General features: G+C 40.3%; 7 protein-coding genes across 17 annotated transcripts in view; 4 read left to right on the top strand and 3 right to left on the bottom strand.

Annotated features, from left to right (window-relative positions):
* The first annotated feature begins 633 nt into the window (after positions 1-633).
* LOC102236072 (acetylcholinesterase collagenic tail peptide-like) lies at positions 634-10073 on the top strand. Of its 3 annotated transcripts, none has more exons than XM_023344859.1 (18): positions 634-1175; positions 1741-1861; positions 1955-2088; positions 2205-2312; positions 3381-3425; positions 3548-3574; positions 4363-4434; positions 4564-4626; positions 4705-4731; positions 4991-5035; positions 5278-5313; positions 5385-5465; positions 5577-5673; positions 5943-6085; positions 6175-6294; positions 7604-7733; positions 8101-8203; positions 8843-10073. In XM_023344859.1, the coding sequence occupies exons 1-18, from the start codon at positions 1131-1133 to the stop codon at positions 8910-8912; spliced, it is 1467 nt and encodes a 488-aa protein (XP_023200627.1). In that variant the 5' UTR covers positions 634-1130; the 3' UTR covers positions 8913-10073. The 3 variants fall into 3 exon arrangements, with proteins under 3 accessions (XP_023200627.1, XP_023200628.1, XP_014325611.1); XM_023344860.1 differs by having other exon boundaries at positions 635-1620; XM_014470125.2 differs by having other exon boundaries at positions 635-1234.
* A 2495-nt stretch (positions 10074-12568) lies between these two features.
* Positions 12569-13239, top strand: LOC102223983 (lactose-binding lectin l-2-like). Its single transcript, XM_005802715.2, has one exon. The coding sequence runs from the start codon at positions 12648-12650 to the stop codon at positions 13134-13136; it is 489 nt and encodes a 162-aa protein (XP_005802772.1). The 5' UTR covers positions 12569-12647; the 3' UTR covers positions 13137-13239.
* Positions 13240-14308: 1069 nt separating this feature from the next.
* LOC102235818 (peptidyl-prolyl cis-trans isomerase FKBP14-like) lies at positions 14309-17854 on the top strand. The gene is made up of 4 exons (XM_005802760.2): positions 14309-14601; positions 15998-16146; positions 16518-16645; positions 16851-17854. Exons 1-4 carry the CDS (start codon positions 14414-14416, stop codon positions 17007-17009), a joined length of 624 nt encoding a protein of 207 aa, XP_005802817.1. The 5' UTR covers positions 14309-14413; the 3' UTR covers positions 17010-17854.
* A 96-nt stretch (positions 17855-17950) lies between these two features.
* Positions 17951-27874, bottom strand: wipf3 (WAS/WASL interacting protein family member 3). Of its 6 annotated transcripts, none has more exons than XM_005802759.2 (8): positions 27608-27874; positions 24819-24922; positions 23137-23269; positions 22477-22626; positions 21681-22385; positions 20385-20519; positions 19738-19842; positions 17951-19007 (listed from the first exon to the last, which is right to left on the bottom strand). In XM_005802759.2, exons 2-8 carry the CDS (start codon positions 24903-24905, stop codon positions 18967-18969), a joined length of 1356 nt encoding a protein of 451 aa, XP_005802816.1. In that variant the 5' UTR covers positions 24906-24922; positions 27608-27874; the 3' UTR covers positions 17951-18966. The 6 variants fall into 6 exon arrangements, with proteins under 6 accessions (XP_005802816.1, XP_023200632.1, XP_023200633.1 ...); XM_023344864.1 differs by lacking the exon at positions 17951-19007 and having other exon boundaries at positions 19014-19842; positions 27608-27682; positions 27767-27874; XM_023344865.1 differs by lacking the exon at positions 17951-19007 and having other exon boundaries at positions 19014-19842; positions 27594-27682; positions 27767-27874.
* A 782-nt stretch (positions 27875-28656) lies between these two features.
* On the bottom strand, positions 28657-32120 carry LOC106699735 (proline-rich protein 15-like). The gene is made up of 2 exons (XM_023344530.1): positions 31692-32120; positions 28657-30266 (listed from the first exon to the last, which is right to left on the bottom strand). The coding sequence occupies exon 2, from the start codon at positions 30244-30246 to the stop codon at positions 29887-29889; it is 360 nt and encodes a 119-aa protein (XP_023200298.1). The 5' UTR covers positions 30247-30266; positions 31692-32120; the 3' UTR covers positions 28657-29886.
* Positions 32121-41177: 9057 nt separating this feature from the next.
* On the top strand, positions 41178-46724 carry oxnad1 (oxidoreductase NAD binding domain containing 1). 2 transcript variants are annotated; one of them, XM_023345221.1, is made up of 8 exons: positions 41178-41324; positions 41745-41887; positions 42942-43008; positions 43121-43224; positions 44108-44249; positions 44756-45001; positions 45816-45924; positions 46106-46724. In XM_023345221.1, exons 2-8 carry the CDS (start codon positions 41745-41747, stop codon positions 46261-46263), a joined length of 969 nt encoding a protein of 322 aa, XP_023200989.1. In that variant the 5' UTR covers positions 41178-41324; the 3' UTR covers positions 46264-46724. The 2 variants fall into 2 exon arrangements, with proteins under 2 accessions (XP_023200989.1, XP_023200990.1); XM_023345222.1 differs by having other exon boundaries at positions 41764-41887.
* A 622-nt stretch (positions 46725-47346) lies between these two features.
* LOC102235307 (raftlin-like) overlaps positions 47347-69376 on the bottom strand; it is a 45949-nt gene continuing 23919 nt past the window's right edge. For 2 of the 3 annotated variants that reach the window (XM_023345220.1, XM_023345219.1), the window contains 9 exons: positions 63056-63239; positions 59329-59437; positions 54152-54896; positions 53843-54046; positions 52776-52885; positions 51220-51323; positions 50796-50865; positions 50678-50713; positions 47347-50377 (listed from right to left, as the gene is read on the bottom strand). In XM_023345220.1, the coding sequence (XP_023200988.1) occupies positions 49958-50377; positions 50678-50713; positions 50796-50865; positions 51220-51323; positions 52776-52885; positions 53843-54046; positions 54152-54896; positions 59329-59437; positions 63056-63239 (1982 nt within the window). In that variant the 3' untranslated portion in view covers positions 47347-49957. Of the gene's footprint in view, positions 50378-50677; positions 50754-50795; positions 50866-51219; positions 51324-52775; positions 52886-53842; positions 54047-54151; positions 54897-59328; positions 59438-63055; positions 63240-69376 lie in introns of all 3 variants that reach the window. The other variant, XM_014470134.2, reaches the window with a different exon arrangement.

Consider the following 69376-nt stretch of genomic DNA (forward strand, 5'->3'; position numbering starts at 1 on the left):
CTGAGTTAGTTAGTTAGTTAGTGTTAGGTGAAATGTATATATATTACCATATATTTGTTGTTTCATTTATAACAATAGTGTTACTTATATGATGTTCCGTCTTATATGCCTTTATTGTTTTCTTTCCCTTCAGCATAAAGAATGTTTCTGTATTGTTTGATTTACTTTATTTCCTTTTTACAAGAGGGCCTCCCTGAAGAGAAGCAGTGACAACCGTGCTCACGGGGTTTATTGCTCAGCAGGAACTTCTTCTTCCTTTGAACTGTTAGATAGCTGTAGAACCGTCGCCTCGTACATCTGTACGACTTGTTCTGTTTTTACTCTGTGTCTTAATGCAAGATAACATGTGTTTAGTCAGTGATTGTCATTAGCACTGCAACTAAGTAATGAAATGTTTTGTCCCCACCCCTTAGAGTTGCAGTGCTCTCTGTGATAGGGACTCTGAAAGTAATAAAAAGAGAGGAGCGGACAAATGTGTTTCAGAGCGGTTGCAGATTTGTGACTGTAAACACATCTCTGTCCGCGAGATCAAAAGAATCTAACTCTCTTGTCTTTTCTGTGTTTGTTCAATTTGTCTTTAATAGGTGTCAAACCTGACAGTTAGTTAGTTAGTTAGTTAGTTAGTTAGTTAGTTAGTTAGTTAGTTAGTTAGTTAGTTAGTTAGTTAGTTAGTTAGTTAGTTAGTTAGTTAGTTGTTCCAATTTGCCCCAGTAGGAGTTTGTACCTCGTGTTTGAAGCGTTACATGTAAATATAGATTTTATGTCTTTCTCTGAAATGCCCAGCAGAGGGCGCCATTATTCTAATAAGAGACCGTTAACAAATCGCGCCAGACCAGCGTGCAGACGCTCCTTAGAAGTGTCAGATCCGTCCTAGCGAATCTGAAGTCGATCCAGATGGCACAGCAGATACATCAGATCCAGTCGATCCAGTGGGACTGAGGCACCGCTGCTCTGTGGTTTCTGCTGGGCATTTCAGCGCCAGGAGGAGGAAGAAGAGGAGGAGGAGGAAGAAGAGGGGAGGTTTAAAAAAAACTGCATTCCTTTAAAAATTGTGTTATTAACCGGCGGAGGGAAGGGGGAGGTCGATAAGTCGGATCCGGTTGATCAGGGTTGCAAATTTTGCACGGTGAATGTCAGCGAAGCCTCGTCTGCTCAGCGCGCTTCATTTCTTTAAGGTGAGAGGAGCGTCAGACAGCGTGTCTGCAGGTGCCACACAATCAGATTCAAGTGCAAGGTAGGAGAGAGCCTGTTGATGCCACTTTTCTAATGTTGGTTCATCTACTGGACGGACTGTACCGCTTATACAAAGCAGGAGAACATTAAACCGGGGGATCATCCCGGTTAATCACATCCCTGCACTGATCAACAATGCTGAAGTGTGTTAACTCTAACACTGTGTTTGAATGGACCCATTACAGTCTTACTACTGTTGCATGACTTATGTGTGTGTGTGTGTGTGTGCGCGTATACTGTATGCTAGTGATATACCCCCTCTTCCTTCTCTAGTCTAATTCTGGCACAGAGGGCGTATGTGCACGGCTGGAATTACAGCGGTGGCTGCATCTGCTGCAGTGAGGGGCTTCAACAAGTTTATAGAGCAGCAGTGACAGCCTACAGAGTGTGGGTTGGGTGGATGGGGTGGGAGGGCTCTGAAAGGAGGAAAAAGGAAAAGTGACAGCTGCCAGGGGACTGCAGGATTAGCGCGTGTGCTTAGGGGAGCTTGTGTTGTGTTCATTTCAGAGACAGCAAACAGGCAGCATGGAGCTGATGAAAATTGCATTGTCCCTTCCCATTCTTCTGTGTCCCGCTTGGGCATTATCCCATCACTCCTACCTGGACGACATCCTGTCGCCTCGCTCAGGTAAGGTATCAGCTGTGAGTGTGTGTTGCTGAATGGAAACAGGCCCAGATGTTCTGTAACAGTAGACCATGTAACATGAGTGTTTCGCCGCAGCGATGCAGAGGGACGTCCTCCCAGCCCTCAGGTTCCTAGATGAGGCGTTGAGGTTTGACCCCTGTTGTCTCATGTCGCCTCCTCCACCGCCGCTCTTCCCTCCTCCTCCTCGGCTTTGGAAGAGGGGCACGCCTGTAAGTTAGTGTACCGCACCCTCTCCTCGTCGGCCTGTGCTTCTATTGCCATTGATGGCCACTCATTGAGGAGCTATTGTTTTTATTTATGTGTTAACATGATTGGTGAAATGAAGGACACACTGAGCTTATTGGAACCAACCGTTTTCGGAGGTGAAGGGCCGGATAATACGCAATTAACCCCAGAGTGTTCACCAGGACCCCCAGGACCTCCAGGACCCCAGGTAAGGACTGACCTCAACATTTTACATTTACAGGGCTTTGTAAACATATTTGTGTCTTTTGAACTCTTCACAATGTAGCCACAAACTTCAATGTATTTCTGAAGATACTCGGGGGTTCACCGATTGATCAGCCCTGAATTCTTTAGCTTTAGGTGATCAGTCGATACTCAAATGTCAAAATGATCTTATCCATGGATCTTGCACTGATCTCCACAAAGATCTGAAAATCTCTGCCTTGAGAGAGGGCAGACCTGCCCACCGGGTCACGAGTAAACATTTAATTTATATTTGAGAGCACTACCACTACCTTTTTACCTCGTGCAGGTAAAACGTTTGTGCCATGAGTTTTGTTCAGTCTTTTTCAGTAAAATAAGATTGGAACATTGAAGGTGTATTGTACCCTTATAACACCTTACACTGTCAGCCATTTACAAAAAAATCAGTATCAGTCCAAATCACAATCGGAAGGTTGGGCTCTTTAAAGACTGACCAGAAAACTGCAATCGGTGCACTTCTGGAAAAAAACATATCACCACAACTTGATGCTGGTACCTCCATGTGTCATCACTATGATGGTGCATGCAGTATGGTGTGAAGTGTTAATTTGCAGGCCAAAAAGTTCAACTTTGGTTCTTTGTGACCAGGACACTTTCTTCCACATGTCCAGTTCAGGTGGGTGTCCATATCTTTGTTGGTTTGCAGTTGTGCCATTCCAGCTCTTGGGATAAAGGTTGAAACTTAATCCTACTGTAATTTTCTGCATTAGTCTTTAATTTGCAGTATCAGAAACATAGTGCCGTCGGCATCATGTTGATGGGATGATTTTTTGGGCAACATGTAGAAAGGGTCAAAGGGTGTAAATGGCTTTGCCGGGCCCTGTGCATTAGGTTTTGATTAAATCATGTTGCATTGGATAGCTACAGACATTTAAGGCAGTAGATGGAAATATTGTTCAGCAAGCACAGACAGGAATTTCGATAACCTTGTTACTATTGATCATGCTGCAAATGTCTTGTCCTCAGTATAGGTCACACAAGCTGGATAAAAATGTTTTGTGTCATTTTTCAGGGTGAAATTGGATTGCCTGGTATAAGGGGACCAAAAGGGAGAAAGGTGTGTGTTCTCCTTGAGAATTATGCCCCTAATTCAAAGCTCTGCTGAAGGAATTTGTCCTTGCACTCACCTGCGCTCTAATGACATCTCTTCTTCTTCTCCTTCCATTTGTCGTCCTCCAGGGAGAAATTGGACGTCCGGGGGCAAGGGTGAGCAGCTTCACTACTGCACGTGTTCCTTCATGCCCCTCTCTAGCCTCCTCCAAGCATTCTCTTTCTCTAATCCAATTTGTTTATCAATATCCCCGGAATTCTCCTCCCGTTACTAAATGGGTCACGCAACATTAGTCTCAGCAGTAAGCACTGGGTTGATCTCCCAGGGCATCCTTCGGTACCCTGCTCATTTTTCCTTACTCTCTAGCTCTCCTTGGCTTGGTCCCATTCACCTCCACGACTGGACCCAAGTCCTGCTGATCAAGCCCCTCCACCAGCACTCTCCTTGTGCATTTTAATCTTCCTAAGTGCTTTTGCTTTCCATGATAAATCACACAGGAGGTCCGCTGTGCCTCCAGACGCCGCAGCCTTACACACGGGCTGCCGAACGAAAGCACGGGCTGCAGCTCTGGAATGCAGTTCAGATGTAAAGAAGATGTGAGGATGCTTCTCTTGTGTTCAGCTAGCAGAGAGCTGCAGAGTGGGACTAATTAGGGCTTTATGTACTGTATGTTCCTCATTTTTAAGGTTTTTCATCCAGACTTTTTAAAAATACAAGTCTGAACAGATTTCTTCCAGATTTTCCCGCATCTATAGCTCCACCCATCTTCTTCCCAGTTCTGGCCAGCGTCTTTGTTTTCGCTGCAGAAAAGCATGCTGCATGATTCTGCCACAGAGTGTCATGGTAGCGATGTTGTTTTTGGTTGTAATATGACAAGAAATAGTGGGAAAAAAACATGAGCATATACATCAGTATTTCTAACTTGCACTTTCTTTTCCTGCAGGGCCGTCCTGGCGCGCCCGGTCCCCCAGGGACACCAGGATTTCCAGGATTTCCTGGTCCACAAGGACCCAAAGTAAGTGCCATAAGGTACAAATATATCACAATGTACTATGGTACACCTATCTACAATGGCACACAAGAATAAAATGTGTCATAGACATCTGTATATTGGGAATGATTGATTTTTTTTATTGGTTGTAAGGGAGAAAAAGGAGACTCAGGACTCATGGGTTTACCAGGGCTGCGAGGTCCGCCGGGAACAAAGGTCAGAGAGATCTTTCCATTATGAAAACAGCCGGGTAGATTCAAGGCCAACCTTAACATTCGCTGCTTGTCTTTTCAGGGTTTACCTGGTTACAAAGGTGACAAGGTAAGCTTAGAGGCAGACGTTCTTCCTGCCAAACCGTAACTGTTTCCAAGAGAAGTTGGAATTGTGAAAAGAATCAATAATGTCTCACCAAATGGGGGATCCTCCTGACAGTGCAGTGATTTATAGCCTACCCAGTTACATTTATGCAACAGAATAATATCAACGACTGACCGTCTGATGGAGGAAGTTCCAGCAAATGCTTGCTGCTTTCTGTTTTTAATTGAATTTTGACACATTTCAATCTTCTGTTTTCAACGAGGGGGACCGAGGCGACCGTGGCCCTGCAGGACCAAAAGGGGACAAGGTCTGTTTGTTTACACTGCAGGTCCTGAAGTCACCTGGAAACTGTTGTATCTTTGCATTTAGTACTTCTGTTTGCTTCTATGATTATCTGCTCATACTGCGTTCCAGAGGACTAAAACATCTACACTATAAGCATCTTCTCCAATTAACTAAAAGTTCCAAGTCAAGAAAGTCTGATGCAAGACAGCTGATTTAAATTGCTGTAGTAATATTTATTTTTCATAACTGTTTTTCTCTGTCCAGGGTTCAATTGGTTTGCCTGGGATGCTCGGACAGAAGGTATTGAATAAACTGTTAGGAACTTTCACATTAAAAATGAGCCGGAACCCTGAAGTATGCTCTTCTCTCAGGGTGAGGCGGGCCCAAAGGGAGAGCCAGGTGTTTCTGGGAAGAGAGGACCAACTGGGAGACCAGGGAAAAGAGGCAAACAGGTAAAGAAATCTTGTACTATTTGTGTGACTCTAGTTGTACTAAACAACGTGATAAAAGTGACAGTTCTCTGTGTTTGTGTTTACGGTTGGCCTGCTGTTGAATTTGTGCAGGGTATCAAAGGGCATTCAGGGGCCCCAGGCGTCATGGGACCCCCAGGACCTGCAGGTCCCAATGGCCTCCCTGGCCCACCTGGGCCTCCAGCATCAGGTACTGTAACCAGCTCACACACACACACACACACACGCACACACACACGCACACACACCCACACACACACACACACACACACACACACACACACACACACACACACACACACACACACACACACACACACACACACACACGCACACACACACACACACACACACACACACACACACACACACACACACACACACACACACACACCTCTGTTCCAACCTCTATATATTGTTTTGACCCCTGTATGCATTATCCATGCACCCTTTTTTCAGGTCTCTACTTGGTGGGGGAGAAAGGAGAGAAGGGCCTCCCGGGCCCGCCAGGTCACTGCGACTGTGATACTGTCATTGGATCAAATAACGCCCCCTTTGGAAACTACTACACAACGCGACGGGGCGGCAACAAACTCACTGCTGTGAGACTCTGCGTGTTGACAGTGCAAACTGAAATCGTACCGTTAGTGTGGCCACTAAGTTTGTGAGTGTGCTCCGGTTCTTTATGCAGATATTTGTGGTGAACAGCGAGGAGGAGATGGGTCGCCTTCATGTCGAAAACGCAATCGTACTAAGGAAAGATAAGCGAATGCTTTACTATAAGGATAAAGACGGCTGGAGCCCCATCCAGGTAATTAGATTCAAAGGTGTACGTTTGGTATTATAATGTCTTGCACAAATAAAAAAAGAGAAGGGAATGAAGCAAAGCAGCACAGATTCTCAATTGGATATGAATGCTGAACTTTGACTGGGCCATGGCAACACATGAATACACTTTGATTCCATGGCATGCCTAGCTGGACATTCATGACTGTTGTCCTAATGAGAGGTGAACCTTTCTTAAAGATTCAACTCTTTAACAACCTTTACCAGGTTTTCTACCAGGACTGCACAGTTTCAGCAGAACAGCATCATGCTGCCACCACCATGTTTTAGCATGAGAATTAGGTTTTTAGGCTGATATTCACCGTTTTTCTTCCCATGTGGTATTTTCCATGTAGGCCAAACACTTCTGTTTATTGCACTGACTCTAAGTAGGGGCATCTGAAGCTGATGCAAATGCATGACATATTCTGTTTTACACTTCTGCATGTAAAAAAAAAACAAATCTGAAAACCAAAATATTAATTTCCTACTTGAATATTATGTACTTTTGGTTCGTCCAGCAAAGGGGCCTGGAACCTGCGGCTCCGGAGCCGCATGTAGCTCTAGCTAAGATGATAAGAAACCCAATGTTTTTGAATTTGGACCCAATAATTACAGTTTTAATTGTAAAAATTGAATTTTTGCAAAAATTACATTTTAATTTAAACATAGTTTAATTTAAATGAATGTAATTTAAATGAATTTAATTATAATTACATGTAATACAATTTTATTTAAATTTTCAATTTACAAAAGTGTAAATTCCATCTTTGCATTTGCAAAAACATGCAATTTTTCCTGTCATTACTTAAAATCCATGTACTTTATTTTTCTTTTTACATAATTTTCCACAAGTACTGACATCCTAAAGAAGACAACGTATCCACCTTCTGTTTGCGAGTGTCGTTTTTTTTATGTCATTTTAAAACCTGAGAATAGAAATAAAATGTCAACTCATCAAAAATGACAAGTCTGGTACTGCAGATATTCATCAAAAATGTCTTATCCAAAAGTTCATGTTACATGTGCAAATCTAAGTCAGACTTTTAGCCTCACTGGGGGTAAAAATGGCTCTTTGCACTGTAAAGGCTGCAGACCCCTGGTCTAGCACATGAAATCTCAATCAAATGCAATGTGGTAAGTGGCAATACTTCTGTGAAGCACTGTGCATTCGAACATGTACTGATCATCAGCTTGAAAGCATAATATGCTTAGTCTCCAAATGAGCTCGTGCTAGCATTCTTTTAGTCTGCATAGCAACACCTGGACAGCGTTTATATTTTCTGTCCCTGCAGCCCTTTCAGCCATTCCAGTCCACGGAGACCATCCCAGAGAGAGGAGGTGTGTGTGGGGACGGGAAGGTGCAGATCCAGCACGGGGAGGAGTGCGACGACGGAAACCAGATCGTCACAGACGCTTGTCTCAGTAAGTAAAACGCACAGACTATATTCTCAGTTTCATTTCAGATTATTGTGCAGCAGTTTTACTATAAACTAGTCTAGAATTTTGCCACAGGAAAAAATAGAAGCATGCTGCAGAGCAAAGCCACAGCATGCCACTGGATCCTGTGCTCATGTGGCGCAGTCTAAAAGACTTTCCTTGATCTTTTATTAATCCCTCGCCCGTCCCTTTCCCTGCCAACCTCTCACTGCGCTCTGCCTCTATCCAATTAAATTAGCAGGAAAATGCTTTGCTGGCATCACCGAACATGGGTCGCTGTGCCAAAGAAATTAGTAACGTCTTCTTTCTCCTGCCCCGTTGCGTTCTCACATTTTCTCTTACCCCCCTGCAGATTGTAAGTGGGCCTACTGTGGAGATGGATACCGACATGAGGGTATAGAAGAGTGCGATGGGAAAGATTTTGGTTACCAGACCTGCAAATCCTATCTCCCCGGGTACGCTAACTGATTCTTAGAGCATGCACACATGTATTTTACTGGGTTATTTTTTTAATTACAGCAACTCTCATTACAGATTTTAAGACAATATGATAAAAGGAAAGCGGTTTTAAGGTGTAAACAATTCATACACCTTAAATTTTCTTTCCAGTCGTGCCACGTTACGATCACGAACTCCAATGTATTTTATTGGAATTTTCTGACATAGTCCAACACAACGTAGACCACAATTGTGGAGTGAATCAAAAAAGGCAGTGGCAGCATAATGCTGTGGAGCTGCTTTTTCTCAGTATGGACCTCTCAGGCTATATTAAGCTAATGGGAAGACGAGTGAAGCTACATATAGAGCTACGTCAAGAGATAACTAGAAAATGAGGACCCAAGAAAAAAGTGAGGATAGTGAGGGAGTTAAAATATCTTAATACATCACTGATTGTAAAGTGCAGCATTTTTTAAACGTGAAATATTGCTAAATTATATTTAACAAAAAAACTGAGCTGCAGATGCAGAGGTAGACATATTTTCATGTATTTTTATCGGGACTCCCCGACTTCTTTAAGTTAGCCCTGCTTCTATATTCATGTTAGCAGACGGCACATTTCATTCATTTTTAACCACTCTCTATGTTTTTTGCAGGTCCTTCGGGCAGCTTAAATGCACCGAGTCCTGCCTCATTGATTCTACCGGCTGCAAGTACTTCACCTGAATACAGAAGGCCTCCCTGAATGAAGAAATTGTACTTCAGACTTCCTCTGGAGTATCAAAACTTTGAAACCAACAAGTGATGCGCTGAAAGACGGCACTAAAGCGAAGCTGATGTGCCTGCTCCCAGGCATGAAAAGTCATGGAAGAATGTTTTTGTTTTTTTTGTTTTTTTACATCAACTGTAGTACCCTCCACACCTTGAGGTTTGGTCTTGAGCCCATGGATAACAGCTCCATGGGCTGCAGCACTGTTAGAAAATCATTAGAGATGGGGAGGAAGCATTTTAAGGATGTAATGATTGCACCATGTGAAATACTTAACGCTGTTTAAGACGTGCTGACTGTTAATGCAGAAATAAGCTATGTGCTCTTTCCTACAAGGCGTTAGAAAAGGGTTGTATTGTATTGTCGTATGCAAATGTAAGGCGCCTGAATGTTCTTACTCCTGTGCAATGTATAACAAAACACGTGTTTATTAATTACAATGTTGTGATATTGCATGCAAATGTGTATAAGTGCACAGCAGACTGCTTTATCTGTTCAAAGCTGTAGCCATATTGTGTCCCCTCTAGCAGAGGAATTTCAAACAATCCGACAGGAAAACATGAATGTCCTTTAGCAAAAACATAGTAATAACATACGATTACTGAAGCAGCATGATGTATGAATGTAAGTGTACATTTGATAAAATAATAACATCAATAAAGACTTGACCTTCACATCGGGGCTTGTGTGGAAAGCAGCCAAGCAGGAAGAAAAAGATCTGCAGCAGCTTCTTGTAGATATTCCTGTAAATATTCCTGCGCTTGTTGCTTTTCTCGTTCAAAAGAAGGATCTCTGCAGCACAGAAACACAGCGCTGTCCCTCACTGGCAACAAAGACTAAGTCCAGTAATTCATTCTGCAACTGTTTTATTGAGAATATTTAAATGGAGTGAAAAATAATGCTCTTTACCATTTTGTTCAAATGTCTGTCATCCTGGTTATATTAAAAAAAGTAAATAAACATGAATGATGTTAAGGACAACAACAGATATGTGAGAAGGTAAAAGCATCACCCCAAACCACTTCATTGGCCTTATTTCATGTAAACATTTTGCTGTTTCTGTGCTTACTGTTCCATTCATAGATGTTTCACCTGCTTTAGATACGAGAATCCCAACTGTAAATAATCATGATCTCACTTCCTTCTTTTTTAGTTTGCTTGGCCCAGACTCTGTCTATTTATTCACAACTTTTGAGGTACTGAAAAAATTCTCAATTTTTTTTCTCTCCCACAGGTCTGGTGAAGATGGATAAATGTTCATAGTTACTTTTTCTGTTTTTTTTTGTTTTTTTTCTCATGTCACTTGGAAAAGCTCTGATTGCCCATTACATCACTACCATACGAGTACCATTTATTATGTTTCTGTGTCAAGTTGTCCTTCTTGAAAAGAATTTGATCCAGAATCAGAAATGCTTTGAGGCATAACTTTACTGATTTGTTCTCAAACTGTGACTGAAATACTGTAAATATTACAGAAAGCACTGCAAATGTAAAACAAAATCAAATCTGAGAATAACATATTAAGAAAAAAATCATCACAGTAAAATAAACACCCCACAATTGAAATGCAGTCTCATATGAATTTGATCCTTACTGGTAAAGAACATTGCAGACGTGGCACAATCAATACAATTTGGATCAAACTATATCTGATTCTGGATCTAGTTCTTTGCAGGAAGGACAATTTGACACAGCCAGTGTAGAAAGATAACACGTAACACTTGCTTGAAAGCAATTTAATGGGCTACAGTAATAAGAGCTGTATTGTGTGGTCCATTTTATAATCATTATGTAATGATTGATTGGAAGAGTTTGTGCAATTAGTTGCCAGTTTTGATTAATTTTCTAAACGTTTTGACACGATGAGAGCCTTTTGCAAACACTTTTGCTGTACTTATGGTCACTTTGACCATGAATATTGCTGTTTAGGCCCGTGTGTTAACTGACTTGAAAATGAGGAGTTTTGAGTCGACAACTGCATAAGAAAAACTGTAAATTATGAATAATAAAGTGCAGAAGGATAATAATTTCGTGCAATGAAAAAAGAAACTTTCAACCATTTGAACAAAATACTCTAATTTATTACAGGTCATTTTATTAGATTAGAATTACAGTAACTTGAGCAAATTAGAGTACTTTGTTAAGCTGGTTCAAAGAAAAACACATTTCAGTGTGCTGCGGAGTACAAAATTTGACAAAACTGATGTTAAACTTTACAGAAAAAGAGTACCGGTAAGTATCTGGTTCAGGCTGATTCACCTGCTGTGGAAGTTAATGATTTTCTTTTTTCATTTGATCCATTGGACCAATAAAACTCACTAATCGAGCAGACTCCTCTCTGTGGGACATATGAGAACATGACAAGACGCAGATGAGTTCATAACATCCGTCAGTGAAGTTCAGCAAGACATCAACACCAAGGTACATTTTTTTTATCTTCAAGCTCCAACATGTTGTTGATCTTCTCGTTGGGTCTGGCTCTGGTTGCTGTCTCTCCTTCAAACGGGAATGAACAACAGCTGTCCAGAATCCTGGTACAACTTCAACTGGACCTGCTACCAATATGTTGACACAATGTGGCGTCCGGCCACAGTCTGGAGGAACAAAACTATGTCAATTCCGTGATCAAGAGCTTTGATCCTACTCAGGCCTTCACCTGGATTGGACTCTCTGATCTCCACAAGGAAGGATCCTGGATGAGGTCAGATGGGGTCCAAAGTGGATTTTCTTTATTGGGACGGAGGACAACCAGATAACAGAGAAGCACGTGAACACTGTGGACATATCAACATGCACCCACACTATAAATGGAACGATAACGTGTGCTCTGAAACATTGTCTTTTGTTTGTGGAATGCGCAGGGTTTGTCAGTAGCAATGCGGAAAAAACATCTGAATCTGCTGTCCAACTTAACTTGTTTCTGCAGCCGTGAAATAAATGTGCTTGATTCAGAAAAAATAAAGCTGCCTTCCAGAAACCTTGTTTGAATGATTGTTGAATACTATTTATCTTTTGGTAAAAAGGTTAATAAAGGAGCAATGTTGTGATGACTTCCTGACAGTGAAGTCTCAAAACAGTAGACGTTTTTAGAGAGCCCGATTTCAAGGATCAAATCAGGAAGTAAACTTTCTTTTAAGTCATATTTCACATAAGTAGCATTTTTATGGCAACTGAAGGTAACATAGTGACTTGACCATGCTATTAAATGTCACTATGTGCCTTAAAAACACAGAATGCTGCCCCTGTAATCTTGCAATCATGGAAAAAACTAAATAAATCACCTGCAATGCTGTGTGCGTTCAGGACAAGATAACGTAACTATGACATGATTTCTTTTACTTTAGTGTTTAGAAATGTGAATAACTATTGAAAGTACAGAATAATGAAACAATCAACAATCACATGCTGCAGGAGAAAAGCTTTCTTTTTACTTAAAAAAATTAAATATCAGCTTTAGGGGAATACAACCATTTGGAGGTTGTAGGGAAATGTTAAATTAATGATTATCTTTCTTTTTTTTTTTTTTCCATTTGCTAAATTCATTTGACCAATGAAACTCACCAAGCGAGCAGACGCCTCTCTGTGTGATGCATCAGAACGTGACAAAAGGCGGACGACTTCATTACATCTATCAGTGAAGTTCAGGAAGCCATCGACATTTTTTGGTACATTTTTTGTCTCCTAACTCCAACATGTTGTTGATCTTCTCGTTGGGTCTGGCTCTGGTTGCCATGTCTCCCTCGAACGGGAACGAACTTGTGCTAGCGACAAACAATTGTCCGGAATTCTGGTACAGCTTCAACGACCGCTGCTACAAGTACATCGCCACAAAGATGACCTGGGCTGACGCCGAGCTCTACTGTCTGTCCACGGACAGCAACCTGGCGTCCATCCACAGTCTGGAGGAACAGAATTTTGTCAATTCCATGATCAAGAGCTTTGATCCTACTCAGGCCTTCACCTGGATTGGACTCACCGATCTCCACAAGGAAGGATCCTGGATGTGGTCAGATGGGTCCAAAATGGATTTTCTCTATTGGGACGGAGGGCAACCAGATAATGCAGGAGGAAATGAAAACTGTGGACACACCAACATGTACACACACCATAAGTGGAATGACTATGTGTGCTCCCTGACATTTTCTTTCGTCTGTAAAAAACACTGTGTTTGTTGTCTGTAGAGGCAGGGGAAATCATTTGAATCTGCTGTGCAATTTAACTTGTGTCGGCAGTCATGAAATACATCTGTACAATTAATAAAAAATGAACCTGCTCTCCAGAAAACCTCTTTGTGATTATTGAATACTACTTGTAACTAAATGTTATTACATGTTTCTGTGATGTAGTACATCTCACACATTAGATCTAATAAAATCAAAACAAACAAACAAAAAAAAAAAAACAAGATTGATCTTTTGGAACTGAAATCTGTGCCATTGGATGTATTTTAATAACTTGTGTTTTTTATTTGCATTTTTTTTTTCAACCTCTTTGGACATTTTTAAAGCAGCACTTTAAGTGTAGTTGACATTTTTGTAAAAAAATATAACTTGTGTGAGGAAAATTCAGCAGAATGTTACACAAGATCCATGGTGTACTTTGGTCCAGAGACAAAGTCTGAGCAAACAGTACATGTTGTACTGTAAACTTTGTGTGGGGTTTATTGATTTCCCTTAGCCGCCCTCATTATTTTCAACAGTCGGAAACATTCATTTTAAATTGACAAACTATTAGTGTGAATATTTCCAAACACACTTCGCTGACTTAAAGTGCCGCAGGTATGGAAAAAGTTTTTAATTTAACTGGCCTGAGGTGAATTCATTTGAAAGTTTATAGCAACTTCAAGTGTAACAAATGAGGTTGGACAAGGACCCAGGAATAACTTGAAGTTGGTGAGAGGAGGTGAAATATCATTTTAAATCACTCACCGGTAACTAAGTTATTTTGTATGTGGAAAAAATGCTTTTGCAAAGAATTTTACTTATAAAAAAAAAGTAAAATAAAACCTAAAACTGAGCCACAAATGCGTAGGTGGACATATTTTAATGAATTTTGACTCCAACTTTGATATTTTTTTTTAAGCTAACCATTTTCCTGCTTTATGTTTATGTTAGCAGAACTACTTTAAACAAGAAATTGTACTTTTGTCCATGTGCTCAGATCCATAAAAAGTCACGGATTTTTTTTGTTGTAGTTGTTCTTGAGGTAACTATAATATATAGCAAAAAATAAAAGAAAAACATTTTGTTTTTGCATCAGCCTATAAAGCATGAATGAATACGTGTAATCAGATGAATTGTTTGTGGGCGGGGCCTTTGCGGAAAGCAGCCAATCAGAGGAAAGATTCCCGCAGCAGCGTCACTCACTGCCACGTAGAGGAGAAGCTGCTGCTGCTGCTGCAGTTTTATGTTTTCTGCGTGTTTTCTTCTTAAATTTGCCTGAAGTTGGGTGTGTGGGCATGTGGCTGGTCGTGCTGCTCGGCTCCTCCATGCTGGCCTCCGTCGGCGGCGGGAAGCTGCCCGAAGCCGAGGTGGACACAGAGGTTCTGCACAGGCCCTTCATCTGTCACCGAAGGTCCAAGTACGGAGACATGCTGCTGGTGCATCATGACGGATACTTTGAGAACGGGACCATGTTTTACTCCAGGTACAAAGTGTTTCCATGACTGACACGCCTTGCTTATTAAAGAATTTGAAACATAATAAGATGGGGGAAAAAAGTCTTCATGTTTTTTCCTGGTGGATTATGTTCTAGCATGTTGTGTAACAGAAGTTAGAACACGGATCCCCTCTCTTCTTTGTGACAGTAAAAAAAAAAAAGAAAAGTTTTCGTCACCCATAAACCGAAAATTTCACAAAAAGCTTAAGTGTAAGTGTACGCAAAACTCTCCACTTGTTGGCATCACGTGATTAAAACCTTAACCGGAACTGATACTTTTACAGACGCAGGGGGTCATTAATGTCGTATAAAGGAAAAGATGCAGCAGGTCCAGTCTAATGCACTTTTACGTTTGGACTAGAGAAGGTGCTTGTTTGGACCTGGCTGGCATTTTACCTTCTCCTGGCTGCTTGGAAATATTTACTTTAACAACTGCAAGAACAAAAAGCAGATTCAGCCAGTAGTCTGATTAATATTAGGTGCAATAATCATTTAAAAATCAGAAGGTTTTCATATTATATATTTTGAATTGTGTGCATTAAAATCAATATTAGAATAAGAAAACTTTTGTATTTTCATTGTTATAACTATATTAACGAATATATTGTATTGTTTTGGCAGCAGAAGGAATAATTGTCTTTCGTCCACTGCATCAAGCTCATTTTAAAGGATCGTGTTGATTATGGTATTCTACTGTAAAATAGTTGTATTCTTTCTCAATATTATTATACTGTGAAAATCTCATTGCACCCAATGGGAACTATCTCTCAAGTTTTAAAATGTTGCCGGTGAACCCAAGACAGTGCCCGACGTTTATAAGAGCTGTATTGTTGCTAAGTATGGAAACCAATTGTGTCGATATTGTCTTACAAAGGGCAATGATAAGGCAATGATGATAAGCAATATCAGATATGATATTGCTTATCATATCTGAATATTTCATAAAATGGTTCTGTGTCTTATAAAACTATGAAACATCACTAGTTGTAATTAAGCAGACTCAGTGATTCCCCCAGTATAATATAAGCCTGGCGGGCCACCAGGCTTTACTTGCTCCACCCCCCACCAGGCTAAGCGGCACATTGAGTTGGATGTGAGGGATGCGCACCAATTTTGTTGGCTTCATATGCTATTATTTCCAAATTATGATGCCTGCTCGTGCACCTCCAAATATTTTTAACTTTTAAGATTTTTTTTTTTACGCAAAAACATGGAGGGCCGCCGGTGGACTGCCCTAGCGCCTCTACTACTAGGTTTAGCAGATTTTCTGTAGGAAAGCCTTAGAGTGAACAGGTTTATTTTTAAATACCAACCTGTGTAACTGTGAACGAAGGCACAGGTGACACCTTTAAATACCGTCTCTCTCGTTATGTTTTCCCGACAGTCGAAGGCAAAATGAGAAAGCAATGTGGTTCACGTTGGGGATCAGGGAAGTACTCAAAGGCTGGGATGTAGGCCTGCAGGACATGTGTTCAGGAGAGAAGAGGAAACTGGTAATACCTCCAGACCTGGCCTATGGGAAGGAAGGGAAAGGTAGAGAGGCCTTGTTTGTCTTCTGTCTTCAATGCATGAACACAGTCTCTCTATGTGATATTCATGTTTCTTTGTCTTACTTCCAGTGGTTTTCTAGGACTTTCATGCTAAGCTGAAACTTTATTGTGGGACAGTCGTCTGCTTTGACTCAGCATGGAGCATGCAAACAGTTCTGTGCTTTCACTCTGGTAAGCACAAACTACACTAACCAAAACCATCGCCCTGTAGAAGCTAACCATCCATTTTATAGACGTCAAAACATCCAAAAGCTTGGCTGAAAGACTGAAACTGCCTAATGACCGTTTTGTTGAAGTAATTTTTTGATGGTTCTATTTTTTAACCTGACTTGTTGCCATGTTACCTGTGACCAGGTAAGATCCCACCGGAGAGCACGCTGACCTTCTTGGTTGAACTGCTTGAAATCAGAAATGGCCCGAGGTCTCACGAGTCCTTTCAGGAGATGGACCTCAATGACGACTGGAGGCTCTCCAGATACGAGGTGACCACAAAGATTTTTCTCTTCAGCAATAAGTTGAGTGTACAGAGTCAAGAAAAAGTGTTTATCTCTTTCAGGCTTCTTCAGTTTTTTTCACATAATTATTGCAGACAGAGTTTTTATTGTTTGTTTTTACTTGGTATTTATCGTATTTTTTTTTAGTATTTGCTTTGTTTAATCCCTATATCTCACTGTTTGTCTGTTTTAGGTGAAAGAATATCTCAGGAAGGAGTTTGAGCGCCACGGCTACCCGCCCAATGACACGTTACACGAGAACATGGCGGCCGATATCTTCGCCAAAGAGGACACGAACAACGATGGTTTCCTATCTGCAAGAGAGTTCACCTACAAACACGACGAACTGTAACATCACTGCTGTGGCTTGTTGCTTAAACACAAGAGACTCTCAGGTTATTTAAAGCAGCATGCTTGTGTGAAACACAACTGTGAAACTGGTTGCGTCATACATTTTAAGCAGACTGTTTTGCTTTTGAGGCCAAGTTTTCAATCAGAGATAAGATTTTTAAAAGTCAAGAATAGCAAAGAAGGTAAAACATTTGGCTTTCCATTCGAACACATAAGATCATTGAAGACAAACTGTTTTGTTCAGAAGTTTTCATCTACTCAGCATGGGCTAAATGTTCTTTTAGTGGAATAAGTATACCACAAAAAACTTAATTGTCTCTTGCAATAGTCTCAAAACTTTATATATACACCTTCACTAGTAGCTGGTTTGATGTTTTTTAGGAAGTAGCAGAAAAACCATACGGCTTGTGTGGGGCCTTGAACAAGCTCTGGAGCTAAATATTTTACCACTACTCATCTTATGAGAAATTGCTAAATTATTTAAAATATTTCTCTTTTTCACCTGGATCTGGCTTTCAAGTACATTTTTTTATGTACGTAGCTCTATGTCCAGAATAGTGACTTTCATGCCAATCATGAAGGTATATAAACTTCTGACCAGAACTGCAGGTCAAATGACTCCACTCCATCTTAATTTAAAAAAAAACCCATGGTGCTCACAGTTTTCCTACTGTAGAAATGCCTTGTCATTTTTGTTATTGTTGACATCTTTCTAAAGCTAATTTTCTGAATCCATTTGGATAGGAAAACATAAACTCTCCAAAAACTTGATTATCATCAAAACAAATTTACCTTAAAATCTGGAACATGTGTTATATTTATTGTATTAAGCATTAAAATAGTTCTTTTAAACAGATTTGATCTTTTTTTTTCTAGAAGATGGAACTCGGACACGATATTCAGAATGTAGCTGTCGGTCACACACCACCTACAACTGAAGATGGTGTATCCAATACTGCACAATTTATTTTATTTCCAAATACTTTTGTTCAGTGCTTGTGGTCAGTCTTCCACTGTAGACATTATCAGAAATGGAGTAGATACACGTCAGTAATGTCGTTTGTGCCAACTTTTGTTAATTTGTTGATACCTTCACATTTGACCAGCAGATGGCACTGTCCTCCCAGCTTTTAAACTTTGTGCTAGCTGCTGCTGGAACGAGGAAAACAGCTGAACTCATTTATTATCTGCTCATAAAATCTTAATCCCAAACATCCTATTAGTCCATCCTTGCATGTCAGTCTCATCAATTTCTCTAAAAATAAAAGTCAATTAATACAAAGGAGCACCATTATGCTGTATGCAAAAACTACCAAGCAAACAGGTAAGACTGAATAATCATAAAGGATGTACATGGAACCTTGTTTTTTACTCCAAAATTCAGCACATCCACTAAAATGCATGTCTGGGTGTGTGTGGGCGTGTGCGTGTGTGTTGCTTGACCATTTAGAAATGACAAGAAAAAGAAATGTACAAAATTCTGCTTAAAGTTCAACTTAAACGCAGCATAACTCTTGGACAAAGACAAGTTTGTATGTCTTTAAAAAGTTGCGGCTATTAATGTAGTACACAATGTAGAGTTGAGGTAACACAAGATGACAAAAATCTAACTTTTCAGTCCTTCCATTAGTGTGTAAATTGATAAAAATGTTTTAAAAAAGTACAAAAAAAAAAAGTGATGGAAGACTTTTTCCCACGACTTAGTGTGTAGAGACTGTATCTAGTCTGTCGAGCCCTCCTCCTCACACACATTGAAAACATTCCGAGCTGAAAAAGGTCAGAGGTCGCACAGTCGGAATAAGGCTGGACCCTGTTTCACACTCACGCTCACGTAGAACACGCAAACACACCAAGGATAAATTAGTCTCTGTGTCCATTTTGTGAGTGTCTGGAGCCGTCAAACGGCCGACCGAGGAGCAGTGTTCTTCGAGTGAGAAAGAAGTTGGAGGCTCAGTGACTCATCTGAGGTGTGTCCTGATCCCAGGTGGCTTTGGGTTCACTGAAAGACAAAGCAACAAATGAGACCACAGTGCTAGGAGACAGTGTAAACATAATTTAGTCTTGCAAAAGTGTCGTACGCCTTGAACCTTTTCACACTTTCTTGAGTTTCAACCACAAGGTTTATTGTACTTGATGTGCTAGACTGGCACAAAGTGGCACATAAATGTGAAGGAGACATAAGGACACATGGTCTCACATTTCTTTATAGGTATGAAAAAATGTGACAGGAATGTATTTGCCTTCAACCCTGCATCTTCTTTCACATGTTTGCTTTGTAGCCTACATGGCTTATATTTGTAGTACATATAATGTTATTGTTACCTGTTTTTTCCAAGACAGTTGTAAGTTGTTATTTCAACTTACACTGTCTGTAAGTTGTCAGTCTTTTTGGGACGATGGGTTGAACAGTGTTTTATGAGATGCTTTAAAGCTTGGGATAGGGTTTTATAACCTAACTCTGCGTTAAACTTCTCCACAATGTCTGGTTTGTTCCTTGATTTTTAAGATGCTGTTTGTTTGCAAATGTTCACTTACAGACTTCTGAGAACTACACAGAGAGGCTACAATTATATGTAGCTGTGCTACATTTTCATTCAACTCCACAGTCATACTCTACTTGACGTATGTGCGTCCCATGAAATCCCCCTAAAGTAACCTTAGAGTTTGTGGTTGTACAATGACAAAATGTGGAAAAGGGGCAAGGTCCTGCATGTGTCCAGAGTGACTACCTCTGTTTTCTTTGCTTGGGTAAACGCGAGGGAAAGGCTTGAATTCATCGGGCGGCGGGAGGTCTTCTACAGGGTGGAACTGGAACTTGGATTCAAAGTCGTCTACTGGACAGAAAAGATGCGGCTAACAGTTAAAACATTCAAGCTCGTATTGTTCTCATCCAATACAAAAATTCGTTTCAGCCTGTATCACAAAATAACATAAAATCTATACAGATACCTAATAATTATGATGTATGATTATTTTTCATTTAAAATGCAATTGTTTTATTACGTTGCCACACAATTTCTTAACATATAAATAATTATTCAATGATGTAATGATTTATTTATTCGTTAGCAAAATTGAGGCACGTTTGAACCTCCATGTTTGCAAGGTTCTGAAATGTTTAATGTTATTTAAATTCAGCCTCTACAATGCAAAACGTCACAGTCCTTTCTACCTCCCAGGCTATTGTTTAAGCTGTTGTTAAGCAAAAGCAAAGGACAGATATAAAGGTTTCGGAAAACACAAGCACTTTGTGTTTTCAGATGCATCAGAAAACACAGTGCATCAAACCCCACAATTTAAATGTGGCGTACTGTCTTTTTTTTACCACAATTGTACATTCTCTCTCTTTATACGCAATAAAGTAGTGAAACTTTACCCAGACTGTGGAGGTGTCCATTCCTAAGGCTGAATGGAGGTGGTGGAGGCGGAGGGGGAAGAATGCGGGTGGACAACTCTGTGGTGGGGGAACGTGCCGGAGGAGCCGGTGGAGGAGCCAGCAGCCGACCCACACCTGTCAGAGAGACGAGGGGGCCACATGCAAAGTCACCACAATTTGATCTAATGCCAGCTAACGCACACAGAATGTTTAATGATGCTTATTTCTAACTCAGGGAAAAAGCAACTATTCACGTAAACTCCCAAAGCACACACAGAGTGTTGGGTTTAATGGCAAGGTGCGACTAGCGCCACAGAATCCAACCTGGACTCTGCATGGAAAGAGATGTTTCTGTACTCACACATGGAGAAAATCGGCAGAGGAGTCAATCTGAGCTCGTTTTAAGTCAAACAATTTCATAGTGACTGTATTGCATTGTTTCACTGTCTCATGGTTTAACCTCTGGCCCTATGTGAGGGTTAAAAACTTTTGCCAAAATTGACTTAGGCCATTATTTTAGGAAGGTGACGGTTTTCCAAGTATCTCAGCAACTCTGTGGTTGTCCTTCACCACATGTATCAAACTCGAGGCCCGGGAGCCAAATCCGGTCCACCATAATTTTTAATGTGGGCCTCTTGACTCTATAGAGTCACATAAGTATAACTTTCATGATCAAAGTTGTGTGCTTAAATATTAGTTTATCAATAAAATCAAAGCAGTTTTGCTTTGATTACATATTACATAGGTGTCAAAAGCTTTCCAATATTATTCAATTTCAAGGAATATTCATCAAATGCAAAGAAATCTATTAATATTCAAACAATTTGTTAATAATTGTTAACAAATTGTTTACAAAGCAATACTGCAACAGCTGACAACCGGCTCTTTAAGGACATTTATGGTCTTGATATGAACCTAAATGAAAATGAGCTTGACACCCCCTGACACCATTTTAACTCTGGACAATTATATTCTGAAATGCTGATATTCTTTTGGGCTGTCAATAAATAACACAACGTCACATATAAAGTTGCATCTTGGCTTTTCACCTGTTCAATTCAAGATAGCTTAGAAGTTAGCTAAGAATTCAAACACCTTTCACTTTTATTTTATTTCTTTTCTAAAACATGACTCAGACTGCACTGAAAGCTTTTCCAGCTTTGCAAAATCATTGTGTGCGGTTTTAACCTTCGAGCTATTTATAACAACCTGCATGATGCAGAAAGCTGTGGACAATAAAAGGTGGATATAAAAACGCCTCCCCGCTGACATCAAAGACACATAGGCACCACCTACCTAAACTTCTGGGCACAGCCGGCGGGCGCCGAGTGGGAACGTTGCAAGGGTATGACGGTGGCAGCGAGCGCATGGCTGGCGAGGGCACCGGGGCCACTTTGGGTGGCGGTGGTGGAAGGGTGGTTGGGCAGCTTGGGGTGAAGGACGTCGGTAAAGGCGGGGGAGGAGGAGGTGGAGGAGGTCCCAGGGGGCTATCACGCAGAATGGGGAACCTGGACGGTTCAGAGAAGGGAGGCGGAGAGTAGAAGAAGTAACCTGACGAGCGGTCTGGGATGGATGAAGGAGGCGGGTGTGTGAGAGGGGGAGGTGGAGGAGGAGGAGTCGATGGCTGGGGCAAGGATGTGTGGTGAGAATGTTGAACAGGTAGCCATGTTGGCCTGGTGACCTGGGATGGAGGAGGAGGAGGCGGGCAGGAGGGAAGGGAAGGGGGCTTGTTGGCTGGTCGTTCGGCTTGAGGTGGCGGAGGAGGGGGAAGCACAGAGGGAGGGGCGGGCGGAGGCGTCGGGGGTGAGGACGCCGGGAACTGTGGTGGGTGCTTGCTGCCGTGAGAGGGGGAGGGTGGAGCAGAGGCGGAGGAAGTGAGAAGACGTTGGAAGGAGTTTTGGATCTCTGCCGTCTTGGGAGACTCTGGAAGGCTGCTCGAGTCCGCCGATGTAGGAGGGTTCCACTGCGGCCTCAAGGAGGCAGAGGAGCTGGACCGAGACACTTCACAGGATAGAGACAAACAGGAACCATAGTTAGGCTAATACAGTAAACAAAAAAATAGTTTGTGGAGGACAGGGTGTGTTGAACTCACCTTGGGTCTTGCTTGGTAAGTCTCTATGACCAATAGGCCTGAGAGTGGGAAACCCTGCAGCAAACAATCCACTTAGTGAGGGTCCTGTGGGTCCAATCCCAGCTGATTGGTTTTGAGAAGAGCCAACATCTCCTGTGTTAGTCTTGGACTCTATGAAAAAAACACATTAAATACATTTGATTAGTAACAATATCTCAATGGTGGTCATCAAATTGAATCAAAATAATAGAAGCCTGACGTTAAAATTATGAAACTGATGCTTCAGATTAGGTCAATGAATTAACATCCATCTGCTTTCTTTCGGGTGGATTAAACCGCAAACTGTTTGGCTGTCACTTCATATAAATCATTATAAGATTTTACTCTTATCTTTAAGAAAAGAAGATCAGAAGCAGGGAGATTATAAATCACATTGTCTGTGTTTTATTAGCCTCTATAGGGATTCCTCCCTGAAGTGCAACAGAGTCCAATTTGTGTGCATGTGTTCAAATATAGATCACAGACACACAACATTGACACCCCACACCTCAACTCCCCCTTTGACCTACATAATCTTCTCCCACACTCTCATCTTTCATGACCTTCTTACTAGAAGGGCATTTTAAAATAGACTTTTTATCAAATCTCCACACGATTAGACGATACGGTTCTGGGACTCACTATCAACTGCAGGAGCACTCCGGTCGTTGACCTGTGTGACTTTCCTGAGTTTGGCGCCTTTCTGGATGTCGGCCAACAGAGCATTTCTTCCACCTCCTCCGCCAGGCTGGAGCTGAGGAGGCTCCAAAGGGCACTATATGTGCCCCAGAGGGAAAAGAACAAGTATCAGTTATGCCTATTACTTTATTGTAATTGATGTCGCAAACAAGAGGAAAAAAAAGTTCCTCACAATATTTATACCACTTGATGTTTTTTTGTTTTTTTTTTACATTTTTGTACCACAAACAACAATTATTTCTAAGATTCATAAAACTTAGAGTAGTGCACAATAAAAAGTAATTAAGTGCTTTTTTTTAATTCAATCGCCTTCAATCTGTAGAATCACTTTTTAGTGACATCTGCAAGTGTTTTGGTGTGAGCCTCTGCCAGCTTCACGCCTCTTTGACTGACATTTCTGCCAAGTCTTTTTTGCAAAAATACTTTCAGCTCAGTAAGACCGAATAGAGAGAGCCTGTGACATTTTAAGTCTTGCTACCAGAAATTCTCACTTAGAGTCAGATTTGGACTTTGACTTTGTGACTCTGATAAATAGTTACTGTATAATCCTGACCTCACTTCAAATGTCTCTTTAACTTTATTCTTGGTGTGTTCTTTAGTCGTCCTGATGCTGTTGTTCAATGTTCTCTGACCTCCGAGGTCTCCATAGAACAGCTGCATTTATACCGATACTCATGTAGAGCAAAGGGAAGGTGAGTTAAAATGCATGCCACACTTTTCAGAGTACCACTTCATAAAAATGTACTACTTTATAACATTTAATCTACCCTGAACTGGATTATTATTCTGGTTGTGATGTACCAACATTTGAAAAAGATAAAATAGGTGTCGATACTTATTCATAGTACTGTAAATCTAAATGATTTCTTATTGGATTTTTTATTTTTTATTTTTGTTTTATGGCCATATTCTTGTCCATATAATCATTTCTTATGCAAATATATAAAAGTTCACTGCAAAAACACAAGATCTTATGAAGTATTTTCAGTCTCCGGTGCAAAATATCTTAGTACTCTTTAAATAGGATAAAACTAACTTGCAGGTAACCTTTCAGTAGAAAATATGAGCTTGATTTAAGTCAATAATTACTTAATATTAATGAAAAAAACTCTAGTTATATGAAATAATCTGACAGCAGAACAATACATTTTTACAATAATATAACTTATAGTAATATTAGTAACAGAAATTACTTGTAAATTACTTGTGACTAAGATTTTGTGTTTTTGCAGAGTATCAAATTATTTTTCCTGTAAACTGCTAATTAAATTGACACCAGCACATAGAGACACACAAATTAGAAGAAATAAAAAACAAAATGAACTAAGAGAATATTGTGTATGACACATTTCCACACGACTTGTCTTCCCCCTACGCAGAGCAGAAGAAAAGCTTGAGATCACTGAGCTGTTTCTTCAGTTTGCTCCATGCATTAGTTCATTTAAAACGAGGACGCTGTGGAAACACAACACCTTCCTGCTGGCCAGAGTCGCCTCTTTGTCCAGTTCTCTGCGTGTTTGCGTGCATTGCTCAATCAATAATGCAAAGGCCTCCTCCAGGTGTCGGGTATACGCAGGTGAGCGTTTACAAATGGATGAGAAAGATCTAGAGGTAGACAGGCTCACCTGTGGCAGGGCGGCGGAGGGAGGAGGCGGTGGCGGGGGGCCGGGTGGAGGCGGTGGAGGCGGTGGCGGGGGCCCTGGGGGCGGCATACCGAAGATTCAGATACCTGCACAAGAGAAATGCGCGCTTTATCACCACAACTATTATATTCCAGCGTGGCTACTGGTGATGTTCAGATTGCATTTTGTCACCATGGACTGCCACTGTGTGGAAGGGGGCTGGATCTGATGACCTCCTGGCCTTTTTTCCTGAACAGGAAAGGCCATGCAGCACAAAACAGGAAACAGAAAGCACTCCATCCTCTCCGCAGAAACCTGACACAACTCTCCGCCTCCTATCTGACTCTTCTTCCCACAATGCTGGGCTTGAGACGGGAACAATGGGGAGCGTTGTGTGAAAAGTACTAGACCCCTAGCCTTTGGTCACTGTGTGACGAAAGGCTCTCGGTGCAGTTACTGGATGGAAAACACATCGAGGAAAGACCAGAGGAAGAGGTCCTGCACTGTTCAAACATATTGTTCTTTTTTTTTTTTCCTGAATATACTCAGCATGTCTTCGAAGATCCAGGATGGTGTCAGCAGGTTCTAACCAACTCGGTCCTGTAAAAGTCTCTTCAGCCTCAGTGACAAACACTCAGACTGAAAGCATCCTGATGTTTTTGCACACTCATCCCTCTGTGGAATTTGCTCCTGCTCCTCCTTAGCAATTTAATAAACGCTGAACAGGACCTGTATTGTTGCTACAAACGAAGCTCCCTTGTCCCCTATGTTTATATGTGACCAGTTCATGCTTTGCGAGTTTGCAACCTGGCAGACTGTCCGCCGTTGCTATTCCTGTCTCTATAATGGTCTCAAGGATCTTCTGTGACGCTGCCTGTTTAGATTTATGAGAGCGCCAAAAGCTAGACATCTGCTGAGCTCTGGCCGAGCAGGCGCTACAGAGAGCGCATGCACACAGTCTCCACCAGTCTTTGTTACCTTTCGCCCCAAAGGTTGTTCGGCCTCCTCGAGACGAAAAGGAGCTCATGTGACTCAGACAAGTAACTGAAACTGCTTGCAGATTCAACCGGAATAAGGAGCATTTTAATGACACTCAAAACACGTTGCCTTTGGAATAAGTTTCTTTCCGCTGTGCTCTAATCAGTAATGGAAACATTTGCACAAACATCCTTCAATGCTGTGAAACAGTGAAGAAAGGGAAGACAAGTTGCTCCTTTTTGACAAAATAATAAGCGGGAAGACAACGAAAAACGAAAGGAAAAAGTGAATTTTAAAAACCCACAGCCACCTGAATAGCTAAAAGTTATATTAAATATCATATCATACTCAATTTTGAAAAACAAAGGTGTTCTTGCAAATAGTAACACATATTCACGTCATTGCAGCAGATAGAAAACATTAGATTTTAGCAAGACAAACAACCTGGGTCAGTGTTTGCCAGAATCCATAGATCTACATTCATATATTTTTGCGACTTATAGCCTCTGACATATGCTCGATTTAGTTTCTTATGGGTCAAACAGTTTTAATTTTTTGTGACACCACCTAGTGCCTAGTTTTGATGTGGAAGATACAAGTTGTATGGCTTTTGATTTGTTTATCAAATAAAAACCTGAAGAGGTGTGCCGTGCATTTGTATCCAAGTCTCTTTACTCTAAGACCCCCTAAATAAAGGCCAGTTCAACCAATGACCTTTAGAAGGCACCGAAGACCGGCTGTTTTGTGAAGCTCTTGAATGTTTGTGAGAAAATGTTAGCGAACAAACCGCATCATAAGGACAGAAGAGCAGCTTGAGGAAGGGTTACATATGTCAAACTCTAAACATCTCAAATGCAAACATGCCAAGAGGTAGAAGTCTACCTGTACTGACAAGCAAGGCAAGGAGAATATGAATCAGATGTCAGTAGTAAATCGGCAGCAGCTGCAAAAATCCACAATTTAAACCATTAGTCACTCAATCCACAAATAAGTCCACAAAAATGGCTTTTATGGAGGAGTGGCAACAATAAGTTAAAGGAGTCTAGTGAACAGTTTGCTATAAGCCGTGCAGGGAACATTGCAAACATTTGGAAAAAATGCTAGTAGTTACATGAGACTAAAATTCAACGAAATGCTAAACACTACGCTTGGCAGAACACGAAAACTGCTCATCAGTTTCTCACTACAAAACATGGCTGTGGCAGCATCCTGCTGCAGACAGGTCCACCTCCCAGCACGACAACAATATTATACATGCATACAGAGCAACAATGGGATGGGAAAAATCACAGCTATAGTGTGTTAGAACGGCTCAGTCAAAGATCAGACTTAATCAGACACCTTCTATCATATCTGAGATTGAGATATTTTGCAAAGCAGAATATCTTGCATAGATTTCAGTCTGTAAGTGTGAAGTTGAGTTCGAGACATATCCATAAGCATCCTTCATGCAGTAACTGCAGAGAAATCAGGAGGATGAGTGCAAATACAATCCATTCTTCTTTTTTTAAATTAAAATTATGTGTCATTTTCATTTTACTTCGCATTAACGCACTAATTTCTGTTGTTCTGTAAGTACCCTGCTCTGAAATTGCACTACGATTTGTGGTTGTATGGCAAAATGTTGGACAGTGCAAAAGGGGTGGATACTTTGCGAGGTACTGTAATTGTTGCTTCACCTAGAGAGAAATAAACCTAACTGTTGCTTAATGGATTTGCAGATAATAAATAATAATAATAATAATAATAAAACATCCACCTGTTGCACAAACCTGTGTAAATGTTAAAAAGGTACTTTACCTTGTAAAACTAACCTTTCTGCAGAAATAGCTTTGGTGCCTCAGAGATCAGCACAGTTGAGTCCTCATGGTGCGCTCTTTATAACGGGACTGTGACAAAGTTATTTTTAGACAATATAGGCCAATAAGACGCCACTGATCAAACGTACAATCCAATTTAGGTCCTATAAGCACCTGTAAACTCATTTCCTCTTGCAGAAACTTTTCTTTTTCTCTTATATCTACGGCCACGGTGAACGCGCCCAGCCTGTGGAGCGCTGGTCCAGCTCAGCAGCAGCAGCAGCAGCGGTTGCGGTTTATTTTCCCAAACGCGCTCTGCAGACGCCTCACCGTGCCAAGCCACACCTTAACGCCACATAACAAACAAGGGAACCAATGGTGAGGGAGAACGGTTTGTAGCTTTAAATAACACGTGGAAGGTAATCGAATCGATGTGAGGTCTATTCTAGTCAGTGGAGATTACATTACTGCATCAATTTTAGGAATTTACAAATAGTTTTAAGCTATTTCATCCTCCCTTCCCAGCTCTCACAACTGTGAGGTAGACACTTAAGCGCACAAGCTCGCCCTCTTGTGTTGATAATACACCATTGCACCTCTCAGTCACTCATACATTCATCTCCAAGGAATCCAGCTCTTGTTTAACCTGTTGCACCTTAATTACTGTGAGATAGACGAAAAATATTGCTAATGGGATTGCAAAGAAGTGATTCTTCCTAAGTGTTGACACACACCTCAATGTTTAGCAGCTGCAGAGGAATGCAGCGGCACAGGTGAGGTACTCCCTGAAGCATATAGGTTTGGCATATGCTGCAGGCCCCGTGTGTGAACACTTTGTAAAACCTTCTTGCTTTTATAGGATTACGTCGTACGACATCGACGGCTGACAAAAGGACATTGTTTTTTCCCGTTGAACCTACGCTTTTGTTCTGAAAATTTGTTTTCCCTTTCCGTAGAGCACAGTGACAAAATCAACAAAGGAAGCAAAACAAAACAAAAAATCTTCACCTTTAAATGTTCAGATTAAGACACTCATGGGCTATTAAAGCACAGACACACACCGGTAGAGTCAGCTGTCGCAGGTTTATTTCTAATTTTGCCTTTGTGTTAAGCATTCACAGGTGATCAAAGCTACACAGCTCCTTTTTTTTTTAAATAGAAAAAATATATGTCACATGTCATATCTTCATCTGGATATCAAGAGCATATTGTTTTCAGTAGAGGCAGCTTTGCAACAAACCTTGTAAAATATGCCTGATTGAATTTAATCCTTCATTAGCTTCTGCTTTTTGCTGGTAAATATTTCTGATTCACCTTCACTGGAATCCTTCAGACCGCCCAGAGTCAAACGTTTTGCAAAGGTCTTGCAAAAACAAGCACTATCCTTCATCGTAGAAAAATTATTTGCAGCATTTTAACATTGTTGTTTTTTTGTTTTTTTTACAACAAATATTGGAAAACAATTTTTTGAACATCATTTCCAAGAGGCATTTCACTTTTTTGAGAGAGAAACAGCTTTTCATTACTGCTTTAAAAAAAAAGTTATTGTGATTTGATGAACTGTAAAAAAAAAAATAAAATTAAAAAATGAGAGTATCATGATAAAAAAAAAAATCAAGGTTTTAAAAAAATTAGTTTCAAAATCATTCAAATATATTTCCATCATAGAAGTTTCTGGTGTTCAACGTCAGCTTAATGGTGGCTTCTTTTGGTGAGCCAATTCTGCCATTTGGAAATATTTTAATTGCAAAAGCAGTGGACAACTGAGATATAGAAACTAAAGAAGTCCCAGTTATCAACATTAAGATATTGCTGGTTTAAACTGCAGTTGGGGAAAAAACCGTGGGATGGTACCAATAACTGGACAAGTCGCCAGTCCACGATGTGATGCTGTACATTTCATGATACCTTTACTGAATATTTTCATAGAGAGAGAATCCGATACCAGCCCATTGCTTCTCATACTTGCCCTTTGAGTTGCATTTGTGACATTTCATGTGCAAAATGGTTCAATGACCTTGATAAGAAAAAAAACATAAGACATTTGTAACATAACCCTACAAAATGTCTTAAATCTTAAAAATAGATCTGAACTCATATTCAGAATTCTGCATTATTGACATAAAACCCACGTGAACATCATCCCCAGCGCTCAGTACAGTACAATGCCTCATGAGACTAAAGTTCCTTCAGCTATTTAAATCCCACTCCTTTTGAAGCAATACTGTGAAGCAGTCTTTTTACACGCACACACACACACACACACACACACACGCCCACCCCTCTCCCAAGGGTCATCGTTTGTCCTCCCTGCCTGGCGCTGCGGCTTCCCTCCCCTTGTCCTCGATGGGAAGGGTCGAGCGCGGCCTCCTCTTCTCCTTGAACCGGCCCGAGCGGGAAACCTTCATGTTCCTGCGGCACGTCTGCTCGTTGAACACCGATTCCAGCTTGGAGTCGTCGAAGGTTTCGTCGCTGAGGAAGCTGGAGCCCTGCGCGGGGACGGTCTGGTCGGTGGTGCTCTTGGACGAAGAGGACGGGTCTTTCAGCCTCTCTGGTTGCTGGGCGAAAGGGTTGAAGTCAGGGCCCAAGCCGTACGGATCCGCATTCTTTTTCTTTGGAATGAACACCTTCCACCATGGCACCTTCTCTGTCATCTTGAACTGGCGGTTGGGGCCTGTGAAAAAAAAAACAAAAACAAAGATTGAAGCACTTTTAAAAGTTTTTTTTTTTTTTAAATGAACAAAACCTTGCAATACCTTTAGAGTTGGATTCAACATTTCCAACTCTATCAAAGTAAATGTGATAATAATAATAACAAAGTTAAGTAAAAGACACTGATGTGGCTTTTCCTGACCAAGAGAGGTAGTAGTTTTGATTCCAACAGAAAATGGAAAAAAAAAAAAAAAAATATATATATATATATATATACCCATTTATGCAACAAAGCATTTGTCCTTAGCCTTTATCTGATCTGTCTTAAACCTAAAAAACAGTGCAACAAAGTACATGCTGTTTGTTGCTCTATTTATACACACAAAAATGACGTGAGAGAGACGCTGGAAAGCTCAAAATGATACAGCAGAGCAACTTTTGCCGTAGTCTGTTCAGCCCTCCTATAATCAACTCTCGCTCTCTTTATAGCCTCAACAAACTCCCTGATATGAATTACCGTTTCTCAACATGTAGCAAACACAATGTTTCCTCTTGAAATGGCCATTGAAACAGCTCACTGATACTGAAAGCATCTTGGAGTCAGGGAACGTATGGGACTTTAAGCAAAGTTTGATTCGGGGCCCCTCTTCCTGTCGAGAACATCCCATAAAGACGATTCTTTGATGCTTCACACAGTGAATTCAATTTAGAGCTTGCACATTTTAAAAACTTGTAACTTATTAATGCTGAAACCGTCAAAGTGAATTTAATAGTATTCTCACTCTCAATTTTTTTTTAAAAAAAGCATGCAAATTCTTTATATATGATGATAAAATTCCAAGAATTTTAGGCTGGTTTGGTTTGCTTTGCCTTGGGCAAGCTCTCCTTTGAGCAACTTCACACAACTGCAGTATCTGCTGCCAAACTTGTGTGTTCACTGACCTGAAAAAGATTGATTTATTATCTGTACTTATTCATAAACGTACACTCTGATGGTTTTGTCAATTTCCTGGCAGAAATAGGAGAGGTTTTTTTTATTATTATTATTATTTTCCTTTCATTAATTGAGTAGTTTTTTTAAAAAGACATTTCACTTTTTGACTTGACTGCAGATCAGCTGATCGAAGAAAAAGATGGCCAATTCCGAATCGTGGGCCGACTGATCGGTGCATCTCTATTAGTTACAACTTTGAAACATTATACTCCACTGCCAAATAATCACCTTAAAAGAAAACACAACAAATCCACGTAAAGAACATTCTGCACGTCTACATTGGAATATTTTTCGGTTTCTGGGCCCAAGCTTCACCAGCTAATCCCATGAATAACCAGCGGAGCCATATTTAGCCTCTCTGTAAAACTGGTTTATTGAGTCGTGAGAACAATCAGTGTGAATCACATGTCAAGAATATGCATATGATAAGAAAAAGTACCAGTGCTCTCTTACCTGAGACGTGGGAAAGAAAGATGATAACAGTTAAAGGGAGTCCAAACTACTGGGCAAATTATATTAATAACAGTCCTAAGATATCTCCAAAGCTTTTAGGACGCGGTGTTTTTTTTTTTTGTTTGTTTTTCTTGTTAGACCGCAGACCTGGGATCAGAAGTGTCAACAATCCTTCAAAGGGTCGATGATCAATCCATTTTCAAGCAGTGGACACCTCAAAAAAAAAACCTCAAACACCCCGCACCAAAACAGCTTGTATCGCTTTTATTGTCGCTCTTGTTAAACAGTTCGCCTGCTTTCTAAACCGGCCTTCGGTAAAAATGGACTTGCATATTTATAAGAAGCAGCCTAACCTCCCCTGGACCTACAAGTTTCCGCCCGAAACTTCGTCCAGCGCCACCTGTTCTCGCTGCCGATTGGCTGGCTGAGCCCAGCGCGTCACCTTAGAACAGCCCAGGTGAGTCCGGAGCGGCTGTGGGTGGGGCTCTTTGGTTGCGTGGCAACATGCCCCATGGGAGCTCGTGCCTCTTCCGCGGCAGATAACGCATTAAAAGGACTCCTTTGTATCAGGTTAACCCAACCCAAGCCGGGGAGCCAAATTATGTTTAGGCTGTGGCTCACCATACAAAGGAGTGGAGCAGGGGCGGTGGGAACTTTCTTCTTTATTCAGCAGGGGTTGTATTATCTACTCTAAATAATAATAATAATAATAATAATAATAATAATAATAATAATAATAATAATAATAATAATAATAATAATAATAATAATAATAATAATAATAATAATAATAATAATCAGGCTACACTCAGTGAACTAGAGATAATCTACATGGATTTAAAGCAAAAACATGGATTTAGTGTTAAAATCATTGCAGGAAGATGCCAAAACAAGCCGTGATATCAGTTTTATCTCTATTAGTAATTACTCTATCATTTATTTCTATTTCATCTGCATGTAGGAACCCCCTGTCTCGCTGTTTGGCAAGTGACCAGAAAACGCTACGGAGATTATAAAGGACAACGTCAAACATAATCTGCTGCTATCTGTTGGATCTAGAAAGATACTGCTCCCTCATTGTAGCTGCAAACATAAACTCACAAAGCAACCATTAGCATACTCTCGCATGAGACTGGTGTGTAAGTAATTTCAAGTTTAAGCTCATTTTTGTTTCCCAAAATATTATTTTATGATGTTGTCACTTTATTTTCAAAAATTGTAAATACATTTTTAAGATATAAATTCAGCGATGTCCATATCAGATATTCCATATCGGTTGATCACACGTGAATGATCATGTCTTTTCAAAGCAGATAAATAAATGTTTTTGGTTTTTGTATGTATATATTTGCAATGTTCTTTGTTACTGTGTCTGTTTTTGGGGCTGTGATTGTCACTGTAGTGTTAAATGTGTGGAATATCGCAATCAAACTATTTGGTTGCAACTTTTAAGGCCTATTTTAGGAACCATATCTGTATCTGTATCTGTAGATCTTTTTGCATCTCCTAGAAGTGATCCTACGCTGTTAAAAGTTGTTGACCTTGGAATCCCTGAGCGGTTTCATGTCTGTTTGGGTTGTTGCCAACAGGGAGTACCAGAAGAAACCCAGACTCAGAGGGAGGACGGAGGAAGACAGGGAGTCCCTTTTTGTCTCTCTCTCTCTCTCCCCTGAAGTGACAGTGAAATTCATGGTTTTGGCAGCAGGAATGTGTGCCATCGCCGTTGCTTCCCGGTGACAGGCAGTGGCCTGCATAGCTGGGGGACTCCCTCCCGTCTGTCATTCCACTCGAAACTCTGAGAGCCGCTCTCTGTTACTCTGTTTGTCTCATTATTGCTTCATCTAGACAAAGGTAGGCATGGACGCACTTCAAAAACCTAAATATTTTAACTATACAAACAGGTAATATACTGTATGAAAGAAGAAGAAATAGACTGGCATTTAAGAGCTGAAAGTGAGTGATTTAATACAATTATTAGTGATGGCCTTAAAGATTTTGTAGTATCGCTTAGAGCTAACTTAAAACTTTTTAATACTTAAAAAAAACTAATATTGCTACGTTTTGCACCTTAAACCAATATAAAATTATCCTTCTGCAAATTTGCATATTTTCCATCGTCTCAGTGTCGCACTTTAAAATTTTGCTGCTGCAAAGCTGTGTCTCATTTCACGTAACGCAAAAATATTACAGTTGATTTCACTTAAGATTGATCATTAACTTCGGTTGCATCGGACAGATAAAAAGTACCAATGCAAGACCTTTTAGATAAGGATCCGCATAATAAACATTACCTCATTATGACAGCAAATCTCGCTTTGTTCTGTATCAAGGAACACGTTTAAAAGAGAGTCCGCTGAAACGCAGAAGCATGTGGAGAATGTGTGCCGAAAGCTGGACCATTTCGTCGAGAGATTTTGAAACAGTGCCCTGAATTGCGAAAGGTCTTTCCTCCATGTGTGTTTGTTTCTGTACCTGGAAACAGGCGTCTTTCTGTCAAAACAAAAGTACACACAGAACCAGTTTCACACGAGGTGTGGAAAAATAGGAAAAATGTGGTTTCAGTTCCTGCTTTGTAACAAGCACGATTGAAGATTTGGTTTGTTGAGAGAGGGAGGAATGTAATTGAAAAATGATTAATTAAAAATGAAATGATTCGAGTATCATCAGGATGTCCTTGTATGAATGCTATGTTTTTACATTTCTAACAAATGACTAAGAATATTTTGTGTTTGCTATATTTCAGATAAATATTTACGTTGATGTGTGAAATATGAACAAACGCAGTGTTATGATCTAGTAACGGCTCAAATTCTGGATGCAGCATCAAACGTGTGCAAGAACTTCTGTGGAAAAAACCTTTTGTGGTTATGAGTCGCAGAGTTGCAAAGTAAATCAGCCACATTATGTCATAATTGATAAATACAGCTCACTAAAGGTGTCCCACAGGGCTGTCTGTTAAGACCTATTGTTTTTAAACAACTTCACCCAAAACTTAAACTTTCGGTATGCTTTTAGGTTAGAGCTTAGCTTAATAAAAGTGGATCATTTGACTCAGAAATGTGGAGGCAATATTTGGTTCTTGGCTCCACAAAGTCATTCAAAAGCTTCAAAAGAACCAAGTACACAGGAGATGTACCGCTTCTCGTGATTATGGTACCTGGAAGTAGTCATCCACCATAAACTTTTCAAAAAGCAACTACTAACTTCAATTTTAATAGGATTTTCTATGGTAAACCAACCCAGAGCAGCACACAACTATGATATTTGCAGAAAGGGAAACGTGGAACTCTTTACTCAAAGGTTGCAGTGTTGCTGTTCATTTATTCAGACCCCCTTAATATGAAGACTAAATAAAATCCAGTGCAACCAAATACCTTCAAAAGTCACCTAGATAGAAAAAAGTCTACCTGAAACAAATTGTTCTGTGACGACCTTTGAAAGTTGTAAGAGAAGATTAGTGAGCAAACGTTATCATAACAGACCAAACCAGACAGGTCAGAGACAAAGTTGTGTAGAGAATTACAGCAGGGTTGGACCAGAAAACAAGAGACTTTGAACATCTTTAGATTTCACACACTGTTTTCCAAACATGAAGAGTACTTTATAATCACAAAGGGATGCGCGATGTTTGCTCGATATCCGATATACTAAAATCCATTTGGCCAATAACCAACACCAATATTTTTGTCCTATGCCTTCTTACTGAAACTACTGTATATGTCTTTCTTTACTGTGGAATTAAAATACTGCATTATCTTTGTAAGTTTATCCTATTACCAAATGTAAATGCTTAAAAGGAGTCTGAAAATGATGTAACACTTTCAACTTGCTTTACGTTTAATGTCAAATGACATTTGCGCTCTCTAAGGCAATGACAACACTCACACACTGCAAATTTGACGTTGTGCTGTGGTGCAGGCACCATTGTCACTGGTTTGCCTTTTATATCGATGAGTAATTTTGACGGAATGGCCAATGTCCTATATATTAAATTTTACAGCTAATATCGGTCGATACCGATACCATGCCGATAAAATCGTGCATCCCTACTACCAAGACAAAACCTTTGTGATTGACGGGACTCTAAAGAAGATCATTGATGAAAGAAGTGGGAACAAGTCCCATCGTATTTCTGCAAGAGCAGAAGAGATGTGCAGCTCAGACAGGATAATCTGTCAACAGTAGCACTATTATTCATGCACACCAGAATTTAGCTTTTATTTCAGAAATGACCAAACAAAACTGTTGCAAAAAAAAAAAAAAGCCAGAGAGGGTTTGCAACAAGTCATTTAGAACGAATGATGTTGGCTTTCCCTGAGCTCCACAGTTATGCAGATCTTTACATCTAATTTCTTTTGCCCATTCCTCTTTGCAGAAACGTATTGCACAAAACGTCCAAAAATTGCATTGAATCTGGTGATTGTAACTTGATAAAATGTTAAAAAGATCTGACAGGAATAGTTCTTCAAATGTGCAAAACGGACCCGAGCTGCCAAGTGTAAATAGGATGATAAAAGCTGCCTTATCATGCCTAAGGTGATCTGAAGTGTAAAGTGGGGTTACTGTTGGCAAATATGAACGCATCATATTTGACAAAGACAAAGACACGCCCTTCTCCCTGTTTGAACTGCTGCCACCCGAAGAGCAATTAGTACAACCCGAAACATTTTTTCTTTCAGACTGGCAGCCTCACACCCTTCTTACAGAAGAATGAAAAGTAATTTTGAGCATACACGTACACTCCAAGAACTGAAGTTCACACAAGAACAAGTACATGTACTAGGAGAACGTTTGACATTGGTTGGTACATTCTATTCTAGTAAGACGCTATTATGGGATCACTTGTTTTTTGATAGATGTTGTGGGGTGAGAATGTACTATTGTACTTTTTGCAAAAGAAAAATAAGGTAATTTATTATTTTTGTTTAATTATTATTTCTTGTTATCAGTGTTGTCATTAAAGCAAGTCGGTCCACAAATTATGTTATTGATATTTCAATGAATAAATGATTGAAAAAGTATTAAACTCAAAGGAGGGAATGTATTTAAAAAAGTGCATAGAAAGCCAAAAAGCCAGCTAAAATATGTCAGTATTTAGAAAGCATCCCTGCTTCTATTTGCAAATGAATGTCGTCTCATTTGGTAGTAACTGATTGCCATTGATTACCAAAGTAATAAAAATGGCGATCCAATTTACAAAAGCAAAGATGCCTTCACGAAAAAAATCTTACTGTTGCAAAACAAAGTGAATACAATGATTGCAGCTTTTGCTCCGAACTTCATAGCGATCAAGGTTAAACTCATAAATCCGGAAGTGGAAAGAACATGAGACGCATAAGTCAAAAGAATTTTCTAAAACGTTGTCTGTAGTCTGCTTCAGAGAGACCTGGGATTAGCGGGTAAAATTTGTTCTGTGAAAATAATCGGAAATGCACTCAACCACAGTGGCCTACCTTCAATGCACAACAATTCATTGCTGAAGAAGAAACATTTTAGAGGTTGTTTAAAGTTCTCTGCAGAAGCAAGGCAATGAAATATTGCGAGAACATAGTCAAATTAAAGCTAAAGTCTTTTGATGTCGTTGCACAGACCATGTTTAAAAGGAGATCGGCCTCCATGTCACTCTCCACAAACACAACGCCAAAAAGTTAAGTCTGCAAGCGGGGGCTGACTTCCAGCTTATGATTACTAGCCTACTTCATAAAGCTGAAGGAAAGACGAGAAAAGCATTGACATACCAACTTTGTACATATATATGTTTCATTAATTGTCCCCAACAATGGAAAATGCCATTGTGTGTTCCCATACAGAAAACTGTTGCAGAGGTCATGGCCTGAAATAAATTAAAACGTGATGTCACCCATTCAAGTGTGTCAAAAATATTTACGTTGACTCACAAGCACACAGACCGAGGCACACGAATCTGCGTAAAGGCTTGTTTTGTGATGACGCTGATGCGTTTGCATCATGTGTGGGACAATTGCTTATGACGAGAGCAAGGTGTCCGTGCATAGCTGGAAAAAAAATCTCTTCTTGTCACTTTGAAGTACTGGCTAACAGGTTGAACAAAGTTGTGCTGCTCATGGGAAAGAAGGCAGGAAGGCAGCCAGTTGGACTGGTAGAGTCAGCTGGGAAAGGAACAAGCCCAGTGAAGGAAGTGAGCAGCTACTGTTCCTAAGCACAGCAAAAACACCAACATGGTTTGCTCACTTTTTACGAGTACTCAAACCTTTTATGACTTTTACTGACAATTTTCTTATATGCAAACTCTTTTTTTCCCACACCAATGACAACAGGGAGTCAGGTTGTTCCTGGTGTTAGTTAAACAGTTCCCATGCAGCTCCGAAACAGTTGCTTCCTCCAGAGCACTTGGGTGGAGTAAACCACAATCTGCCTTAATGGAATGAGTTTAATCCATCTAATTGTCTTTTTAATTTCAGGATTGTACTGTTTGACAGGTTTTCTTCAGGGCTTTCTTGAAAATATGAAACCTGCATGTTGAGGTGATCAGTGCAGGAACAGAGGATGAAAACTCACAGGAATGCAGAAAGGAATCTAACAGTTGCAAGCCTTTTCTTTCTGTGCGTCTGCTGAGTTTCTATTAAATGTTGTTCTTACAAAAGTGATACAGAGAAACTCGCTGAGATATGCAGACAAACAGCTCTACTGTACGCTCACATACATCTAACACAGTGTTCTTCTGATTGGAAAATTTGTTTCTTGTATTTCTTTTCACTATGCGGAATTAAATGGGTTTTTTTTAACAATTATGTCAAGTATATGTTCATAAAGCCATCTCGACTCAATAGATTTATTGTAGTTCTGCACTAAAATGCTTTTAGGCAACTGATAGAAATACAGACATTAGAGCTATTTACTTATTTATTTCCAAAACTAACTGACATATTTTAGTTAGGTTTTGTTTGCATATTCAAAGTATCTTGCGGAAATACTTACATTTTCCATATTTGGTCATTTCACAACTACAAATTTCAATCTTCTTTGTATAAGTCCTCTTTACGCTGATGCCCATGAATAAAATTCAATGCTGGCGATTACAAAAACCGGAAAAGCAGCCAAGAGACCCATGTTAACTTTGGAGGAGATGCAGAGATCCACGGTTCAGGTGGAAGAATTTGTGAACTGGACAACTATGTGTGGTTCACGCCACAAATCTGCCCTGTATGGAAGCCTGGAGAAGACATTCACCTTTCAGCACTAGAACTACCATAGGATGGTTGAGATCATAGAGGATGTGACCCAGTCAAAGTACAGATCTGGAATCTGTGGTAAGAATCAAATATTGATGTTTATGGATGTGTTTCATCCAATATAATTGTCTTTGCGCCATTTTTGCAAAGATGAATGAGCAAAAGAAATTAGACATAAAACTTTAATTGCACAGAAACATGGTTCTATTATCAGTGTATATCTTGATCCTAATAAAATACACCAACATTTGCTGCTGTGAAGGCACTCAATTCGGCACAGCGCACTACCTAGTTTTAAACATAAAAATCTTTCTGAGTAAGCAGCTGGCTTTCTCTGTAATTTGATAATGCACATTGCCATTTTTACCATTTGTACCACATTGAGTGTATAGACACTTAATTAATAGCTAGATTCAGGAATAGTATCAATCTTACAATGATACCTCTAGAATTAATCAAAAAAACGTCACTATTCCCAAATAATTCCAAATGCTAGGAGTTTTCAGTGTATTTTAAGTCTTTGGAGTTTAGGAAACATTATTTCCTGGCTGTGGCCTTACGCATGTTGAAAGCGGATCGTTTGGGTTTGTAATTCCAGACTGGTTTCTGTCTGTTTCGTTGCCAACAGGGAAGAGCCAGAGAAACCCAGTGTCACACAGTTAGAGGGTGGGGGGAGAGAATCAAGGAATATTTTTTGCATTTCTCTCCATCATTGCACCAAGACTGATTCAGTCAGGAGAAGGTTGCCCTTTTTTTTCTTTGATCAATTATTTCTGTACAAACACATAATGCAAGAGATTTTTCTTTAGAATTTTACCTCTTGTAATTCTGACCTGTGATTGCTTGGATACATTAATTTCAAAGATATTTTTCAACTCAGTTGCGTCTCTATGTTTGTGTCTGTGTTGCTGACTGTGTTTTATTACAGTTAACTTTTCTGATGATTTTAGAACTGTTTGTCTGACTGGGGGTTCATGTTTTGGGTCTTCTTCCACCAGCATTTCTTTCCTTCTGACAGAACTGGTGTAACTGAGTTGTGTTTGTAGACCGAATGGCTCAGACACACCTTTCTGCTCGACCTGCACATTTTCAATAGGACTGAGTTCAGGGCTTTTGTGTTGACCAATCCAGAACATTGACTTTGTTTTCCTTAAGCCAGACTTAAGGCCTGAAATAGCTTTAAAGTTAATAGAAGGCTTGGCTGTATGATGAAGAAAATATTTAAATGAAAGAAGTATAAATTCGGCGTCTTAAACTATTTATAGAATTGCTGCCTTTAAGGTTGTGGCAGTTCACTACATACTGTTAGTTTACCACAAGATGGAGCCAAAAACACAATAAGTGCCAAGTCAAGCATTTGTTACTAATTATAATGGAAACAGCAAAGAATCATCAAACGTACTCCTTAGAGGGATCTATGTAATAATTTTCCAGTGGTGTGTCAGCTGGGAGATGAAAACTTGTCTGAAGTACACAAAAATACACAAATTGACTTTTTAAAAATGAACACCCTGAAGAAATGCTCTCAGTGTGCTACTTATTTACTCATGAGCATTACATTTTTAACCCAGAATATCCCAGTGTTTTCTCTACATGTTTACATATATTCTAAAGAGAAATAATAAATATTTCCAAGGTGATAACAATACAAACCAAGCTGGTCTGGTCGTTGAAAAGTGCTGTACTGGGAATATACAATAGGCTTTTTGAATGCTTTTGATGACAGCAGCTGCTTTTTATGTCAGGGAATGACCCAGTGCAACAAAACAGGAACATATCAGGTTTCACTCGCTGAACAATGAACTGAAAGCTACTGAAATGCTACAGTTTCTCCATGGAGAGCTACAATCCTCCATAAACCTCTTCCTGGTCTCTTAGATAAGTGATTTACTACTTGGATTTTAATGACCACATACATCTGCTTGTACTTTGTTAAAGTTTGGACTGAATTGAACTGGATCAGAATCTGGCTATTTGATTATATTGTAGTCAATTCTCACCATGTAATTGATTTTATTTAATAAGATAGTAATTGAAGATGTTTTTCTTGTATGGCACACAGATGTGTGAACTGAATTGGTTTTAACTGAATTTAAATGGAAACCACCTAAATATACTCCTTCAAATGTTAATCTGTCTGTATTTGTGCCACTATCTCAGCTTGGACTGGCATTTGTTTCAGTATGGCATAAAATGAATCTCAGATTCTACCTCGCCACACAGTGAAGTCACAAATACAACACGCCATTCGGCCAGAGGAGGGCGCTGATAAACTCAATGCCAGGTGTTTGAACGCACCGAAGAAGTGAGCTTTCCCATTGAAACTTGTGTCATGTAATTCTAACATGTCGAAGGTTATTACTGTTGAAGTGGAGAAATACATGACCTGAATTTGTGTGAAATGCGGTTTGGCGTCGTTTAGGTAAGAAAATTAACCAAGCTTCTGTCCACCCGACACAACAAAGCGGAATAAAAACCCTGCTTTAATGCAGCTTTAGCTGGTTAGCTTACTCCAAAGAGGTCACGCCAAACTCCGTTTAGATTTATCTCAATAGTACAGAATGATGTTTTCCTACCATTTTTTTAGGTTTAAAAGTAAACATTTTGTTATTGTTCTTACATCCGGGTAATGTGAAAGGGGCTTCGGCTGACTGCTAGTACTATTTTAGACTAAAAGCAATATATTTTAAGGCAGTTTGTCTTATTTTGCTTCAGTTTAAAACTTGTAGATTTCTTAATCAGCTCCTCAAATAAAACCCAAACGACTGCAAAATGAAAAAGGTTTACTATAACACCGCTAATGTGTGACTCAGCAGTTTTGACAGTTTTCGGCTTTTTCCAGATGTTGTCTGTTCTGACAGGAAGCCGAGTAGCGATGAGCGCCCCCTGCGGGTTAATTTGCACCGCTGCTCGACGCTTCGCCCGGCAGAGTCCTGCTGCTGCGCCGCAGTGCAGGCGGCTGCTGGGCCCCGGATCCTCAAACAGGTGAGTCTGCGCTGCTCTGGTTTGGTTTGGCTGAAATTCAGTGGGGATCCCTTTGCTAATAACGTTTAGTCACTAGAAAAAAATGAATACACAAATACCTCCAGAAATGACAATGTCATTGAAATGCGTATTTCATGAATTAAATTCAAAAGGTGGAGGAGTTTTTATGTAGACTGACTATTTTAAGCATTTATGTTAATGTTGATGAGCATAGGCTACAAGTAGTTAAATTCAGTTGCTCTGAAAATTAGAATAAATATAAAAATTACTACTAATACAGCTAATTAAAGGCATAACAATCATGGGGGAGACTTGACTTGGTGGGTAAGCCACTAAAATGTGTTTGCCAACTAAGCTGACGGCTTACAGAGTGCCATATCCCAGCATATTTATGCAAATTGAGTGGAAGGAAAAACTGGCGGAAAATAAAGCAGAAACAACAGAGTTTGCTGCAGCCTTCAGATGGTTGTGACTCACAAGACATGGTCTCCTCCAAAATCATGGACGTCAGAGGCACCTTGCCTGGACTAAAAACAGCATTGTTTATTTTTTTTTTTTAGATGGAAGATCATTTTTATTTAATTTGGAATTAATATTGGTCCTAGAAAGTACAGGAGGAGTGGAGAGGCACTGAACCTTGCTTTTTGGAGGGTAAATTTAATCTAGATTAGATCATTTTTCAAAATTAAATAGAAAAAGCAACAAAAAAACTGATTGACATTTTGTTCTATAGGTAACAATGTATATCTAAAGTGAGTTTGGTTGAATGGGCCACTTTACCTCACATTTTTCCTGTATGACATATATTTAGTGTTATACCAATAATAAATTATATGATTGAGAAGTAGTGTTAGCGCTTAGCTCGTCTCCATTTGTGTACATGAAATCTTGAAATAATTTGGTGTACTTTGTGTGCGCTTTCCTGCTTAGTGTATTGTCCTTTATTGCCATTGAGGTCAAACTCCATGTCTCTTTTTTCATATACCAGTGCTCCCTGTATAGCTCCAGGCTCTTTGCACAAACTATTTTCTAACTTGCATTTCATCTTTATCAGAAGAAATATGTCCTCCAAAAAACAAACGGACCACTTAGAGAGGACGGCGAGCAACTACAGACAGAATGTAAGCTCTGCTTTGAAAACAGCAATGGGAATTTGTAGTAAAAAGCTAGCCCTTCCTCATTTATTGACGTGTTTTTATTTTTTTTGTCTGTTTGTTTGGATGCCTGATGTAGGCGCTGTATCCCGCCCAAGTCTGTGGAATCGTGACCGAATCGGAAACAGTAAAAAGACTGAGGATAGCCGTGCACCCCGACTTCAGCTTCAAAGCAGGACAGTGGTGAGAACACACTCTGTTTACACCCCTATATAAGCATGAAGATCTTCCCTGGATCACTGATTTGTGGGCTCAGTTAACTGGACGAATTATTTTGTGTTAATTCTTGTTGACTTTGCATGTTTCCAAAATATAGAAAGCATTTTAAAAATACAAATCTGTTATAGTCACATATGTTACCAACCACAGCGGTCTGCAAATCCTTTTTTTTTTTAATCTGCAGTACTCAGAGCCACCACCTAGTGGCAGCATTCGGTCAGATTCAACCACTTGAGATTCAAGCTTTCAATATTGACAGAACTTTACATACTATACAGATGTATGAAAGATATCCATTTAGTAACATTAGACATTTTAGACTCAACGTAATGAAAATAGGTTCTCTAATGAAAGCAGGCCTTTATTTTTGTTGTTGTGTCTGATAGTTTTAATCAGTGGACAGCGCGCTAGGCAACCAGTCGTCCTGCTTTAAGTGGCTGTAAATATGTCATTTTTTTAAAGAGGACATGACTACCTTGCTACAACAGACCCTTCATATGTGGCTCCTTTATCTTGCTCTAACGTAACAGTGGATCATTGTGCTGCTGAAACATTAGTCCAGCTGTTTAACGTTGGCTGCACATGTGGCTGTGCTTTGTGGCAAACAAACGTGCTGCAGTTGGAACACAGTTGCTAGCAGGCAGCTGCGCTTCTGCTTCGATTTCATTCTGTGGGTGTTCTGGAACAGGCCGCTCTTGTCGCCGAGGTCAGAGGGCGACGCTCTACCTTCATTCAGCCTCTGACCCGCAGCTCAACACGTTTTCACCACTTCAAGATTGACTTGAGTTATCGGTTTTCACCGATCGTTTGGGGTTTATATTTTGCATTGTGCTGTTTCCTGGTGCAGGGTGGATTTCTTCATCCCTGGTGTGGAGAAGGTGGGAGGTTTCTCCATGTGCTCCAGCCCGGGTCTGTTGCAGAGGGAGGGTGTGGTCGAACTGGCTATCAAGTACGCGAAACATCCCCCAGCACACTGGGTCCACACTGTGGTGAGTGAGGGGAGCAGACTGAAAAGGAGGGGACAAAGGATTGTAAAAAGTGCTAACAGGGGAGGCAATGAGTGTTTATTTTTCCCCTCTGAATAAAATGTGAATTTGCCTTTTAGTCGTTCTTTAAGTCTATGTTATGTTTGCCTTCATCTTTCACTTTCCCTTTGCAGATTCCATATTCATGTGGGTTTAATTTAGTCTCGTGATAAAAACGGTCTTATTACAGAAAGATGTGAGCAACAGCGGCGTTCATTTGAGCGTTCAGAGACGTACATCTGTCTGCTCTGGCACGATTTGATCCTTTTCTTTGATATCGTTCTCCAGGAACAGTTAGGCACCGTTATAGTAGCTTGAGAAAGAATGCGTTATCATTTAGAATAGAGCACATGAAGAAAAACAACACTTGAAGTGAGGAAACCCGAGTATTTTGTTGTGTCCTCTTTATTATTATGTCAGTCTTCCTCCATTTTTCTGGAACAGTTTTGTCGTCTTGTCTCTTCTGTCAGTGTGCAGTAGGCTCCCGTGTGGCCATGCGTGTCGGCGGAGACTTCTACTTCGACCCGCTGCCCTCAGGTCCAGCTGTGGATTTGCTGCTGGTTGCCGGCGGTGTCGGGATCAATCCGCTGTACTCTATTCTGCTGCACACCTCAGATCTGCTGCGGCTCAACCAGTCCTCTGCTGGTCGGCACTTCAACATCGGCTCTGCCCACCTCTGCTACAGCGCCAAGAACACTCAGGAACTGCTCTTCGAGGTTCATTATGTTTTTCATTTAGAGTGAGAATGCTTGGAATAATTTCTGTTGCAGGTGCAAACATGATCATGTGTGTCACATTAAGGTTTCTGATGAATCGGTTATTTTAGTAATCGATTAATCGGCCGATTAGACTGTCGATTAATTGGATAAAAAATGTGGCACGTTCTGCAGATTATTCTGTTAACCACTTATGCCTTTTTTTATGCAAGTTTTTAGAAACACATTCAAAATATACAAACAATTAAATTCCTTTTTTAAATATGAAAATAAAATCTTTTTAGCCTAAAACCTTTGTAGCAAAGGATGCATCTGTAGCTAAAAAAATATATATTTCTGGCATCAACATGTGAAAAGCTCACTTGTTTCTGCTAAACGTCAATAAAGTGAAAGGCTGATGTGATTATTATTTTTTAGATTAATAATTGGATAGTAAAATGTGCTTAATATGAGATCTCTGTTAAAGAATTTGAACCAAGTGAAGCTAAAGATATGCCACTTGAGAAGTTCTGGGTAGAACATGTTCAGAGACAATGGTGTATTTTTATCTTAAGTCCAAAATGTATATTTTTCATACAGTTTTGACTGAATTACTGCTCTGTGTGCTTTCAGCAAATGGCCTTTTCTGTCTGTATACTCTAGTCAACAATTAATCAGTTACTAAATTAGACTATTACTTGAATAATCGATTCGCCACGAGTAATTTGATTAATTGTTTCAACCCTTAATGTGACAAAATCTGGAAAGGTTCAATAACCATCGATCTGTCACAACCTGACTTGTTGGTTTTCCTTTTTCTTATTCTGTCTTCCAGAGCTCCATCATTGAGAAATGTGGGGAGTTTCCCAACAAGTTCACCTGCAACTTCCACGTCACGCAACAGAGGGCAGGAGTCGAGCCGCACCTTCAGCCATTCGTCAAAAGTAATCTGCACACAGAACCGTTTCCTCGTTTAGCCGGGATGATTGATCGACTGTCGCATTCCTCCGCAGTCTGCCTTTCTTTTGATTTATCTGTTTCATCACGTGAAGCCGGCTCTATCAAAGCTGCGCGGACGAGCCTCGGCGTCTTAATTAATGCCTTTGCTCCCCCGTGTCTCCTCAGGTGGGAGAATCACAGCGGAGGAGTTGCAGGCGAACCTGGACCCGCAAAGGACTTTGTGTTACTTATGCGGACCGCCGCCAATGATAGAGGCAATTTCAAAAACCCTCATGGACCTCGGCCTCCCAAAGGACAGGATCCTGTTTGAGAAGTGGTGGTAGGAGAAGTTGTAACTTTTGGTGGTCTTCAAAGGGAGGAAATGCTTCTCTACACATTGAAGGTCTATGACACCATCCTGCGCTGGATCAAATATATGTTTATTTTTTTCTGAATTACAGTCAGGAAAATATCTTTGACTTTAAATGTCAAGGTTCTGTACAGATTGGTAGCAAATACTAATTTAAGTTGAGAGTGAGATTTGTACGATTTGCAACAAAGTCCTTGCAAAGTTTACTTTGGGAATATGTTTCATACTGAAATGTATTTTAAAGATGCACCGGTCACAGATTTGTGCCCAATTTCCCATCTTTGTGTTGATGCTGTTTTCAACCAATATTAAGAGCTCACAACATTTTTTTTTATAGCCTTCCAGCTGTGTGCAGTCGTCTGTCAGTATAATATTGCATGTAGATCTTATATTTGATGCCAAATAAAGCAGCAGCTTTCCTGTTGTGTGCTGGGATCCGCTCTAGGTCAATTTGAAAATGATCTAACTTGTGTAAATTGAATTGTTGCGGGATTTTCAGAATTTGCCACCAAGCTTGTTCACTTTGGCTTCACACTTATTGAAGCCATTTATTGAGACCTCAAAACAAAGCAGCAAAAATTTAAACTTTGTGTTTATGTGCCAAAAAGAATAACTTCATTTGCAAAAGGAAAAAATGTGGCTGATGAGCTTGTTTTCTTCCCTTCCATGAGAGTAATTACACCTCACATCTTTTTCTTTCCGAACATCAAATGAAAACTTGACAATCTCTCACATGTTTGGCCACCACTGTACTGTTTTCCTCTCTCTCACACACACACCCTCCCACGGTGCTCATCATCTGAGCAGTCTCTTTTTTCTCACACATCTTCCACATCAGCAAACAGTTTTCCATCCCAGGGCAGGTTGAGCGTCCCGCGGCGCTCTGTAATGGAACCTCCAGGTGGTCTCTGATTGGCACGGATCACCGAGCGTCCCTCAGAGACGGCGGCGAGCCTCTCGCTGCCGTTTGTCAGCGAGGGTTGTAATGTTCCCCCGTTCACGACGATAACACGGAAGTGAAATGGAGAAAAGAAAAAGAGCTAACTTTGAGGCAGTCTGGGCTTCAAACACTTTATTGACCTTCTTGTTAAACCAAGGCCTAACTGTTACACCGCTCACACACTTCACAGGTAGTCCAGGAAACAAATAAAGAGCTCATTTCTAAATAACACATTCTTGGGTCATTTATTGCAAATAAAACTGTTCTATTGCCTTCAGCTTTTGAGAAAAACGGCAAAGCACACGAAAGGTTGTACCTTTTAAAATACTCACTACAAGAATCACGTGGATATTTGAAAATTGTATTCCTCTTGTCATGTTATCACTTAGTTTTTTGGAGTTGGATAATGCATATGCTGGTAATTGGTCTAAATTTTGAGTTTGGAGTTGGAAGATCTTTCCACTTGATGAAAGGCAGCACTTTTTCCAAATTGTAGAACTGTAAAGCAGTGAATCTACAACTAAGCTGATCTTATCTAAGTTCCCATAAGTATGACTGAAATATTCATTTTAAATTCATATCCATCTGAAACATCAAATGGACAAAGAATGAATTTGATTTGCTCCAAACCTTTCCCGTTTAGTTTATCTGCCTCTACTGTTTACTTCAGCGATGACTAATCTAAAGACTTGTTTGGCCGGTTTTTTGAAGTACGAGAAGGTTTCCGTTTTGCTTTTGATTTGACAGGGACAGGTCTACTTCCTGGAATTTGTTTTTCACCTGACCTAATGTTGTAATGATTTCTCATTTCGCTGCCATCATCATCTGCCTCTGCTGTCTTGTGATTTCATTGCTCTCTTATAGAAAGGTTTGTTTGATCTTTGCAGTGATGATATTGTACTGTTACTGAGAGCCTCTTTAAACAGGCTGTGAATTTGCTGCTGCGGATTTCAAATACGCTTAGGAACATAGATTATTTGCTTACCTAGTCAACACATCTATTGAAGCGTCTTTTCAATAGATGTCTGTAAAACTCCAATTTGGAACTTATGCATATTTTGTCGTGCAACAGAAACTTCAATGCATTTTGTTACCATTAATGACAGATGGACACAGGAAATAGTGAGCAATGTCAAGTGGAAGGAAAATAAACTTGTTCTGCAATAATTTAAAAAGTGTGGCGGGAATTTGGATTATTTTACTTTTTGCACTTCAGTTAAAATCCAGTGTAATCAAGCTGTTTCATATTACTAAACAGCTTCCACTTGTGTGTGACTTGATGACAGAATAAATCCACCTGTTGTGAAGACTGTAGGGGAAGCTGTTTATGGAAGTGTAGCCAAAAGAAAGCCATTGTTAAAACAAAGTCATAAGAAGCTTGTGTAAAACTGTGGAAGATGATTGGAACGCCAAAATGAAACTTTTTAACTTGCATTCATAAAGCACTGGACACACGCCATGGCAAAACATAGTAGAGGCAGCATTTCAGTCTTTAGATGTGTAAATTTAGTAGCTCTATACCCCCATCAGTCCATCAGTGGCATCAGTCCTGCCACTTTATGTGCAGTGAAAGGTGATTCTACAAAGTATTAAGCAGAAAAGCTGAAAAGAAACGCACGGCGCACATTTTGTTTTTTGTGTTTAAAAACTTTTGGAAACCAAGTCGCATTTTCTTTCCACTTAACAGTGGCATGCAGCTTTGTGACTGTTACTGAAAATATAAATCCAAGTATAAGATTGTAAAAGTAAAAAAATATGGCAATGCTCAAAAAGCGACAATACGTTTGCAAGACACAGTACAAATAAATTTACATTTATTTACATTTATTTGTACTGTGAGTAAACTTCAAACTCCCCCTCCAAAATAAGAAAACGTTTACCTTTCACCGCATATGATGATTACAACCTGGACTACAACTAAGAAACTCACTCTTTATTTACAAAACAACATATTTTCATAGCAGCTTTAGAAACAGCTGGTGAAAAGGGGCAAAGGTCACCTGCAGTCCTTCAGGAGTTCCTCATGGGGGTCATTTTGGCCCTTTGCCATTTTGCAGTTTGGATCTTTTTGTCCCCAACTGTGTTGCCGCTGGTTGATTTTTATTTTTTATTATTTTAATTTTTTTTTTTTACCACCCACAAGTCACACTAATAAATAATCTATTTCTTCAGAAAATAATTTGTAAATAAACTAGTTTCTATGAGAAATTCAAGGGTTTTGTGATGTGATTATTTGTCTCCATAATTCATCAAAATATTTAAATACCAGAAGAAGAAACTGCTATGGATTGACTAAGGACATGGATACTAGCTGGTTGGTTTACAGATGTGAAGTGGTCGGCAATAGGGCAAATTGATGTCACATTAGCCAGAAATAGATAGCAAACGTAAAAAAAAAATCCTCAAACATATGTCCTACTTAAGGCATTGGCAGGAGAAGCTGTGCCGCGCTGTACATTTCTAACAATTTTTACAAAAACAGTCAACAAAACAAAGCAGGAAACTCTACAGCGCACCTTTACCAAATGAACACAAGAAAAATGTACCAAAGTTCTCCAAAAAGGTATTTACCCATTTCACATTTCTTATGGTTTCACTTTGTTGGAGAACTTCCAAGTGGACAAATACTTTTTCACAGCACTGTATATGCTTTACTCCAGATTAGTTCTTCCACAGGAATTCAAACTGAATGTTTAAAAGCTTTTCCTTCCCTCCGATCGCAGACGCGTCAACAAACGCCGGAGAACAGCTGCTGTTTGATGCGCTCCTCCACCCTGACCTTTTCCTTCATCCCCCTCACGTCACCCGGACAGAAATCCGTCCACCTCACCGCCTTCTCCAGCCTGGGCAGTGGGATGGCGTCGACATCGGTTTCCTCCTCTTGATATTCGACAGAAGCCCTGCGCTCCAGCAGAAGGGAGAAGGCCTTTTGATGCTGCGCCTCGTCTCCGCTCTTCTGAAGGCCCGCTCTTTGGCTCCTTCCGCTGTCCCCTCTCTTCCTCCCCTCCGCCTCTGCCTCCTCTTCCTCTTCGTTGATCCTCAGCCTGTCCATCTCAGTCTCTATCACGAGGGACTTGTTCTCTTGCTCGTCTAGAGCCTCCCCGGCTGAGTGTTTCTTTGCCTTGCTGCGACCTCTGAGGTTCAGCATCTGAAATCAAACGGACGTGTTTGAGATGGTTTCCTGCTTTGTGCCACGTCTTTTCTTTCGCTCCCCCCCCCCAGACGCCTGACAAACCACAACAAAGCCTTGTTCACTGATGCCTCTTTCCTGTACAGTTTGAGGCCAACTACCTGCCTATTATTAGACGTTTTCTAAGTGGGTTTTACAGTCGCTGTACATCCCATATTTAGAAACATACCTTTTTTTATTTTACCTCCTGTGACAAAGTCACTCACCCTCAAGGCGCAGAGACAAGTGACAGATTTGTTGCAAAGACAGAAGACGAACCTTGAAGTCTTTTCTCCTGCGTTGCAAAATGGGTCTCTGAAGGAAAAGGATTTGCTTAGTCGACAAACTTCCATCACTGCGAAAAGAGAAGAGCAGCCCTTTAATGAACGTCACCCACCGTGTTATAATTCAGGGAGCTTGCATTAGCGCTGCGTGAGCTGAAATCCAGGCTCTGCTGCCTGCGGTTTCTAAAGTGACAGGTTAAAAAACAAAAGCGGCCCAGCGATGGCTTTTTTTTGTTGTTGTTGCTTGTTTGTTCACAGAGGCAACAGATTTCAAAAGCTTTTTCATGTCGAGACGAGCATATGATCAGGATTTGTCAGATCTGGAGCCATCTGTCCTTCATATCCGACTTCCAGTGTCAGTCCTGCTCCCAAAAGGAACGAGAACGACAAGGTGTTCGGCGAGAAGAATCAACAATCGAGCAAAGCCGTAATTAGACCCGGCTAAGTTTAGGAGACTTTTGTCAGCGGGATGAAAGGGTGAATATTTTAAACAAATCAAGTGTTATCTTTACTTAGAATTTCAGAGGGCTTTGGTACCTGTTTGTTCTGACAATGGGTGTTGGCAGCACACACATCAGTCTCCATCCATATGGAGCTAAGGACTGGAGCAGCGGGATGTAATCAGTCTTCACCACAACGCCCTGGAAGGGGGAAAAAAATCATTCAAATGTGTACAAGATGTAAATACTTACATTACATGAATGCTCAGAAATTTGCATTGTCATTATGAGTGTAAAAATGTCATTGTACAAAAGAGACTCAACGATTCATGAAAACAATAATTGGATACAAAATGTAGCGTTTCTGGGGTCAAGTTCAATCAATCAGACTCACTGTCAATCAAAAAAAAGGGTTCAAGAGCAACCCAATAACCCATCATATACTAGGAGCTTCTGGCACACCAGAATCCCTGACCAGTGTAGCGGGTTCAATATCACCCTGAAATGAGGCACCTCACCAAAATAAATACCTTGCACCTCGACTGAAACCTGCCACACCCCACATGGATTATGCCAAATGTCCCGTTTTATCGTCAGAGGAACTATTTGTCCAAGACATTTGTGAAGGAGTCAAAGAGAGGCTTTCAGTTTGGAGAACACTATAGCAACTGTCAAGAATGGTGGAGGCAGCATCATGCTGAGGGTCTTTTGTTGCCAATAGTAGTGGATGGGATAATAAATTGGAAGTTGTTCAGAATTTCAAAACAGCAAATAGAGTGGACTGCTAAAGTGCTGAGTTTAAAAGTGGACACAACTGGGTGTTTCAATAGGACCGTGATCCCAAAAGCATTTCAAAACTAGTTTTTGGAAAATAAAAAGCAGTCTATGAAGCTTCTGTGATGGATCTGACATCAACCCTGTCTACAACGTTGGATTCCACAATTTTAGATAAGAGCAATTAAATATAATTGTGCACCAATTGCAGTTTTCTGGATGATCGCTAATCTTTAAAAAGCCCAACCTGCTGATTTAGATTTTGGCCGATATTTTTTTTTGTCTGAAAAGTTGCTAAATAGAGTCGCTAAGCTGGCAACAGTGGGGTGACAATTATTAACCGCAGACGTAACATGGTGGGCGGGTTTGTCAGTCAGCTCTTTCTCATGACTGGGCAAAGGGGCACCATAGCTGGTTTGCAGACTATTGCAGAGATAGATTAGATTTGAAGACAATATCGGTTTATCATGCATGTGTTGCCTGATTGCCAATCTCCCAACATTAAGAAAATCAGGTCCTACTTATCGGTGCAGCCCCTAATTAAGTATCCACAAAGAGCTAAGCCAGAGGGCTGGCAGTGGCTGCAAAAGTGGGTAAGGGACATCTATCCAAACACTATACAGCTGAGCCACTATGTATATTTCTTACCAGATTCAGATTGAGAAATGTCAGATCAGACTCAAAACTGTGCACCCATTTTTTTTGTCATTTTAAAAAGATGATTTTAAAGTTCTGACCAAAACTATACAATGCGCATTACAGGGGGGAGATTCATGAATCAAGCGCACTTTTCACGATGCTTTTTTTTCTTCTTCTCAGAACATAGGAAAACTTTCCCTCCCAAGTCGAAACGGCACAGGAACAACATTGAAAACTCACATCTATAACAGTCCACTGCTCAACCACGATGGCGTCATAGGAGGTGTCTGTGGTCTCCTCTGCAGAGCTCTGGAAGATGAAAACGCTGTCCACAGATGAAACGCCACTGTCTGGAAACAAGCAGAGTCACAGACAAACACAGGCACATGTAAGCGATTCAGAGCCTCCTCTCCATTCTCTCGCTCTTCATCCACGTCCATTTTAGATTAAGCCTGCTTCACTCGTGTGCAGCCGAGCAGCGACTTGTGAGACAAGTCGTGGACTTCGAGGTGATGTCCCCCATGCGTGTCATCTATCACGCAGCAGGGATCTTAAGAATTTAAGAAGATTTTCTCATCTCGCCAGACTTTCAAATTCTCGGGTTAGACTTAGATGGTGTGGGATTCCTATTTTAATCAATAAACTCTAGTCGGAAATAAGATTTATTCTGCCAACGATTGTAGAGCAATATCTTGATTCTCTCAACAAGAAACATTTTGATCTGGAACTGGGTTTCAGCATTCACAGAAGTCACGGTGTCTTGCTAAAGTATTCCCACCTCTTGAATGTTTTCAAGATGTCACATTAAAATCACAAATTTCAATGCATCTCATCAGGATTTTATGTGAAAGGAGCATATCTGTAAAAGTGAAAAGGGGGATTTAATGTTAAATGGCTAAAGAAAGTCTGTTTCTAGAGGTGCAAAGCAGGCAGAGACGAACCAAAAATAATCTTGTGGCTGTATTTACAGTGAAAGGTGGTTCTACAAAGTGTTGACTGAACTTCTGCACTTTCTGAATACAAGTGTATGCAACATATTTCAGATTTCACTGTCCTTCCATTTCCAGTTGTTTCACCAAATTGTGTTGGTCGATCAATCCTAATAGATTTGTTGTTGTTAAATGACAAAAAGAAAATTTCGAGGGGCATAAACACTTCAGCAAAGCATTTTACTCAGCTGTGCTAAGGAGATGCAAAAATGTCCTAGTATAAAACAAGCCCTGGTTTCTGTGGCCGACTTTGCTTGACCTTCGATTTAACAATGGACATAAAGTGTTTCAAAAACATATTTAGTACGGCGGACAAACCATGGTTGTCTGTGAGGTGGAAAAACCCATCAATGAGCTGCGCCCCGCTGCTAAAGTGCTGAGTCATGTGGTCGAGCCAGTTTGCATCAACGTCTGTGATCGCCTCCGCCTCCTTTTGAACGTGAAGAGGCACCCTGAGAGAGTAGAACCTCAGGGACGTGTCGGGCTCTTCTGTGTGGTTGTACAGTGCAAACAGTTGCATCCCTGCAGACGCACAGACAAATAATCAGCAAAAATGAAGTGGAGAGTGAGCCCGGATGATGAGCTTGTCGAATTGGGGAACAAAATAACAACCTTCTGCTTACTTACTAGCCTGTGCCGGCGGTGAGCTTGAACCTGTGTCGTTTCCAGAATTCTTCAGCCTGATGTGATTGTTGTTCTGTGTTGTCACGCGTCTTTGCCCATCTGTCTGCGTTGAGTCAGATCTTCTGTCATGGTTACGATCCAGCTCTGGAGAGCTGAGCCAGCTGTCTGGGCTGGAAACTCTCCTTTCTCTCTGTTTGGAGACATTAAGATGTTTCTCTGTGGATGCAGTGAAGTGCTGTTTAGTCTCTTGTGATCTACACTCTGGCAGCCTCGTTGTGACTGCTGTTTCTGGTAGGCTCAGACTTGACCGTTTGCTCTGGACTTCTGCCATGTTGTGAGCTTCAGGTTTGACGTGATTATGAGGTTTATTGAAGTCCTTGGCACCAATCTGTGAGGTTATTATTTGATCACAAAGCTCTTCTGGGTTATGAGGAGAGTTTACCGGGTGCTTCAGGAGGCTGAAGTTTGGTTTTCTGGACGCTGAGGAGTTTTGGTCCTGTTTGACACTTTCCACAGCCCCATAATCCAACTCTTGTGATTCGCAGCAGCAGAGATCAGCATCTTCACCATTCAGGTCTGGCTCCGTTGGGCTCGTATTAGTGCTGAAAGGATGCCGATGTATTGGCGACGGGCTTGAATGCAAGGACGACAGCTCCTCTGGGTCCCAGTGTCCCAAAAAATACGGCCCTCCTCCCGGCTGTTGTAGAAATCCCACAAACATCACCCCTTGCTCTGCCACATCCTGGATCTGTAAAGCATACACACACATAATTAATAGATTATCTGGCATATGGAGATGTTATGAGTCTTTCCCTTTGATAAAAGGAGTTCCTCAGGATTTTGTATTGGGACACTTGCTTGTCCTGGTCTACAAAAAACAATATTTCTGGTAATTTATCAGGTATTTAATTCCATTTTTCCTCAAATGACTCAGTTATCTATTGTTGAAGGCAGCAATGGCTGACTCTTTATTTGTGATGATTCATAAATGACAAATCTGTCAAGACTCCAGAATCAGCCAAATTTAATGGTGAACAGATGAGTTCTTAAAAAAATAAATAAAATCACAGATTCAACAAAAAACAATATACACTTTTTATAGAGATTTTATTTAGCCAGTTGTTTTATTCAGATTAATTTACCACAATTTAATACAACTGCAATTGGCTTTACCTGCACAATATTCTCAAATAGCAAAGAACATCCTAAGAACTTTTAAATGGGCCCTGACCTGAAAAGTGTTATTGATCAGAAGTAGTCATTGAATGCACCTGGGAAGTATCTAAAGCTGTTGGATACGGTCTAACATTGTGCTAATACACATCTGCTAATACGCTAACAGCCAAGCAAGTTTAGCACATGAAAAATATTTAGCACACTTAGCCTCCACTAAATAATTGTTTCCGGATAAATTCAAAATTTTCAGTTGAATAAAATTTCAATAAAATTCAGCCTCCGTGTTGAAGTTAAAACTGTTAAGAATTCGTCAAATAGACGTTTATATTCACGCTCTTATTTTGAAGTGGGTGAAGACGTGTTTTACGCAGGAGTTCCGTTTCCTCTCCTCACGTTTTCCGGCCGTGCCGTGATGATGTACAGCAAATGCTCTGTACCCAGAATGCAACAGTTTAAATTCAACTGATGTCAAGCATACTTTCTGACTGAAGCTCTACCATGGTTAATAAGGAAAAATCAGCCACTGAATTAAAAGATAATTAGAAAAAAGAGCTGTTTAAATATGAAGCCATTTTATTTCCTGTAATAATAATTGAACTGTCAGAACTGGTTACACTGGGATAGTTAAGACCATAACAGTATAATGAAACAAGAGAAGCGTTTGCCTGTTCATTGATTGCTCTGCTTTTATTTGGATGTTTGGCTGTTCACTTGCTTATAGTGAATATTCATTGTTTATTGGGGGTTTTTTCTGTGTGTGAAAGGGCATTTTTTACAGCGGCACAAATGAATTTGCTGCGTCGGCTCCTTTTATTCCGACAAACAAAGCCTAATTTACACACAAACAAAGGCTGACAGACGCAAGGTGGGTATTCTTCATAATAACAGCCCACCTAATCAACTGGAAAGATCAAATATTCAAATCACAAAAGGACCTCATTATCTGTACACATTCATGTGGCACGTGTGTTTGCTGCCCCCCCTCCAACCGAGCTCGAGCGGTTAATTGTCAGTTGATATTTGGGCTGACAGTTTCAGGCGGACTCAACAGGGGAGAGAAAATCAGATTTCCAGAACTACCGCGGAACAATAATGAGGCACATCTTCCCCTATCACCCACTCTTTTTGACATTTCACTCATCCATGCACGCAGGTTGCAACTCTGAACTGGTTTCTCCAGCACCCACGGACACAATTTACAGAGATCAGCTCTAGTTTATCTGATCATTACGTCCAGCGGGATGCCAAGAGTGGGCAGGGCTGGCTTAGTACTGGGAAAAACAGAAGTATAGGATTTCAAAACACACACACACACACACACAAACCATGTACCCTCTTCTCTGTGTCTGCTTTGGTTCTTATCACAAACTCTCACTGGCAGCTTGCGATCCGATTGGTTATTCATGTCACGCTGCCGGAGCCTATCACATTATGCTCAGTGATGTGCATTTCCATCCAATCAGGTTTTCCTTTGTGCTCGCTGGGTGTTCAGATGCAAATCTATTCAATAGAGCACATTTTCATTTCCCAATGTAGGACTGCCGGGGAATTCATGAGTGGAGACGCAGAGGAAGTTTAACACCAGACACGGGACTGTGCAAAAGTGTTGAGCTACACCTACTTTCTTTACATGTTTCCACCAAAGACTTTGACTTGTGTTTGTTTATGGTGTCTTAAAAAGTATTTCTTCGTGTTTTGGTAGATTTTTCACTTGTTTATGTCTTAATATCCCTTCATAATAGCCTACCTCACAGCTAAAAGTTCAGCATTAACTTTTTATGCATCTGATATTTTATCATACATAATTAGATCTCCATCTTAGACAGACTGTATTGGACACAAAAACATTGGCAAAAGCGCCACGACTCAGACACTCTGTATGCCACACACAGGAATGCAAATGTTGATGTCACATGTATATGACAATAATAACCTCATGCTATCCTATGCAGAGCTCGGTCTGTGCTGATAAAGATACACTCACGTCCACATGCTGAATGCCTGGAGGAGTCGCCAAGGCAAGAAAACCAACTTTTTCTTGTTTGTTTTTTTATTTAATTGTATAATATTTATTTAAACCACAAGGGGGCACTCAGACTGTTTAAAGATCAACAAACTCTCGGCCCAAGCTGGTCAAGTCATCATGAGTTACAGAGACAGACAAAGGAAGGTTGTAATGGTGTGACAGAGAGTAACACTTTCTATAACTTTTTAAAACATCATAATTACTTCATCGACATGAAGTAATGTACTAGATGTGTTACAAATTTGCTTGTTTCCTTCATAATTAAATCCACATCAAGCAAGTTTTTAGATATGCCACCAATAAAACAGAAATAATGCCAATTCTTTCAATTTCTTTACACTAAAGTTACATGAAAAAAAACACGAGAGCCCATTAAATATTCTGTACTTTATTGAGAAATTTTCCATATACTGATAGATGATATCTTAAATAAAATGTATCAGGTGAGGAATAAGTTATGAAACTCCTTATGAGGCCCATTAATAGCTAACCTCACCAACTTTGACTAAAATAACCTCAGGGTGAGTACTTGTCGTCACCTACCAATCTCTGAGGATTTCTGGGTGTGAGGAAAAGTTTTCCTCCAGTCCTCGTTGCCGATATAATCCCCGGCCCCCACTAAAAATAAAGACAGATTGCAAACCCCACAAATATCTCCTTGATAATCAACTTGGTGCTGAAAGAAAACTCCCTTATGGTTTTTGTCCCTTTTTGTTAAATGGAAGTAGTAAAAGAAAAACTAATTTTTTAGTCAGTTCAAGGAAGGCTCAATTGCAATTTAAAAGTGGAATTTAAAATCTCTTCTTTGTATCAATTGTGTAGTGACAAAAAAAAGAACATGTGCTCGAGAAGAGGCTTTTTTATGCTTAAACGAATCAAAGGCTTGAGTGGCTCACATGAACCAAAAGCAAAACTAAAAATGTCCTGGTAAAAGGATTGGAAAACAATGTCTCAAAAACCTTGAACGTCATCACTTTAAAAAAAAAAAAAAAGAAGCTAAATTTAAAGAAATGACTCAAGGCTTTGTCAGAGCTTTATTTGCTCCAATAATGATGCTTTACCTACCATGATGTTTTATCTCCCTTTTCAACTACTCCAACCGTTTATTATTTACCAGCTGCAACACACTGAAGACAGTCCCAAGATATGCTATTCTGTTCTTGCTCAGTTTGATTTAAGTTTATATGTTCTATTTAATGCATAAAAAGGCAAATTTTTGCTTTTTTCCCCAGACATAAAAACATCAGTTTGTGAGAATTTCTTAATGGAGAACTATGTACTTTAGCCAAGACACAACTGTCTTGTTTAATTTACTATATTCTCTCATATACTCAGGAATCTTGTGACCACGTGGTGATGAAAGTTTGATGCGCTATGATTTTTACTTGACCTAAATTTTCAAATGATTATCAGATGAATTAATTAGACATGAGGTCAGGCTGTCATCAACTCGAGCCACTCCAGGCATTCGGCATCCAGAGGTTAGCAAGTCATTCAAATTCCATTAATAAGTTACATTTCAATAGCACTTACACAGACTCGATAGCAGTGGCACATACAGCTCCGGGAAAAATTAAAGAGACCACTTAAAATGATTAGTTTCTCTGATATTATTTTTTCATATGTATATATATGTTTGAGTAAAATGAACATTGTTCTTTTATTCTATGAACTGCTGACAACATGTCTCCAAACTTCCAAGCAAAAGTTTAGTATTTATTTGCAGAAAAGGAGAAATGGTCAAAATAGCAAAGAAAAGATGCAGCGCTTTCAGACCTCATCTAATGCAAAGGAAACAAGTTCATATTCATTTAGAAACAATAATACTAATGTTTTAACTCAGGAAGAGTTCAGAAATCAACATTTGGTGAAATAACCATATACATAATAGTAATAGTCTGAAGTTTCAGAAATGTTTTTATCACTATCATAATACAGGGAAACAACGTAAAACCAAATGAATCATCTTTGTACTGACCTTCTTAACATAGTTCTGGATGGCTTCCGGGTCAGCAGCCTGTTGACTGGCCACGCAAACCTCCGTCTCCAGACGGTTTCTCGCCCACCTCAGCTGGCTTTTCTCTGGACTGGGAGGCGAGACATGAAAAGAAGATGGTCATATGTCATTTAGCTCAGGTCAAATACTGTCTTATTGACCCAAAAATGTCAAGATGCACCAGACCAAAAAGTGCCTTAGCGTCATTTTCCTCTCTTCCTTTAGTAGTTACTGCACATCACCGGTACCATTACACTCATAAGGAGAGGGGGGGCAGAGGGATTGGCTCTAGAGATTCTGGGAGGCGTGCTCATGTTCACCAGCACTTGTTGACCCAGAATGATCACAGCAGAAATGTAATGTCAAATCTGATGGAAGGGGGATTTTCCATTTAAGGGGAGCACCCATTTACCACGGGGACAAAAACCTTATTAGACAGAAAAAAAAGAACCAAATTTCCTTTTGCTCCCACTGCAAGGCACCATCATGAAAGGCGCATTCAGATACGCCTCTTCAGATTTGGATTGAGGTCAGTGGGAAGGCCGTAGTAATATCTTGTGCTCTGAGGCGTGAGTGACATTCTCAGCTAGATTTGAAACAGTAGAGCTAGCTTTTTTTTTTTCTCTCTCTCTCTTTCATTTTTATGGTTTTGATGAAAGGGATGGTGATGACGGGGAGATAAAAGGCAGCGTAAAGGGGACAAAGAGGGGTGATCAGGACAAAAGAGGGGGAAAAAAAAGGTGTGTGCGTGTTTGTGTATGGGATGGTCGCTAAAAGGAAACAGATGAAAGGATGGAGAGATGGACTCTCTTTCAGTGCGCCGTTCCCCTCTGGCAAGCTCTGGTGATGCAATCAGCCGTCTCCACGGTGACAGGTGCCAGGAAGCAGCAGGACAGCTTGGCAGGAGGGGCATCAGAGGAGCAGCCTGGCACCTATCTGTGTGCTGAGTGTTTGAGTGTGCATACAACTTAAATGAACATAATTTACAGTAATGTCCAAAGCTGATAACCAAGCACATTAGATCCTTTGATTGTAAAAGGAAAATCACACAAACAACATAAAATCGAAGTATAAAACCCCATTTTGATCACCAGGGATGCCTTCTTTTTTACAGATTTTATTACAATGGCATCTGTCATGCTTGGAATGATGTTCATAAGTTCTTTAAGTAAGTTTTGAAAACACCAGGAAGTTGTTTTAGTAAATCCACTCATCGATCCATCTTCTATACCTACTTGTTTTTGGAAGGGGTTTTAGTAAATGCAGAAGGGAAAAGGTCAACATGTTTAAGGAATATCAAACATAAAAGCTTTGTTAAAACATAATACAGACAATTAGAAGAGTTTGCATGCGAGGAAATCAATGCAAGTAATCTAGACGTCATAGTTTTGGAATCATCACAAATAAAGTTAAGACGTTAAAATTATGTAAAATTCCACTGTAATAAAGCCCAGTAGCATAATAGAGATACCTAAAGCAAGAAGTCAAAATAAGTTCCCAAATTAGATTCAAAGACATCAATAAAATGAGTCTGACTGATCTGGAGTGCCAACGTGCTCCAAAGTTTTATACCTGTAGCAGCAACTCCTCTGTCATCCCGACTTGAATTGTGTTTTAGAATGATCAAGAGCATCTGATCCACTGATCTGAGAGAACAAGAAGGGATGCATATATGCTAAATTTCTGGGCACAACCTTTAAGAGACATAAAAAACATGTAAAAAGGACTTCAATATGAATTTCAAAATGAAATCCCAGGAAGGCTAGCATACCAACTAGGGAACACACAATCCTAGTTGTGTGTTCTCCTCTGTTTGTAGCAGGTTGAAATGCTGAAGTGTTACTATAGGTTGATTCAGTACAACTAGGTTTGTACTGAATCTGCCAAAACAAACTGGCTGATTCCCTGCAAGACTTGCATGCATTGCAGTAATCCAGACTTCTTCTCCTACTTTCTTCAGCATTTATCCATTTATTGTGATCCAATCAACTCTAAAGCTGCTTCAACACACATGTGGTTTGTTGAAGCAGCTTCAGATTCAGGGTTAACATTCAGTCTTTACTTCAGCGCCTCCCATCATGTTCTGGAGTTATTTTCCCAAGAACATGATATTACCACCACCATGCTTTACTCTGGTTATGGTGTTCTATCAGGTACTGTGCAGTGCTAGTTTTGCAACATTCAGAATTGTGGTCTAAAATTTCAAGTTTAGTTTCATCTGATTGTAGCCTCCTTCCATAAGGTTTTGAGGGATTTTAGCTAAGATATGATTTTTTTTCTTTGGAAGAAAAAGCTTCTATTAATCAGTTCAGACCTATGGGAAATAAAGGAGTGTGTTGTCACATGTACAATACAGCCAATACCATCGAGAAATTCCCACATCTCCTTCATCATTAGAAGCCTCCCTGAACAATTTATGAATTGGTCACATTGTCTAATTTTTTCCTCAATCAGACATTTTAACTGTAGACTTTTCTTTTGTTAGAATCAGCTGTATCCCTGGGTTTCCTTCTATATTCATCTAGTATCATTTCCCAGCCAATCCCCTCTGTTATCTCTAGCTCCTTCATTTCCCCACAGCTGCAGTCAGTTAATCAGACTCACCTGTTTTGCAGCAAGCAATCAACCTTGTGCCCTAGAGTTTTTCTATAAAATTCCAAGTGAGTTTGTGTTCCACCTGCGATTCCTCGTCTATTTTTCTCAGTCTTTTCATTATTGAATTCACTATAATCAGAACCCTTACTCCATCTCGCCACCACAAGAGCCGTTCTTGACACCTGCAGACCCCAACTTCCTGTGCAGATCTTTCTGCCTCTATGTACTTTTTTAAAATCTAGGCTAGATTAATTCTTAGGAAAAAAAAAAACTTGAGTTGAATACGTCCCAAAAATCAAACTGCTGATATACAAAAACTGTAGAAGAAATATTCAAGGTTATGGATGTACTCAAAGGGCCGGTTATGGAGGAATGGTTTGATGAAACCTGTTAAACCGTCAAAATATGATGCACTCAATGAGTACTCCATAACAGAGATGTGCACAGATAGACACTAGATGGTGAGCTCCTGCCCTTTCAAGTGCCACACTAGATGCCCCTTTTTTTAATACTTGAGCACCTGCCCGGCAATTTTTTCTGCACACCACTGCTTCTTAAAAGTAAATAATATTAAACATCTTTTCACACTGAGGTAATTTGGTAGTATGCAAATGAAAACTATTCTAATTTGATTGATATAATACTTGCGCATACAACTGCTATCTTAAAGGTTGTATTCTAGGTTTAAGAGGACCACAATAAAAGTTATGGCAGGCCGGATTTGGCCCCCGGGCCTTTAGTTTGACACATGTGCTATATAGTGTAGCTATCAGTTGTGCACGACACAAAAAAAGTGAAAGAATTGGGATAGGGAGCTAAACCCAGCCGCTTTAAGAGGCTGAATCACCCACGATTAATTTTACATTAACAAAAGAAGGTGAGGAGGCTTGTGATAATGAGTCTCTGTTGGCTCTCGTGTCAAAACAATGAAGTCGCACCAGCAGGCACCCTCTAATTGTTAGCTAAATCTGGCTGCAAGCTAATCATCTCATTTATCTTAATCAGCCCACAGTGGTGATATTTACAGTTCAAACCACTTTCTTAAGCGGAGGTGGTAATGATGCTGGGGGGGAAAAAACCCCAAACAAAACAGAGATGCGTTTGATCTTCTCACCTTTGAGTCTCTCGGACCAACACGGCCCGGTGGAGCTGGCGCTGGATGTGAGCATGGCGAGGGCCGCAGGGGTGGACGAAGGGGTGGACTGCCACCAGGACAAAGCCCTGAGCGTACAGTTCCCTGACCTGAACTGGCAGCTCTCTGACCGATGACAGGCAGAGCACAGACGACACCGACACCTCTGTAGGGAGAATGGGTCGAAGGAGGAGAGTTTGGGGATTGGAGGGTGGGGAACAACAGGGTTAGACAAGTAGGGTTAATGGGAAATATGCATGGTCAAAACAATTATGGTGACACTTACAAAAGATGAGGCAAAAAAGCTGGAACAGAGAATAGGAGGAGGGAAGAAGGGAAAAAAAGGGCCAAAAGGCATAAAGGAACAAAGAGAGAGCACGTTTCATTATGATAATTCCCACTGAACAACAACACGTGGCATCTTCACGCTAAATCTGAAACCAATTACACCAGGGCTATGAGCCTGTGTCCTCACTGTCACCGGCAGTCTGGCTTTTGGAAAACACAGGCTTGCAGAGATTCATCTGAACATTCGCCCATCCATATTAATGCAGAGCGGGGTTTAATACGTTCATGCCGACACGAACAGACACCATCCTACAGAAAGGCCGGGAGACAATGCTATCACCCTGCTTGTTTGTTTACGTGTGTGGTATCAGCAAGCAATTGTGAGTGCAGACCTGGTCCCTTATTACCAGACATAATGGAAGGAAAACCTGTTCAGCTTAGTGGAAATGGTTAGGGGGAAGCTTATCGTATGGAAACAAACCATCGCAGCAAATTCGCCGACAACGGTGAGAGGGTCCCTCCTGAGGTCAGAGCATTGTGATGATTAAGGCTTTTTGTACAGTAGCAAGCTTTAAACGGAGCACGTCAGATGCTCGGAAATTTGTTGGCATCTCTTGTAAAGATGTGTTGAAAGCCTTCAAATTAATTCCTCTTTTGTCGCAGAAGTGTAATCTCACATAGGCATTAAGATTAAAATTAGTCCGTTATTTAAAATTTTATTCAGTGAGGAAGAGTTCTAATTTTTAGAAATGTTTATTTTTAACAAAATCTGCGCTGGCACACTTGCCGCACAGACTTTCTACTGGATTCCATATGTTGGTTTTGTTTGTAATAAATAATTTCTGTGTTCATTTCTGCCTGAAAGCCGGTGCTTCAAAAAGTTTACAATGCCATGCAGGCCTCACAAATCCGCCACTGTCCATGACAGTGGCCATTAAGAGCTTTTCCACTAATTCTTGATTTGTTTTATTCCAAATGCAACTGGCTCAGTTAAAGTCCCCCTAATGTGCAGTAAATGCAACATGTTGACTTCTGTGATGATAGGACGGAAAAGGCTTTTTGATAAGTAAAACGCAGAATCTTGCACGCGTGACGTCACAAAGCAAATGCAATTTTAGAAGCTTGGTTGCTATGGTGACAATTACCAAGATAAAAAAATCCAATGATCGTTCCATCTCGTGATATGGAACGATCATTGGATTTTTTTATTTATTTTTTTTCAGCATTGGATATCTCTAGATAAGAGTTTGAGTACAGAGTCATGATTCGCATAACGTTTGCATGTGTGTTTTTAAAAATAAAAAGAAATAACAAAAAAGCAACATACCTGCAACATTTAAAACAAAGACAAAAACATCAACAGCTATTTACATTACATTACGAGTCTGAATACATACGATGATGATGTAAAACGTTCAACATTTAAAACAGAAACAAACACAAGAAGCTATTTATATTACAGTTAAGAGGCTGAATCCCAAGTCAAAAAAAATACAAAACTGTCCTTTCCTTTTATGTTGTTGTTTGTTTTTAAGCCTTTTCTTATTAAATAAAGGAGTACAATAAAAATGAAACACTGACTTAGAACTTGCAACATTTAAAACAAAATGACACTGTATGGCAGGGGTCTCAAACTCCAGTCCTCGAAGGCCGCTGTCCTGCAGTTTTTAGATGTGCCACAGGTACAAAACACTGGAATGAAATGGCTTAATTACCTCCTCCTTGTGTTGATCAGTTCTCCAGAGCCTTAATGACCTAATTATTCTATTCAGGTGTGGTGCAGCAGAGGCACATCTAAAAGTTGCAGGACAGCGGCCCTCGAGGACTGGAGTTTGAGACCCCTGCTGTATGATGTGTTTCAGGCCACTTCATGTATCTGAAGGGAGTGAATGTGTCTGTAGCCCATTTTGCACTGCACAGCCAGACCCGGGCTGGCCCTGGTCAGACCGGGTCAGCAGGGCTGATCATTTTTGCATTAGCACTTCCAGCCCGGTACCACCCGGCTCCCTGGAACCACAAGAGCTGCAGTTCCAATCGGGCCGACCAGACCGGGCCGGTTTGGAGTTAGGTGTTGATTGGTTCATTGGCTGCCGGGGCGGGACAAAGATCCGATCTCTGGATCAGAGGAGCACTAGGCTTTCTCGATGGCCGTCATTTCAATGTGCTGCATGAATAAATTCTCGTTATAATCTATTCTCTCCATACACTGGAATTACAATCGCCAGCAGGCAAGGTGGGTGAAGTGGGAAAACAAACGGGAAAGGGTGGACAGACCGGGAATCGACCGCCGCCGCAGTGATTCCCAACCGTAGTCCTCCAGTACCCATGCCCTACATGCTTTAGGTGTCTCCTTCTCCTGACTCAGATGAATGACTGATTGACAGACTTTTGCAGTATTTGGTGGCTGCAGAGGAGGTCATGCAATCATTTGAATCAGGTGTGGTGAAACAGAAAAACATGAGTTATTTTTACATGAATTAAAGTATTAATCTAACAACAAGGTTGTTAATCACATAACTTTAAAAAGGTTGGGCTTTGATGTGATGGTGTTTCTTTTTCAAATCTTTGTTCTTCCGGGATCTATATTTTGCTTCCTTCTGCAAAGCCTCTATGATCTCTATGGCCTCCATCTCATAGTTCTCTGCCTTGATCCTTAGGGTTTTTTCCTTTTCCAGCAAGAGGGTGAGTTCCTGGATGTCTTTGAGCAGAGATCTCTGTTTCTGGTCGTCTGCCTGAAGCTTGTTGGTAAAAAGTACGGTCTCAGCCGAGAGCGTCTCTGTCAGCTTGCAGGTTTTCTCGAAACCCTGGTAAAGTATATCAATTGCCTTCTCCAATTCCAACTTACCTCTTTCTGCCTCTTCTCTCAGAGCCCTTTCTTTCTGGAGTTCTTTGTCCATTTCCTCCCGAAGAAACTCTACAGTTGTCAAGAGAGCAGCATTTTCAGTCTCTCCTTGGAACCCTTAGTGCAAACTCCCCTTGGAGCATTTTCTCTACATTTTGGAGTTCGAGTTCAAATTTATCCCGATCATCCAAAGTGATCTCAGTTAGAGCCTCCTTGGACGTCTTCTCCATGTCCTCAAGCTTTTTAAATAGTTGTTCTGCAATTTCCACAACTTCCTGTTTATCTGCCTCAATTTGGGCTTTAAGTTCTTGCTCCGTTTTCAGTTCCAGATCCAATATTTCTATGAAATTCTCAGCCTTGACCCTTAGTGCTTTCTCCTCTTGGAGCATTTTCTCTACATTTTGGAGTTCGAGTTCAAATTTATCCCGATCATCCAAAGTGATCTCAGTTAGAGCCTCCTTGGACGTCTTCTCCATGTCCTCAAGCTTTTTAAATAGTTGTTCTGCAATTTCCACAACTTCCTGTTTATCTGCCTCAATTTGGGCTTTAAGTTCTTGCTCCGTTTTCAGTTCCAGATCCAATACTTCTAAGAAATTCTCAGCCTTGACCCTTAGTGCTTTTTCCTCTTGGAGCATTTTCTCCAGCTGTTGGAGTTCCTGTTCAAATTTGTCCCTATCATCCAAAGTGATCTCATTTGGAGCCTCCTTGGACGTCTTCTCCATGTCCTCAAGCTTTTTAAATAGTTGTTCTGCAATTTCCACAACTTCCTGTTTATCTGCCTCAATTTGCGCTTTAAGTTCTTGTTCCGTTTTCAGTTGCTGATCCAATATTTCTAAGAAATTCTCTGCCTGCATCCTCAGTGCTTTTTCCTCATCGATGGTTTTCTCCAGCTGTTGGATTTCCAGTTGAATCTTGTCCCTTTCAGCTGAAGTGATCTCAGTGGGACCCTCTTTGGACATGTTCTCCACATCCTCAAGATTTTTAATCAGTTGCTCTGCTATCTCCACAGCTTCCTGTTTGTTTTCATTCTCCATCTTCTCCTTAAGCTCCTGAATTTCAAGAAGCAAAGCCTGCTTCTCCTTTCTCTCCTCTGAGACAAGGTCTTCATAGTCGCGTCTGGTGTTGAATTTCTCCATTGTAATGGCCGCAACATCTTGGTGCAGTCCCTTGATCTCCTGCTGAAAGATGTCAAACAGCTCATTGTTAAGGTGATAGACTAAGGGTTTCGGCCGTTCTTTGATTGTTTCCTGCCGAAGGATCTCTACAGTTTTCAAGAGAGCAGCATTTTTACTCTCTTCTTGGACCCTTAGTCTTTTTTCCTCTTGGAGCATTTTCTCCAGCTGTTGGAGTTCCAGTTCAAATTTGTTCTCAAATGGAGCCTCCTTGGATGTTTTCTCCATGTCCTCAAGCTTTTTAATTAGTTCCTCTGCAATCTCCACTGCTTCCTGTTTGTCTGCCTCAGTTTGGGCTCTACGTTCTTGTTCAGTTTTCAGTTCTTGGTCCAATATTTCCAAGAAATTCTCTGCCTGGACCCTTGTAGGGGGAATCTTAATGGCTTCCCTTTTCGCTGAATCCCTTTCTGCACAAAGATTTGTTTCATTCTTCAGCTTTTCCTGGAGCTCCTTCACCTCTTTCTGAGCCACAGCGAGATCAATTTCATGCTCAATGGTGAGCATCTCAATTTCCTGATGATGTTTCTTTTGCATCTCCTTTATCTCTTGTTGAAGTTCCTGTATTGTGGGGCAGCACGTTGTCTCATCTCTGCCCACCAGGCCTTGGTTCTTGGAGTCAGCTTTCTCCAGCTTCTCCTTAAGCTCCTGAATTTCCAGAAGCAAGGCCTGCTTCTCCTCCCTCTCCTCTGAGACAAGGTCTTCATAGTAGCGTTCTGTGTCTAATTTATCCATCGTAATGGCCGCAACATCTTGATGCAGCTCCTTGATCTCCTGCTGAAAGATGTCAAACAGCTCGTTGTTGAGATGATAGGCCATTGGTTTCTGCATTCTGGTTTATTCAAACAGGTTTTGCTCAAAACAATGTTTTCCGCACAATCCGCACAATTCGCACAAGCCGCACAGTGAAAAGTGGGTAAATTTCTATGGAACGGTGTGTCTTTATAAGATACAATTCTTGTGTATGATGCATGAAAAGGTCTGTGATGTCATCATTGATATTACTATGGCAATAGTTCTCTTGTGGGCTTGTAAGCTTTCTCGGAATCTTATTGGCTGAATTTATTACAATACAAATATATGGTTTATTTATCGTAAGGGAAATTGGTATGATATATATATATATATATATATATTCATATATATATATACCAGCTGATAGTTGTCTGTAATTTGGACATGGTGAAATACAAACAGCATCTGTTTTATGAAGTACATAAAACAAATGCTCAGAGTAACCTCACCTAGGCCTGTTAAGTCCCTGTCAGATATTCTTCAGAAATAAATTTACAGATGAGGAACTTTTACTGACATGTATCACACGAGCAAGTGTTACAGAAAAAAAATCTACGAGTTTCAAATGTATTTAAACCAACCTTTACTATTTTGGAGAAAGCATGAAGCAGTGGGAAGATCAGTGTCGATTCAACAGCAAGAAAAAAAACTGAACGAAAACATTCACAATGATGCGAGGACAAATTCTGGAAAGGGAGAAATGTTAGAGGTTGTCTTTCACTTTAACTGCGGAAAAATAAAAGTTAAATTTGAGTAACCTCGAGTAGGCCTGTTTACTGTCTGTCACATTTTCTTAAGATGTACATGTACAAATGAGGAACATTTACTGAAATGTATCACACTAGCAAGTGTTACAGTAAAAAAATCTGTAAGAGTTTAAAATTTAAGTGACAGTTTTTGGAACGGATGAAGGAAATTACAAACTCATAGTCAGCACTGACTAATTGTGCTGCCATAAATAATGCAGTAAATCAGTTAAGCTGTAGGTTTTCTTTAGAGGTATGTGTTTACTCTTACGCAGGGATGCACAAACGGCTTGGTGAGCAAAACCTTAGGGAATTACAAGATTCTAAATCTAAACTTCTCTAGGAAATGTAACAAACTGTATATTATTCTTGATACTGATTATCACTTATTGTTTTTCATACTTCAATTGTGCTGTACTTTAAAACCCTCACATGTGGTCACATATGCACCCCCCCCCCCCCC

Source organism: Xiphophorus maculatus, chromosome 13 (genome assembly GCF_002775205.1).
Source record: "Xiphophorus maculatus strain JP 163 A chromosome 13, X_maculatus-5.0-male, whole genome shotgun sequence".
Classification (NCBI taxonomy): Eukaryota; Metazoa; Chordata; class Actinopteri; order Cyprinodontiformes; family Poeciliidae; genus Xiphophorus; species Xiphophorus maculatus.

Excerpts from the sequence above, each read along its gene's own strand:
- wipf3 (XM_023344864.1), bottom strand. The coding sequence starts at position 24,905 with ATGCCGCCCCCAGGGCCCCCGCCACCGCCTCCACCGCCTCCACCCGGC. Across the intron at positions 20,520-21,680 it reads GGCTGTGCCCAGAAGTTTAG|GTGTGGGTCGGCTGCTGGCT; the intron begins GTAGGTGGTGCC and ends TCTCTCTGACAG. Across the intron at positions 19,843-20,384 it reads TGGACACCTCCACAGTCTGG|TAGACGACTTTGAATCCAAG; the intron begins GTAAAGTTTCAC and ends TTTTCTGTCCAG.
- LOC102223983 (XM_005802715.2), top strand. The coding sequence starts at position 12,648 with ATGTTGTTGATCTTCTCGTTGGGTCTGGCTCTGGTTGCCATGTCTCCC.
- LOC106699735 (XM_023344530.1), bottom strand. The coding sequence starts at position 30,246 with ATGACAGAGAAGGTGCCATGGTGGAAGGTGTTCATTCCAAAGAAAAAG.
- LOC102235818 (XM_005802760.2), top strand. The coding sequence starts at position 14,414 with ATGTGGCTGGTCGTGCTGCTCGGCTCCTCCATGCTGGCCTCCGTCGGC. Across the intron at positions 16,147-16,517 it reads CTATGGGAAGGAAGGGAAAG|GTAAGATCCCACCGGAGAGC; the intron begins GTAGAGAGGCCT and ends ACCTGTGACCAG. Across the intron at positions 16,646-16,850 it reads GGAGGCTCTCCAGATACGAG|GTGAAAGAATATCTCAGGAA; the intron begins GTGACCACAAAG and ends TGTCTGTTTTAG.
- oxnad1 (XM_023345221.1), top strand. The coding sequence starts at position 41,745 with ATGTTGTCTGTTCTGACAGGAAGCCGAGTAGCGATGAGCGCCCCCTGC. Across the intron at positions 41,888-42,941 it reads GGCCCCGGATCCTCAAACAG|AAGAAATATGTCCTCCAAAA; the intron begins GTGAGTCTGCGC and ends CATCTTTATCAG. Across the intron at positions 45,925-46,105 it reads CCTTCAGCCATTCGTCAAAA|GTGGGAGAATCACAGCGGAG; the intron begins GTAATCTGCACA and ends GTGTCTCCTCAG.
- LOC102236072 (XM_023344859.1), top strand. The coding sequence starts at position 1,131 with ATGTCAGCGAAGCCTCGTCTGCTCAGCGCGCTTCATTTCTTTAAG. Across the intron at positions 2,089-2,204 it reads TTTGGAAGAGGGGCACGCCT|GACACACTGAGCTTATTGGA; the intron begins GTAAGTTAGTGT and ends GGTGAAATGAAG. Across the intron at positions 7,734-8,100 it reads CGTCACAGACGCTTGTCTCA|ATTGTAAGTGGGCCTACTGT; the intron begins GTAAGTAAAACG and ends ACCCCCCTGCAG.